The 71,807-nt window shown below is 46.4% G+C and overlaps 4 long non-coding RNA genes across 4 annotated transcripts; 2 read left to right on the top strand and 2 right to left on the bottom strand.

Moving 5' to 3' along the window:
- Positions 1–318: 318 nt before the first annotated feature.
- On the bottom strand, positions 319–13,180 carry LOC140693578 (uncharacterized). Its single transcript, XR_012069342.1, has 5 exons — positions 12,953–13,180; positions 3,546–3,693; positions 2,257–2,316; positions 1,341–1,535; positions 319–594 (listed from the first exon to the last, which is right to left on the bottom strand). It is a non-coding gene; the product is annotated as an uncharacterized lncRNA (long non-coding RNA).
- A 4,194-nt stretch (positions 13,181–17,374) lies between these two features.
- Positions 17,375–18,829, top strand: LOC140693586 (uncharacterized). Its single transcript, XR_012069350.1, has 3 exons — positions 17,375–17,540; positions 17,947–18,054; positions 18,567–18,829. It is a non-coding gene; the product is annotated as an uncharacterized lncRNA (long non-coding RNA).
- Positions 18,830–33,678: 14,849 nt separating this feature from the next.
- Positions 33,679–37,274, bottom strand: LOC140693596 (uncharacterized). The gene is made up of 3 exons (XR_012069360.1): positions 37,024–37,274; positions 36,669–36,876; positions 33,679–33,901 (listed from the first exon to the last, which is right to left on the bottom strand). It is a non-coding gene; the product is annotated as an uncharacterized lncRNA (long non-coding RNA).
- Positions 37,275–41,664: 4,390 nt separating this feature from the next.
- Positions 41,665–56,057, top strand: LOC140693574 (uncharacterized). Its single transcript, XR_012069338.1, has 14 exons — positions 41,665–41,777; positions 42,374–42,440; positions 43,353–43,469; positions 43,890–44,064; positions 44,183–44,264; positions 47,499–47,585; positions 47,920–48,079; positions 49,174–49,261; positions 50,992–51,120; positions 51,464–51,596; positions 51,984–52,037; positions 52,314–52,508; positions 54,278–54,387; positions 55,783–56,057. It is a non-coding gene; the product is annotated as an uncharacterized lncRNA (long non-coding RNA).
- Positions 56,058–71,807: the final 15,750 nt, after the last annotated feature.

Here is a 71,807-nt window from a genome sequence, read left to right as displayed (position 1 = left end):
GGAGCTCACAAACCTGTTAATCCTGAATTTTTTTTAACACTGTCCCTTACTTGATACTTGACCTGAGAAAGGATGAAGTAAACCTAAAAATGTTCTAAGAGAGCTTGTGGCTTATACAAGGTAACTAACCAGCCACTGTTTACTATCCTAACAGGAATCTGTAGGCATATTTCTTTTCTTTCTCTTTTTTCCTTTTTATGGGCAGCTTTTAAAAACCAAATCAAACCAACCAAACCAAATCACTGATAATTCAACAGCAGGTTCTAAATCACCCCCAAGACAGCAGCTAAACTCGGTTTAGACTTACAATGCGGTTTCTGGTGGTTGGATTGAAGAATGTATCTCTATCCTGAATATAAAAGTCTTTCATGGAGCTCTTCTCAAATAGGGCAATGAAAAACTCTTGTTCCGGTTGTTGATACTTTCATCCACTTGGAGGACTTTCATCAAACAGCGGAAGTTATCAAAGGCTGAGGACCGGGTTTTCAAATCATTGGGCTTCAGAGGCAATATTATGTGCAGTATCTCAGCGTATGTACAGAACACCTCCCACAGGGGGTGTACTTTTGCAAATACAAGCTTGTCATCCAAAACCTATATTGGGAGAATGAAAACACAAACCAGGAAAATATTTTCACATTTTTAGTATACAGATTTTTCCTACGTTGCTGGTAGTTAAAGCACTTGTGCAAACACACACATATGTCACAGTGGTAAAAGTGAAGATATAATAAAAATAGATTTGCAATACATCATACATTTTTGCCTTAAAGATAATTTCTTTGTTGAAATTACTGAAAAGTTTTTTAAATTCCTTACAGTTCCTTTATAAAATAACCAATGTTTTAGATAAAGAAAAGCAAACTTGTTAATTTTTAGTCCAAATTAGTAACTAAAAATAGAAACACCAAAATATTCTTTGCAGTGGTATTGTAATGACAATTTTTTAAATTTCTGAAACCTAGAACTATTTACATATCTGTTCAATATATTGTTAAACAGCCATTAAAAGGGATTTAAAAGATTTATATTTATTGATATGGAATATATAATAAAAGGAGAAAACAAAAAAAAGTGAAATAATAATTTTCCTTTTTGGAAGGGAAAAATATCTTCATTTGAACAAAAAAAAGTTTAGAAGGATTTTATGATCCTTTATATATAATTAAGGTACAGATGGTTTTTAATTCCACTGTTCTTTCACTTTCAATTTTGGGGGTAACTTTTTATAATAAAAAAATCTTTAAAAAGGTTCTTGCATAAATACATTAATAGATATATTTATGACTATATTCTCTGGCTATTAAAAAAGATCTCCTAGCTGTGGATCTGAAACTTACATTCCATAATGCAGATTCTGACTGACTCGCCTCCCAGCCCACAGCAAAGGCACGGCTAGTGTGACATGTTTCAAATACCATTCCAAGGAACATGCAGGCTCCCAGCCAATGGCTGCAAGGGGACTGACACTGATCTGGTTGCTCCCAGCTGCAGACCATCACAGATGAGGTTAGATCCACAGGCTCATATTTTCTCTGTCAAAAGAAATCAGAAAGTGTTAGGCTTTTACTTACACCAGGGAACAAGAATTTGTTTTTTTATGCAAAAAAATAACAACAAACCAATTTGAACCTGATGAAAAGACATTTACTCAAAACAGCACAGTAGCAATGAAGGTGCTCTGGCAGACAGGGACTTGTTGGATTCCTGTGAGTGCTGGACTCCTCACATGGAATTTCCTTGGCACTCCAGAAGGCCTGTGGTTGTCCTCATGGGTTTGTGGCCATAAGTGGCGCACAAAAGTCTCTGGCTTTGCCACAGTTTCAAAGCCTTTTTGGCTTATGAAAGGTTTTGCCCTCAAATGGAGTTTTCTTGAGTCCAGTCACTGATGTCATTTACCAGAGTTACAGTCCAGATCTGATATTCTAGACTCTTAATATCTTGCAGACATTCAAATGGTTCAGGTTTGGATGTGTATTCACCTCTGCAGGCCTGGACCAAATCCGATAAAGACACCCGGACAAGTTCAGCAAAATACAAAGAAATTTTTCTCTCTGCAAGACTGAAATGTCTGTGAAGCTATAAAAACATCTGCACCTACAAAAATAGGGAACCAACTCATCAATAACATATCTATCCATAATGCATGGACATTCAAAATAAATACTGTATTTACTCCTATTAAATTCTATCTTGCTTTTGCCAAACTGTGTCCTAAACTGAAAGGAAAGTAGGTAAATGTAGAGAATTTTTTACCTTTTAAGAGAAAAAGGAACCCTCCTACTCGGTTGGTGGGAATGTAAATTGGTGCAGCCTCTATGAAGGACAGAAAAGAGGTTCCATAAAAAAATGAAAATAGACTTCCGTGTGATCCAGCAATCCCATTCATGGATATATGTTTGGAGAAAAATTTAATTCAAAAAGACACATGCACCCCAATGTTCACAGCAGCACAATTTAAAATAGCCAAGACACTGAAACAACCCAAATGTTCACTGACAGATGACTGGATAAAGAAGTTGTGGTATATTATATATATATATATATAGTATATATACATGTATGCATATATATACACACGCATATATACACATGAACACACACACAAATGGAATACTGTTCAGCCACTAAAAAATAAAATAATGACATTTGCAATAACATGGATGGACCTACAGGGTATTATGCTAAGTGAAATAAGTCAGAGAAAGAAAAACAAATATTCTATGTATTAACTTATATGTATATCTAAAAAATAAAACAAATTAATGACTATAATAAAACAGAAATAGACTCACAGGTACACAGAACAGACTGGTGGTTACCAATGGGGAGAAGGAGAAGAGGGGAGGCAGGAAGGGGTTAGGGGATTGAGAGGTAAAAAGTACTAAGTATAAAATGGATAGGTTACAGGGCTGTATCATACAGCACAGGGAAATATAGCCATTATTTTATGGTGACTTTAAATGGAATATAATCTATAAAAATGTTGAGCCTCTGTTTTGTACACCTGAAACTAATATGATGCAAATCAACTACTCAATTACAAAATTTTTAATCAAAGTTTTCTTTTCATATTATTTGCAATAAGTTAGAAGCCAGCACTGTCAACAGAAACATAGTGCAAGTCACAATTTTCCAGTAATCCCATTTAGAAAATAAAAAGGAACAAGTGAAATTAATTCCAGTAATAATTACATTTATCCCAAAATATCCAATATACTATCATTTCAAAAGTGTGATTGACACTTTTAAAACTTATTAATAATATTTTACATTATTTTTGTTGTACAAAGTCTTGAAAATCTATTATGTATTTTCCACTTATAGAACATCTCAATTCACAATAGCCACATGTGGCTGGTGGCTACCATACTACACAGACCAGATTACACCATTCACACTTCTGATAAATTAACTGCTCTTACTTATTTAAAAAACTTGCAGAAAAGGGTTTAGATATTCCCTCTATCAAACAAAGCAACCTTGACAGGTGGGGATTATTTTCATTATAAAGTGAAAAATAAAGGTAAGAGAGCCATGCTTACATGTATGTTAAGGTAACAATACCTTCTTAATTCATTCAGGACTTTACAATCTTTCTTCATATGCCAAGGATTCACTGTCACTGCGCAATGTTTTTCACTACTATCATCTTTGTGATTGAGAGGCTTCTGATGACCCTGCTTTGTGCTTCTGTACATAAAGTAACAAAACAGAGAAAAAGACCTTATTAAAGATAATTTAGGGGGGAGGGTATAGCTCAAGTGAAAGATCATGTTCTTATCATGCACAAGGGCCTGGGTTCAATCTCCAGTAATTCTTCTAAAAATAAAATAAATAAATAAAAACCTAATTACCACCCCCAGCAAAAAATTAATTTATTACTTTAATTAAAAGTTTAAAAAAGATAATTTAGTGCAGGCTTATCAGGCTACAAGAGCTACAATGAATGCCCCCACCCATTAATTTAGAAGAAGTCTCACAGTATTTCTCAACATAAAGGCTAAAATATAATTGAGAACACTTCCTGATGGTCAGCATCATTTTAACAAAAATGTAGATAATTACGTCCCTGTTGTCAAATTTCTGTCAGAGTTGGGCATGGAACATTTAGTTAGTAAAAGTGATTTTGCAGCTCTCTTTGAAAGAAATGCTGAGAAATGATCTTTTCTGTTGGAAATTAGCCTGCTTTTAAATTCTTCAGTAGGCATAAGTGTTTACAAACCAGGCAGGAACTGGATTATATTTTACATATACTTTAGAAACTGATTTGAATTTTGCCCTCTACCTGCAAGGCTATTTCTTAGGTAATAACATAAGCAGGCCACTATACTAAATTTTGTTTCCCTGTTTGCTTAATCCTCACAACAACTCTGTAAGCTGCTATTATTACCCCCATATAACAGATAAAGAGCTTGAGGCAGAAAATAATTTGGGTAACTTGGTAAATGGTGGAGCTGGGTAAGACTGCAGCCAGTCTGACACTCAGGTCCATTCTTCTCACCAATGTCTGATACTGCTACCTACATTCAGCAATGACCGCTAATTTCATATTTAAGTGTGTCATTTCTAAAAGTGCAAAGCTATATTAGTACTGCTGTGTAAATTATCCGTTTGAGATGTGATTGCCAAAAAAAAAAAGAAATAAAATCAGGGTGCCACTGAGGGGGGGCAAACTGCATATGGACGGACACAAGGGGACTTTGTGAGGACAAAGTTGCACAAATCTAGAAATAGCTAAAATGGCTGACTTGTACAATTATAATGTGTGAATTTCATGGCCTGTAAATTACACCTTAATACAGATATTAAATTAAGAAACTGGGATACAAAATTAAGACTAAAACACATATATAAATCACACAAAGAACAACAGGCAAATATCATTATTTACTGCACCATTGTCCTTGATGCAGCTTCCTATCCTCACCCATTCCTGAAAGGATGATTCATTTTTAAAATAGTCTTTTAATTTATTCAGCAAATAATTTTTGATTGCCTACTATGTACCCAGGACTAGTCTAGGCAGTTGGAATAGATAAATAAACAATACAAAAGTCCTGTTCTCACGGAGCTTTGTTGGAGTCTAGCTGGGATGGGGGTGGAGATGACAATTCACACAACAGAGCAGCAGAGGAGGTGGCATGTTAGGAAAGAGGAACCATGGAAAAATCAAAAAAGGGCAAGGTAAAGAGAGTTTAGGGTATGGGATGAGGGTGATGTTGTATTAAATACCAGAGCAGGCCACACTGAGGACTGAGGTTAGAACTAAGACTTGGAGGTGAGAAGTCCCAGGTGGACGGAATAACCATCACCGAGCCCAGCGTGCACTTCGCATGTTCCAGAATGGGGGCACGGCTGGAGCTGCAGAGAAGGGTCAGTGCAGATCCTGTATGGCCTTGGAGGACGTTGTAAGGACTGTGGCTTTTACCCAGAGTGAAATGGGGAGGCACTGCAGAAGGACGACACAATCTAACTTAGGTTTTCGAGGCTCACTTGACTGCCAGGTGAGAATAGTCGAAACGGGTCAGAGATGAAAGGAGGGAAGCCTCTGAGAAGGGCTGTGCAGGAGGAGAGGACAGTGGCTCAGGGTAGGGAAGCAGCAGTGGAGGCAGGAACCATGGTGAGAAGTGGCTGGGTTCTGGATATGTTTTAAAGGCAGTGTTAAACCAGATCTATTGACAGAATTCATGTGGTATGTCAGTGAAAGTCAGAATAACTCCAAGTTTTTTGACCCAAGCAGCTGGATGGATTAAGTTTCCACTAACTGAATGGGGGAGGTTGCAGGAAGAACCAGTTTGGGGTGTAGGAGAACAAAGAGCTCAGTTTTTACACATGTTGCTTTTAAGATATCAGAGTTTCAAGTGAAGATGTCAAATCAGCAGAAGATTGTAAGAGTCCAGAGTTGGAGAGAAAAATTCTAGCAGGAGACAGAAATGTGGGAATCATGGGTCACACAGGTGGCACAGGAAGACATGAAACCCAGGTACTCAAACATTAAGATAACCTGGCATTAACCATAGAAGTTGTCCTTGAGGGCCTGCCTACTAGGTGTGGATATCAGTCCTATTTCCTGACCACTCGAGTTTTAAAAAGCAACTTACAAATTAATTCGTGCAAGACACTGCCTCCAGTGTGTGGGTCCAGAGCTGGAGTGGGAGAATTGGATGGTGCACACTACTCCCTACAGTAGAATGTGTGTGTGTGTGTGTGTGTGTACACATGTGTGTGTGCGCAGGGGGATGAGATACACCTGGCTTAAGAAAAAGAGCTAGTAAGTCTAGAAGCTGAAAGATGAAAGAACATCCAGATATGGTAGAGGGAACAGGGGAAACACTGTGTACTGTAAGACATATCCCCATAATGCCATTTCCCACCATCCTTTCATCAGGAACACAGTTGGAAAGGGGGGAATTATGTAGATACGTGTGATGTACACAAACTTTCTGAGTATGTAACACAGAATATCTACATATGTAGCAAGTTAGTGATATTTATATATGCTTCAAGTTTAAAAACAAGTTCACAACAGAGGGAAAATAAAATACTGAGGAGTGGTAGAAGTATCATAGAAGGCCTTTCAATGCTCAGAATGGAAGCAAAAGCAGCTTCACCCAACAAAGAACGTCAATAAGGGTCAAGAATGTTTATATTTGCTTAAGAAATTGAGAGTTACAACTTCCTGCTATAAAGAATTAACATAAGACAGATACCACACTATAAGCAACGTCTATACTGGAGCTTTCTTAAAGCTATTTTAGTTCCTGCTTGTTCTGATGTACTCCAGACACTCTGCAAAGAAAACCTTCTATTCAAAGGCTTAAAGGAATAAAATAAGAAATAACACTGCATTCTTTTCAGTGGTCTCTGTACTGAAAGTCACTTGCAAATGCAGCACCCTGCCACAGGTCCACATTTTTAACAATAAAGACCTTTGCGCAATTTTTCAATTGCTATGTGACTTTGGGTCAGTCTCTCACTAAGAAGCAGAATGGAGTACCAGAAAATGACACATCAGGTCTAAAACTACAGATGTGGGAGATGAACCTACACCAGGAAACAGCTAAGTGGGAGGGTAAGGTTTACCTTTTAAGTTACCGTAAGTGCAGCTACACCTGCTCCCTGCTTCCCCTGTGAAGTGAAGAGCTAGTCTTTTCCAGAAAAGCTCTCATTCTGAGAACTGTCTTCTTTAAAATATTCGGAGATTCTCTTTTAAGGTTCTTGCACTTTTAAGCCTTTCCCCAACTCTACATCCTATAACAAGTGTAAAAATTATCCTATAGCCTATTGTTACAGAACATACTCTACAAAAGCTGAGGTTTCCCAGGGTTTGGATCCCAGAACTCTGCTACCAGATAATCCTAAAGCTTTCCTTCCATAACAGACTCTTCCGCCAATTCCCAGCTGTGGGCAAATTCGGCTTCTCAGATCAGGTAACTTTCTAACTCTGCCTACGAACACTCTGCTGCCAGTAAAGGAACTCTCAGACAGAAAGCACACAATGCCCCTAGTGAGGGTTGCCTCCTTCAATCAATCAAGATGCCATCACCAAGCAAATATTTAAACCTACTGCAAAACCTCTAAAGACATCTTACAAACAATATAGTTTGTATAGATGCATACTATTTGCTCTGGAATAGTGATTTCCAATGGAAGGAACAAAGGACCACATGACCCAAGCAATTTTTTAAAACTGCACATAACCATCCCTCTTCACGTGAGGATTCAGGCAAGACGGTCTTACAGGCCTAGGTGTAACAGAATGACAGCACCTCTAGGAGTAGGTTGAAAAGCAGCGAGGTAGACTTCTAGTGAGAGGGGGTGATGTAATAGGCCCCATCGCCCACTTACCTACCAGCACAGGACAGTCATCTCAGATCGAGAACAAACACTTTGGGAAACAGAGGTTGTTTATATTTTTATGGTATTCTGGTGGAAATAATGCCCTGAGTCATGTGAAGTTGTGGCTGCAAAATTGAACAGGGGACTGGACACTTTCACATTCAGGACAAAAATAGCCCCTGGATAGCCACCATATCTGCTCTCCCCTTTGCCTGTTCACCCCAAAAGCTGCAGGACTCTCCTGCTTGCAATGACACCCACCACTTCTCACAAATTCTTGCCAAGTTCACATCAGCAGCTGGTGGTGTCAAAGTCACCATTTGTACTGCTATGAAGTCCCTCCATTTCTTTATATCCCTTCTATTTTCTCTGTTGTCTTCCTAGCTACACTTGCATTCACAAGATAGTTACCGCACTAACATTGCCTCTGTAATCAGTCCAGGATATAGGAAGTAGAGATTCAACTGTAACCAGTCCCAGAATACTTGTCATGCCACACTAGTGTCCCAAAAAATACTCTGGCATCCCTCATCTCACTCAAAGGACCACTGCATTACTTAGAGGTTGTAAAATTAGAGGGCTTTCTCTACTGGGAAACACTGTGGCTTGTGGTAGAGTTGTGATTTCAGTTTTTGCAACTACTTACAAGCAAAAAGACATGGCCCGCAAATTGTCTTCAAGCGTTTGGTATTTAAACTTTCATTAGATACAGAGCCGGTGGACTAACCGTAATCTATGAACATATGGTCATATTATCAAATAATGTTCATGTCTACCTTACAGACATGTAAGAACTTGGATTACACCTGCAAGCCTCTAGGACTTTAGAATTAGATGTGAAGCATCCTGTGAGATAAAAAACCTCCTATCCAGTCACAGAACACAATTATAGACAACATGACACTAATGTCACTGAATACATTAGTATAGTCCATGTATGGTTAAGTTACATCTCCAATTTCTCAGAGCTGGAAAGGAGATGTCTAGAAAAGCTGGAAAAGCCCAATTACCAAAACAGCTCAAAAGTTAATGCAGACTCCTGCACCTCCCAGAGCAGAGGGCGGAGGGGGCATTGCCCAACACTCTGTCCTCCCCCAGGATGTGGCATGTGGGGAAGCAGGCAGGAATGGGTGGCTGGGACTCGGAGGTGGAGAGGTGATGAAAGCAAGAGTGGAACTGCTCTGGTCCTAGAAAAACAGAGCTGTAAAAAGCTCGGCTTCAGTTCAACCAACTCCCTCTCCCACTTTCCCTCCCACCTACGTGACAAACAGAGCACAGCCAGGCACTTTCTGCCCATGACGGTGACTACTAGTAGGAAAGGGACCAGGATAAAAGCATGTCCTATAAAAGATCAGTCTGATTTTAAGGCTATGTTATAAACAATGAACAGCACTGTCAGAGTGGGACACTTGTGTGGCGCTCAAGTAGGGAGGAGGAGGTTGAGGATCCATTTCCAGCACTTCCATGTCTTTTATCACTCCTATTTCTGACCTTTCCTTTGCCACTTTTTGAAGCACTGCCATCACTGGCAGGTAAAGGGGCAGCAATGTGACTTGGCCGTTTGGCTGATGGGGCTACATTTCCCAGCAGTGGAATGAAAAGGCACTGGAAGAGGATCAGCTGGAAGATGTGAACTGCGGTCCTGGCCTGTGCCAAACACTAACCAGGTGACCCTGGGTTAGGCTCTTAGTCTCTCTGGGCTTCCGGCTGTTTACTTATAAAAGAAGGTTTTGTCATTGCACAAATATATCCAATATGAAATGTAACATGAAAGTCAAACATAATGACATCTCACCTGCTTGCCTCAGGGAACTGTACAAGCACTGAACACTATGTGAATGTAAACACAGTCTTAAGAAAACTATTGAGGTAAAGCACTAAACTGAACATGGAGATAAAGTTTTATGGATTTTCTTGGCTTTCTTTTTTAATTGCAACACTGAATTAATAGTTATTAGCTATAATCCACACCACCACCACTGCGAAAAAATAAAGAAGGTAAGCACTGCCTGGATGCCTGTTATTGCCCGATGCTAAGCAGGGTGAGGGGTATAAAGGAGGCTGAACAAGTGAGTCTTCTCCAGTTACCAGCTAAGTGAGGAGACACATTGGAAACCACCCAGGAATGGTACCAAGTCAGTACTCAAATCCAAGATTACAGGCTACTGATCATAAACAGTACAGGAATACAAAGAGGAGCTAGAAGTATTTGGAATAACTAGGGAAGACTCTATGAAGGGGATGGGGCTCCAACTAGTTCTCAGGGCAATTCTAAGCTGTTTTAACTGAGGACTGGATAGGAAAAGGCTGGTGACTCCTGGTTTTTAATAAGGCACAGGTTACCCTAGGAGGCTAAGTTACATAATGATTGGAACAAATAAGGTAAGTCCAAAATGATGAAGGGTCGAGACTCCCTGGCTGAGATCTGGTTGTGTTAAGTCTTTGACTTGACTGTAGATGTGGGAGCACCAAAACTGTAGGTTGACTGAAAGGGGGGGAGAGAATATCCAAGAATTCAGCAGAAGGAAAAATTCATGTATCAGGGATGAAAGCTCTTCATCAGAGTTTCAGCAATCAGAATAGACACTTGAAACCAAAAACATACAGTTCAAGAAGCTGACAAAATGTGGAGGGTGGTGAGAGAAAGATAAATCAAAGACCACTCCAAGCCTTTGTGTATTCAAGACCGAAAGAATGATTATCCCACTGAATAAGTGGAGACGCTGCAAGAAAAAAGATTATGAAATCAGCTTTAGACATGTTGAATCTGACGTATGAGCTAAGAGTAGGTTTTCTCTAAGAAGCTCAAAATTCAAAACTGAAGCACAGATGTTGAGTACAGGCTTAAGATGCAGATGGACAAGACATGATAAATCTCCTAAAAAAACATAGGCAAAACATTATCTGACATAAATCTTAGCAACATTCTCCTAGGGTAATCTACCCAGGCAATGGAAATAAGAGAAAAAATAAACAAAAGGTACATAATTAAACTCATAAATTTCTTCACAGCAAAGACAACCATAAGTAAAACAAAAGGAAACAACAACCTACGAATGGGAGAAAATATTTGCAAATGATACGACTAACAGAGGCTTAATTTTCAGAATATATATAACAGCTCATACAACTTAATAACAAAAAAACAAACAACTCAATCTTAAAATAGGCAGAAGACCTAAAAAAGCATTTCTCCAATGAAGACACAAATGGCCAATAGGCACATGAAAGAATGCTCGATATCACTAATAAACTGAGAAATTCAAATCAAAACTATAATTAAGTATCAGCTCCCATCATTCAGAATGGCCATCGCTCAAAAGTTCATGAATGATAAATGCTAGAGAGGCTGTAGAGTGAAGGGTACCCTCTTACACTGCTGGTGGGAATCTAGTTTGGTGTAGTCATTATGGAAAGCATGGAAATCCCTGAAAAAACTAAAAGTAGACTTACCCTATGACCCAGCAATCCCACATCTGGGTATATAACTGGAAAGAACTCCAATGTGAAAAGATACCTGCACACCAGTATTCACAGCACCACTGTATACAAGAGCCGAGACATGGAGGAAAGCTAAATGTAGCAACAGATGACTGGATAAAGAAGTTGTGGCATATTTATACACTGGAATACTACTCTACCATGAATAGGACAAAATAAAACCATTTGCAGCAACATGGATGGAGCTAGAGATCGTCATTCTAAGTGAAAGCAGCCAGAAACAGAAAAATACCAAATGATACCACTCATATGTGCAATGTAAAAAAAGAGAGAAAAAGACACTGTGAACTCATCTACAGAACAGAAACAGACTTGCAGACTTAGTAAACAATCAAGGTTACCAGGGAAAGGGGATAGGAAGGGATAAATTTGGGAGTTCGAGATTTACAAATGTCAGCCACTATATATAAAAAGAGATTTTAAATTAAGTTTCTTCTATATAGCACAGAAACCTATGTTCATTATCTAGCAATAACCTATAATGAAAAAGCTGATACAGCCACCAACTGAGGAAGCAGGAGAAGAAAGGAGAGTTAGTTATGCTGGGCTAGAGCCCACTTCTAAAATCCTTGTCAGCCACTGAGGCTGCCCCGAGTACACTGAGCTTTCCTCCCAGGGACAGGCTGACATGACATGCGTCCTGCAAACCTGGGGCAGCAGAGGCCGTCCCCAGGTCTGGCCCTAGGGGAGATGGGAGCAAGTCCACCTGCTCCCCTTGGGGCAGCACCCCTCCCTGCAGCCCCCGCCACCTGACTGCACCACGCCTGCATCTCAGGAAACCACTGACTTGAAAACAACTGATCCACGAACCTGGGGCAGTGGCAGGGAGATGGGCAGCGACCTGGCAAGCTGGTAGACTTGCCCCCATCTCCCCCATGGCCTGTCCAGGGCTCGGCCTCTGCTGCTCCAGGCACGGTCCGCAGGTCAGCCTGCTCTCGGGAGGAGGGCACGGTGTGGTTGAAGGCAGTGGCGGGTTATGGGGTCTGCCCATGGGAGCCCTTGGATTTGCTTCAAACTCCCCAGCGCATGGCCTGAGCTTGGCCTCTGCTGTCTCAGGTTCGTGGAACTCAGGTTACAGGTCAGCCTGCTCCTGGAAGGCGGGTGCTGTGCTGTCAGGGAAAGGCGGCAGCTGCGATGGCGGGATTGGGGCTGCCCTGTGAGAGCGCGGGGGTTGCAACAATTTCCCGCTGCTGCTGCAGCCATCCCAGCACACTCATCGCACCGAGCCCATCTCCCAGGAGCAGAATGACCTGTAACCTGAGTCCCACTAACCTGGGTCTTTAGAGGCCGCCCCCAAGGTCAGGCCGCAGGTAAGATGGGAGCAAATCCATGGGCTCTCATGGGGCAGTCCCCATTCCATCCGAGGCCCCGCGACCGCACCGCACCCACCTGCAAGGAGCAGGCCATCGTCTGAGGGCCAGTCGGAGATGCTCTGGAACCGTCCGGTGCCCTCCCAACTCCCGGGGCTGTACCTGCTCTCCTAAACCCGTGCATAAGCGGCGGCAAAAACACGGTGTTCAGGAACTACTAATACCGGGGTTACCACGAACCACAGCGGTGGCTGGGACCCGCCTCAGGGTCCTAACGGGACGCGCGGCCGGGACCTCACCTCCGCACCCCTCCCTGGGCGCCTCCTCAGCTGCACAGCCCAGGCGTCACCCGCCGGCTCCCCGAGCAGCGCGCCCCCACCAGCGCCCTCTTAACTGTCCGGCAGCGGCAGCCGAGCCGCGGGCAAGCGGCGGCCCAGGCCCCAGGCCGTGTTCCTCTTCCAGGAGCTGGTCCAGGAGCAACCGGCTGCCGCCAGCTTCCACGCGTTCTGGGTGGGTTCCGGCGTCCGCGCGTCTGTCCGTCTGCGCGTGTGCGCCCCTCCTCCTCCCGCCCGCAGCGCAAACTGCTCGGGTGGGTCTCCTGCTTTACCGGCCCTGGCCGCTGGGGCCGGGAGGAGCCAGGTGGGGCCCCTCCTGCTTGTCCCGCCGGGTCTCCATCCCCAGAGCCTTCACCCAGCCACCGACTGGGTCCTGGCATTGAACTAGAACCACGACTGCCCTAGGCCAGGCCTCACCCACCCAGCCCCACTTTCCCTGCTCAACTTCCCCTCCCTGTTACTACCCTCCCACCACTGGCCAGGCCCAGTCTCCCACCAGACCTTGAAGACAGGGCTCCTTCTCCTCACACCATGGTCCCTGCCCTGACACTCCATCCTGCTAGGTCCTAACCTATGGCCCCTACACCCACAAGCTTACCCCTCATGCCTCAGCACAGGACACCCAACATCCTGAAATTATCCCCCTCACCTCTCAGCCAGGTCATTTCCACTCTGATCGGGCCCCACACCTCTCAACCTGTACCCCCACACCATGGGATCCCCTTAAATCTGAGTGCACCCCTACCCTGAGCTCACTCACTCACCCTTCACCCTGTGGTTGGGGTGGGGAAATCCGTGCTCCAGTAATGATGACTACTGCCACCAGTGGGGGATCGAGCCTAGTGTGCAACTTCAGAGTTAATGTCTGAGGCTACAGGGTGAGGCAGGCTGGGATGAAGGTGGTTCCAATTCCTGCCTTGGCACCCTGATCCCCGCAGCCTGTGCCTGAACTGACCTGATGGGTCAGGTTGATCCCAGACTGCCAGCCACTGGCCTTGGGCTTTCGGTGGTTGATGGTCCTGATGGTGATCTGGACTCCTAGGGCGGAGGCACTGGGCACGCGGACCTTTGGGGTGGGGGAGTTCAGAGTATGCACTTAATCCCAGGGTTAGACATCAGATGGTGGGCTGTGTGCATGGGGCTTTGTGCATGGCATGGACTCAGCACAGGTGGGTGCAGGGAACTTGTTCATTCACACCAGGCCAGAGGGAAGAGGGAAGGGAGCTTTTAAAGTGTCAAAGTGAGGAAGCCAAAGCTTTAGAGCAAAGTAGGAAGGTGCACTGGCCAGGCCACCATGGATCTTGCCGCAACACTTGTCCCTTGCATCAGGGGAGACTGGCAGTTGACTGGCCAATGAGACATCCCCTGCTGTGGTATAGTTTACAGGCAATTGAAGGGATTTTGAAAGGTAATTTTAATCCAATAATTTTCAGTTTCTCTGTGGTAGATTAGGTCCAAAATCATGGTGAGTCTGGCAGGGATCCTGCCTGAAATCCAGCCTGGGACAGTGGAGGACCCACCCAGGAATCATCCACTTAGCTCTCACCAAAAGTCACTGTAATAGAGAAGAACAAATCTGACTCCATATTGGATCTGTTCCTTTTCCTTTAACCCTCTGCCGTGTTATCTAGGCTTAGACTTGCAAGCTCTGCACTTTTTGTAAAACAGTGTTGCCTTTAGCCTGAAATAAACAGGAGAGCCTATTCTCAAAAGTCTGAGCTTTAAGGATATTAACACTTTGCACTCCTATAAAGATAACAAGTTGCAGAATAGAAAAAGTTTGTTTTGTTGCATGTTTTGCAGGAACACCATGATCTGACCCACGTGGACAGCTGCAAAGGATTCCAAGAACAAAGAATTCCTACACCAACAAGTTTGAAACAACCAACCACAGCCCCTCCCCTTTTTAGTAGAAAAGGAGCCTGAAGTTGACATGGGGAAGATGGTTCTCCAAGATATTAGTCCGCCATTATCTTGGTTTACAGCTGTTTACGTAGACCAGGTCATAGTGTCTCTGTAAATCCCCTAACAAAACAAAAGTAGTTTTCTATTCTACAACCTGTTGTCTTTATATAAGTGCAAAAGTGTTAATATCCTTAAAAAATCAAAGCCTTGAAAGTAGGCTCTTCTGTATATTTAAGGCTAAAGGCAACATTGTTTTACAAAAGGTGCAGAGCTAGTAAAACTAAGCCTAGAAAAGAGGGCAAAGGGTTAAAGCCAAAAGGACAGATCTTCTATGGAGTCAGATTTTTTCTTTTCTATTATACTATATTCTATTTTTGTTTTAAGTATATAAGAATAAAGTTTAGCCTTTTCCCATTTTAAATTGTGCAATTTTAAGGAGCATTAATTGCATTCACAGTGCTGTGAGACCAGCACCACTTGTTTCAGACTATTTCCTTCCTCAAAGTAAAAGCTTGTATACAAAGAGCACCCCACGTCTTACCTCCCCCAGCCCATGACAAGCCCTAATCCCCTTTCTCTCTCTATGTCTTTACCTATCCTGGAGGTTCCCTATCAATGAAATCGTATAAAAGGTGGCTTTTTTTTGGTTTGTCTGCCCACATATCTTAAGTAGGGACGGGTGAATTATTTTTTTTTTGTTTTCACGTGAATTAGCATTTTTGTATTTTGAGAGGAAAGTCCAGATGGATTAAAGATGAGACGTACCAAATGAAGCCCTTTTAGTAACTCTGTGTATAATCTCGGGGTAGGCACTGCTGTTCTAACTGTGAAACCAGAGCCAGAAGGGAGATGCTTAGCTCTTCTTGTGGCAAAATAAATCCAAACAAAAGCAGAAAACAAAGGCCAAGAAAGACAGCTGGAAAGACAAACCACAGCCTGGAAAAACCTTTCCTCATGACCCAAGATCGGAAAAAAGCTTCACATCCCTGTGGTCCAAAAAGCTCTTGAAGCCCAGTGTTCTGAAAAGAAACAAAACACACAGAGTCAGTTCCAACGAGAGGCAGTGCAGGTGGCCGGTTTGTACTGGAGATGCTTGACCTCTCAGGTGAGGACACAGGCAGACAGACAGACTGCAGAGACAGCATTGGCCACCATCACCCTGGCAGGTCTTTAGCCCGGTGACAACCAGCCCTGGTGACAACGTGAGCAGGCAGAGGCCCCAGGAGGTACCCTGGAAGGAAGAGCAAATGGACGCTCCTCTCCGGCAGAACAAGGTGTAGGATGCATCAAAGTGCCACAGGTGCATCCCTTCCCTAGCAGTGCTGAGCCTTAGAGAAGATCCCACCAAAGTGCTTGCACAATTTTCAAAGATAATGTTTCTTCAGTAACATGAATTCAAAATAATCAATATGTCGTCAAGGGATTTTCAGAAGTGACCTGCCCTGGACCCGTACAATACACACACATAAATACACACATATACACATAAATATATACACACATACATACAGGAAAAGAGACAGACAGACTGAAACACAGAGAAGCAGGGGGAGACAGAGAAACAGAGAGAGAGACAACTCAGAGAGGCACTGAGAGACAGAGACAGAGAGAAGGAACACTGGAGCTGGTAATGAGTGGAACTCACATACATTTTCACAAGTCAGTCTATGTGTCAGAACCTGGTCCCAAAGTCGATCCACCCTCCAGGGGAGGGTGTGGGGATCCCACAAGGGTGTGGGAACAGAAGGCAAAAAATAGGAAGCCATTGTGGGGCAGCCCACCACAGAGGCCGAGATGGGACACTGGGCCTGTATGTCAACATGACAGAATGACCTAGGAGGTTGTATGCCAGAGCGGACGATGTCAGAGTTGTATTTAATTTCAGTCTCACGACTGTGAGCGGGGATGCAAGCAGCAAGGAAAGTGACTTTCTCCAGACCCCAGGGCAGACCCCGGCCTGTGTGGGGTGTGCTTTGCACTCCGCCAGCCCTCTGTGGGTTCCTTCCTTTGCTGAGTCTGTGCACGATCTCCCTGTGATGCCAGCCCGTGGGGGTGACAGATGCAATAGGTGTTTCTAGGTCTAGAGACAGGATGGCTTCTCTAGGAAGCAGGGGCCAGAATGATCCTCACTGTGCTGATGGGGGATTGGGGAGACCCTGAGAGGCACGTGGTTTGTCCAGGATGATAACACTGCTGAGTAGGGGGAGCCAGGTCTGAACCCAGCTGTGTCTTCAGAGCTGCAGCACTGGTTGCATCCAGGACTCCCCAGGGCTATGGGGGGGCTGAGTTGGTGTCACTGTGTGTGGACATGGCATGGAGTGAGAAATGAGAGATTGGAAGCCCAGAAAGGCCCTTGAGGAGCTTTGTGTCAGGAGGAAGCTTGGAGAAGTGGACCCCAGGAAGTGACCTCACTTCCCTGGCAATAGAGCACAACAGAATTTGGAACCGAAGTCACCAGGCACCCGCTCTGTAGAGAAGTCCCTACTCAGCTCACCTGGTTGGAGACAGAGGCATGTTCTGCTGCATCCCATTATCCTGAGGCCACAGGCCCCGGAAAGCCCTCAGCGAGGGTCTCTACCAACGCTGCCGGCACTGGGTCAGGTCTCACCCAAGGCGCCTCTGGCCTTTTGGCCAGAGAGACCCAAAGGTAACACAGGGAGGCCCAGGGCAGGCCCCCCCAGGCTGGGCCACCACTCAGATCCCATCCAGGTAGCCACACGGCCCCATCCTGCCTGGTGGAGGTGGAGCAGTCATGTTGGGGATGGGTATCTGCCTCAAGAAAGAGCAGGACAGAGGCCTGGGGGCCCGGTCACGTAGACAGCCCAGGACAAAGCTGGCTGGCTGGGATGTGGAGAGCCGGGGAAGGGTCCTGCCGCCCGAGGTGGAGCCCATGCTCTCTGGGTATGCATTTTCCCTCCCGGATGTCTGAGCTGAACAAGGTTCCGGTCTGATCTAGCAGCAGAGGGTAGAGTCTACAGAATCAGGAGTGTTCCTGGCCGGGAAGGACTCTGAGACTTCCATGCTGGGTCAGCTGCTGGTCACTATCATTGCAGAGCCAGATACCACATGTTGAAAAGAAGCTGATGAATAAGAACACCAACGCCCCCTCCCCAAGTGAAGGACTGGTGTGTCACTCTTCTGAGGGCCAGCGCAGACTCCTGGTGGGTCTGGATATGGAGGGGTCCCCACCACCATGGCCCACAAATCAGTGGGGCAGGCCTCTGACCCAGACATCACCCAGGGCTCTCCCAGGGACCTACCCGGGGCTGACGGGTAGCTCAGCACACCCTGGCCTGACCTGGAGCACCGTGCCCACCTCGCTGCAAGTCAGGTGGAGGACCAGGAGCCCCCGAAGCAGAGACCAAAGGTCAAAAAAGCAGGGCTGGTGTATGTGTGTAGGTGAGGGTGGGGCGAAGGCTGGGCCACACAGGGAGGTGTCCCTAGAGGCTACTGTTGGGACCAGAAAAGAGAATGGCCTCAGAACACCTGTCTGGAAAAATTCAGTCACAGAATACATCCTGTGGGCACTTTCTGGGTGGGAGCTGTCTGGAAAGCTCTGGGAAGATTTCTGTCCTTGTAGAGGCACATGGAAAGGGAGGCAGGTGCGTAGATTTTTCCTCTCTCACAGCATGAGATCTTCCACAAGACTTAAAACTCTCTCCACTTCCAATAGTTACAGAGGAGGCAGGGGCAGGGGAAGATGTCAGAGACCAAAAATGGGACGAACTGGATCCAGCAGGAGACCTCGAGCTCCCTCCTGCCGCTCCTGCAGCTCCTCCTGAACCTGCGTCTGCAGCTGGACTGCTGGGCAACGGAGAAACAGTTCAGGCATCACCACCACCTGGGGTAGAGCCCCCTCTGCACCCACCCACACCTTCTTCTCCAAAATGTTCTCCAAAATTCCACCGTCAGTCCCCCCACAAACTTGACGTCCCTTCCGCTGGAGATGTTTTTGTTTCATTTTCTTTAGTTTCCTTTGCTTGTTTCACATCATTTATGACATCATTTATTTTTCTTTTTAGAGTTTCATGTAATAAAATGTAGACTTTTCCCCTTTTAAATTGTGCAATTCAGGAGCATTAGGGGCATTCACAATGTTGTGCGACCATCACTACCATCTAGTTTCACACTATTTCTTTCCTCAAAGTGAAACCTTGGATCCAGAGCATGCACTCCCCTCCCTCCTCACCCAGCCCCTGACAACCCCAAGTCCTCTTTCTCTTTGCGTGTCTTTACCTCTACTGGTTGTTCCCTGCCAATGAAATTTTAAAAAAGTATTTTTTCCTTCCTGCCCACATGTTTTCACCTGGGGCTGAGGATTTTTGTTTGTTTTCACTTGAAGCAGCATTTTTATTATTTTCAGGGGATATGCAGGGGGATTAAAGATGTGATGCACAAAATGAAGCCCTTTTGGTAACTCTGTGCATAATCTCAGGGTAGACACTGCTGTTCCCCCTGTGACACCACAGCCAGAAGACACAAGGGAGATGCTTAGCTCTTCCTGTGGCAAAAACAAAACCAAACGAATCAAAAAAATTAGTAAAAGCCCAGAAAAATTGCTTGAAAGGCAAACCACAACCTGGAAAATGCATTCCTCATAACCCAAGGTTGGAGAAATTTTTCCCATTCCTGTAGTCCAAAATCCTTTTGAAACTCAGTGTTCTAAACAGAAACAGAACAGACATGGGCAGTTCCAATGAGAGGCAATGCAGGTGGCCAGTGTGTGTTAGAGATGCTTGACCTCTCAGGTGAGAACAGAGGCAGACGGAAACACTGCAGAGACAGCATTGGTCACCATCACACTGGCGGTTCTTTAGTCAGGTGACAACCAGCCCTGGTGACAATGTAAGCAGGCAGAGGCTCCAGCAGATCCCCTGGAGGGAAGAGTGAAGGGACGCTCCTCTTCAGGAGAACAGGGTGCAGGACGCATCAAAGGGCGACAGATGCATCTCTTCCTCAGAAGATCTGATACTTACAGTTCATCCTGCTAAAATCCTTACACACCTATTCAAAGATGCCTTTTCAAGGGTGTTCATCACAGCACTGGTTGAAACAGTCGGAATTAAAGCAACAATAATATTGATGGAGAGGGGATGGGGTCCATTCGTTCTGGTTCATGTGGATGAATGAATGCTGTTCAGTTGGAAAAGTGGGTGCCTGGTCTCAACCCAATGTCAAGGGAGGCCTCAGGGTGGAAGTATGCAGACCCACTCTCTGCATCCAGGGTCCCATCTGCACGACCACATGTGTGTGAAATCAATATAGATGGAAATTGATCTGATTGTGAGTGTGTGAGAGACAGAGATGGAGAGAGACATACTGAGAGACACAGAGACTGAGACATAAGCACCAAATCATTCATGACAGACACCGCTGTGGGTGGGAATTACAAATCACTTCTTTTTTAGGCAATATTTCAATTTTTTGTACTGTGTCTGTATTACTCTACTAATTCTAAAAGGATTAAAATCCTATGCTAATGTGACCCATTCATTACTCATCTATGGAGTAATTAAAGTACATTAATCCTATTTTTAAAAGAATTTAAAGCCTTCTCAGGACTCAGTTCCATTTCAGCTCAGTGGAAGCAGAGGTTCTCCAGGAGGTCGTGTCTCTTCTGAATCAGCATCCAATACAGGTGAGCAAGAAGTACCCGACTTGGACACTGAAGACTACAATAGATGAGAGAGTCTGTTGAGAGAAATTAAGACCTAAATTCAAAGAGAATAATCCCATATTCATGGAGCAGAAGGCTTCATTCTACTAAGATGACAAAGGTCCATGAATAGATCTAAGGATTCAAAGAATGCCTACCCAAATCCCAGGTGGTATTTTGCAGGAATTGACAATCAATCTAAAATTCACGTGGAAAATCCAGGGGGTCAGAATACATGAGTGAATCTTGAAAAAGAAGAACAAAGTTCGAGGAATGGAAAGTCAGATGGAACCCACGGTTAATACAAAACCTCTTTAAGCTGAAAATAACTGAGATTCAAAAGATGCAGAAGAAAACCTGTCATGGAAGCCAATTCTCTCCTTTCCCTTTTCCCTATTAAGTTAGGTTGATAAAAAAGCCTTTAACTTTCACCATTTAACATGGTAGGTACTTTTCTGGTTGGCTCCTGCGTGTGTATAAATAAAACGTTTCTCTCGTTCATCTCCTCTTTACTTCTGTGGGCTCTTTGGGAAGGACTCTGGATTATGGGGACCTGCTCTTTTCTCACCTTCTTTAGTGACATCTTTTGCCCATGGTGAAGTTCTTAAAAAAAAGAAAAGTCTCATTGGTTTTGGGTCAGATTTGGAAAATGTATACCTTTGGAGACCCCCTGGAGGAACAATGGGGTTCAATACTGCCTGGAGAATTCACTTGTCAAAATGCCTAACAAGACGCTATTTGCAAGGTTTTTTTTTTTTTTAAAGATTCTTACCCTAAAACAAATCCCCTATCTAAACCTCTTGGATGATCAAATATGAAGAAAAAAGGAGAATCATGTCTGGCCTAAGAACACTTGCTTAACAAAACAGAAGGACAGAATCAGTTTCAGAGCAAAAATTAAAATGCATTTATATCATCAACCCTCCCACCCTTTTGTACACTGTCCTCATGTAATCTGCCAGATGGCCCCCTGGAGAAGGCCCTTTGCCCGGAACTCGTGCTCATTTTCAGAGCTCAGCCAAGCGGGAGGTTGGTCCCCAGGGCCTGAGAGGGGCTATGTGTGAAATCTTCTCTGCTGAGACCCAGTGGGCTGAAGGGAACTGTGTTCTCTGAGGGAGAGAGAGCACACCGAGCCTCTGTGGAGGCATCTCTGAGATCCTCCCAAAGGCACACATCTCTAACTCTGGACACGGGAATTTTTGATTGGCATCTTAGTTGGAAATCTCCTCCTGGATAGAAAGAAGCAGATTCAAGATGTTGCAATTGGATGGGCAGGTCGGCCTCTCGAATTAGTCGATGAGGAGGACACGCAATTCTCTGCAGAAGTAGGAACACCCATCCCTGCTCGGCTGACGTCATGTACAGAGAAACAGACGCGACTCTAGGGGGAATTCAAAACCCACCAACCTTTCTTACCGACGTCAACATCCCCACTTTATTCTCCTGTCAGGTCTCTGCACAAAAACTGTGGCTCATCCCCAAATATCACATACCCATCACACTGTACCACTCTGTGTCTGTGTCCAACTCGAGCATTAAGGCCTGTGACCGTTACTGTTAATTCGTGTCTCCCTTTCTGCCCGTCTCCCGCCATCATCCCAGTCCAACCTCGGTGTCTCTCTCCAGGTCAGCAGTACTCTTCCCACTGGCTTCCCATCAGCTTACCTTGCCCTGCTTCCATTGCTTATTCCCCATACGTTACCCACAACGGTCTTATTAAAGTATGAATCAGATCAAGTTGTTCCGCATTGCAAAATACTTTTGTGATTTTCCATTGTATTCAGAAGGATATCCAGAGTCCCTACCAAGGCCCTATGTGATCTGGGCCCTCACCGATCTCTGCAGCCTCAGCTCTCACCGTTCTGCTCCAGCCCATCTTCACCGCCCCGATGGTCCCCACCAGGACAGCTGCGTTTCTAACTCCAAGTCTAGTACTTACACTTCTTCCGGCCTGGGAGGCTTTTCTTGTCTGTTACATACGTGGCTTATTCTTTTGCTTTATTCAGGACTTTGTTCAAATTATTTACCCTCAGAGAGGACTTATCTGACCAGATTATTTAGAATAGCATGCACATATTTCCTATTCAAACATTTTCCCTCCTAAAATGATTTATGTTTCTTTGTGGCAATTATTAGTACCTGGTAGTACATCATATATTTATTTGCTTACTGGTTTACTGTCTGTCTTTCTTACTAGACCTATATTCATGGAACCACAAATAACTGTTTTAACCAGTAACTTTCAAACCACCTTTAAATGAATTCTTTTATAAGATGAGAATTTCAGAGGCTTCCACAGGTTGCTTAGGGGAAAAAAGAAAAAGGATTCAGGTTGAAATAATTTATTAAGGACCTGAGAGTTGGTTATTTATTTTATACATAGTAGTGTGTACCTGTTAATCCCAAACTCCTAATCTAGCAAAAGACCTAGCTGACTACTATTTTTAAAGGAATTTTTTTTCTTTTTAAACTGGGGTTGTTTGAGATCTCTTTTCTTCTTCATTATTTTTCTTTTTTTAAAGATTTTTTCTTATTATTTTTTTACATTGAGGTTCCGCAAATTGAATCCAGCATGTACTCTACCCCTTGAACTATACCATCCCCTCCAAAGACAATTATGTTTATACTTTGACAATACCATATTGAATTAAGATTTTTGTTCCATTTTCCCTTCATAGAGTTTATAACTGAGGGAGAGAGTCAGAGGAAGCCCTGGGCCAACCCTTCCTTCTCAGCGGGTCACTACACAGCAGAGGAGCTTGGCTGTCTCCAGGCCCAGCTCACCTTTCTGCTCTGAGGGCCGACTCAGGCCACTTCTCTTAAAAGCGGCGTGTTAGAAGCAGCAGAAAGCCAACTAGCGAGCAACAATGACAAAACTGACCCACCTGCAGTTGGACATCATCTGCTCTGAAACGAACCTCTTAAATTTCTTCTTATTAGTGGATGGTTTTCAAAAATATTCCCAAGGAGATGAATCTCACTCCATTTTTCTGGATTTCTTAGGCCTTCTATGACTTTAACTGCAGGCTTCATTTTCTGCACAACATCTGCAGGGAAGCCAGGCAGAAAACGTGAACAGACCCTGCAGGCCGCGGCTGAGGCCTCCCGTCAAACATCCTTGTTGTGCAGAGCCTACGTTCATGGGACCAGTTTCATTACTGCTGTAATTAGTTCTTGTCCAAGTGTCCCACCGGAAATGTTTCTAGATAGAACGTGGCCTGACGCAGATGAGCAGTGGGGATGTGGGGTGCAGATGACACACAGACTGGAAGGAGAAAAGGGAAATGTTTCTTCAGGCTTCAGTTTGGAAGATTTCTGATTTTTGTATGGACATTAAACTTGGTCAGGCTGAAGCACCATTTGCTCTAAGACGGGGTGATGTACACGTATCCCTACAACTTCAAAAAATATGTTGAAGCTGGGCGTAACAGCCTAGGGGACAGACAGCTTTGAGTGACACCTCCGTTCCAGGATGCCTATGATCTCGGGCTCACAAAGAGGAAAAGAATACACATATTTTGCCTCTGTAGTTCTATGTGAAATTATTTTGACCCTTGCCGGATGGTGTAAGATCAGAGAGCATGTAGTCTTTCGTACATCGCAAAGACGACAAGTCTTCTTGATGAGTCAGCACACTGTTTCCGATGGCCCGGGGTCTATGCCAGACATTAGCTGTCTAGACAAATACCACACAGCCCCCCATCCCTCAAGGAGATCACAGTGTGTCGTGGAAGATACAAATTTAAATAGATTTTCAAAACAATGTGGTAAGAGTCACTTTGCATCATATATACTATATGTTCAGAGGGGCTCTTGCACTGCCTGGGGCTGTGTTCTAGAAGATAGGGAAGGTGTCAGAGAGGAAATGCTTTCTGCACTGACATCTGACGGATTCCAGCAAATCTGTAGACCAGGAGAGTGCATGGTGGGGACGGGATTCTCAGCAGCTTGCGTGTCTCGTGCAGACCCCTGGTCATGTCTAAGAGCACTTTGCACTTAGGGAAGGAACGTCAGTGAGTCTAGAGGCTGTGAGGAACTAACGGAAGCTGAGGCTGAAAAAAAGCAGCAATGAGGTGATGAGAAGGTGTGACGTTAAATCAGAGAGCGTGGACTTCCTCACACACGCAGCGTGGAATTCTTTGCGGTTTTAAGGAGGAGAGTGACACAGATTAGTCATTAAAAGTGAGCAAAGTGGATTGTTCACTCTAAAGTACAGCACTGGGGAGACTAGAAAGGGGTGGGAATTAATGCAGTGGGGAGCGAGGAGCAGGGACTTAGTTGGGGGACATTAAGGAATAGAATTGTAGTACTGATGGGGGTGAGGGAGTGGAAAAGTAAAGGAAAACTCCCAGATGTTTGGCACAGAAAAGAGATGGGACAGTGATGCCATTGTTTGAAAAAGTAAAACTAGTTCTGGGCGAGTGTAAATCCAGACAAACAGAGCTTGAGATTTTTATGTGCTAACCAAATGTGAATGTCTACTTGTCAATTAGAAATATATTTCTGGGACTGAACTGAGATGTCCATGCTGGAAAAGATTTGACAGTTAATCATTGGACAGAGGGCAGTTGAAGCCATGGGAATAAATGCCACCCACTGACAGTTTACCAAAGAAAAGGGAAGGAGGGCACTTCTGGTTCAGAAAATATGGCAGACCAGAATCTTGAAGACCCACTCACTTAAGACACATAAAAACGTAGGACAAAATGCTGCCAGTGTTTTCCTGTTTTTTTTTTAAGGGCACGTTTATTGTGGTATGATACCTGTACAATAAAATACACATATTTCACATGTACTACTTGGTGAATTTGATAAATGTCTACACCCAGAAAACCATAACCACGATCAAGATAGCTAACATTTCCATCACTCCCCAAGAGGGGCACTTTTCGAATCCCCATATTTATCCCTTCCCATCTCCTTCTCTCCCTGTGAACCGTAAGTTTGTTTCTCTATGTCTGTGGGTCTGTTTATCTTCTGTATTTAAGTTCATATGTTTCTTTTTTTGATTCCACATATAAGTGATATCATATGGCATTTTTCTCTTTTCCTGGTTTACTTCACTTAGAATGACTATCTCTACGTCCATCCATGTTGCTGCAAATGACATTATTTGTTTTTTCATGGCTGAGTAGTATTCCATTGTATAAATATACTACTACTTCTTTATCCAGTCACCTGTCAATGGACATTTGGGTTGTTGCCATGTCCTGGCTATTATAAATACTGCTGCTGTGAGCATTGAGGTGCATGTGACTTTTTGAATTAGAGTTTTCTTCTGACATATGCCCGGGAATGGGAAGGCTGGATCATGAGTTAAGCCCATTTTCAGTTTTTAAAGGAACCTCCACACTGACTTCTCTAGTGACAATGCAGCCCATCTTGTGAAAGCAGAGCCATGCTCAGAAAGTAATGGGTATTTCTAAGGGCCAGACATGAAGTGCAGTGAGTGTGGCCTGTTCAAGAATCAGAGGGCAGTCTGCCAGGGCTGGAGGAGAGTGACAAGGGAAGTGTGGTACAGGTAGGAGTCAGACCATGTGGGGACATGGCAGGCTGGGATAAGGAGCCTGGACTTCCAGTAATCCCTTGGTAACCATGGGGCACTGGTTCCAGGACTCACCCTGAAGTCAACATCCATGGATGCTGACGCCTCTTGTATAAAATGACATAGGACTTGCATGGGACTCATGTACATCCCCCCATCTACTTTTATATATATATACAAACTTTTTTTATTGAGTTATAGTCATTTTGCAAAGTTGTATCAAATTCCAGCATACAGCACAAGTTTTCAGTTATACATGAGTATACACATATATTTGTTGTCACTTTCTCTTTCACTGTGTCCTCCTGTGTACTTTAAGTTATCTCTAGATTACTCATGGTATCTAATACAACATGAATGTTATGTAAGTAGTTGCCAGTGTATGGCAAATTCAAGTGTTGCTTTTTGAAACTTTCTGTTTTTTCAACAATATTTTCAATCCACCGTTAGTTGAATCTGCTGGATAGGGAGGCCCTAGATATGGAGAATCCCCAAGCTCCTCCTTCCCACATTCTATATTTTCACTGCAAGCACTGAAGGGGTCCAAACATAGAAGAGACCCATCTACCTGCTGGAAACCCTGAGGAATTCCGTCAGCGTATGTAGAGCAGGAGAGAAGGTTTAGGGCCAACTAGTGGGAAAGGAGGGCCTGCCTGGAGAGGATGGAGGAAGGACAGTAGTGGAAGCCATCACGTACTCTTACTGGAACTAGCTGACAGCAGTGAGGGACGCCAAGGAACTGGGTACACGTCACGTGTGGGGCGATCCTGGCCACCAGGTGCAGGGTTCACATAACTGGGACCCAGTTTGCAAGATCAAAATAACAAGGAGGCAAAGGGGCTGCCTCAGTCCCAGGATCCTGACAACGGCCACAGCGACGTGACCCCAGCTAATGCGGTTCCCCTAGTAAGCCAGAAAAACGAAACTCTGAGCCAAGATATTGCAGATTCCACTGCAGCCACATGGATAACTAGATCTCTAACCTGACAAAATGTAACCACCAGAAACAGGAATCTTTCCTTTTCTCTTCCTTTGGAACTTTGGACAGGGAGTCACAAATCTTTGACGGGAACCACCTATAAACCAATAGAGAGCTCACTTTTTCAGGAATAAGCATGGAGAAAAAGAGTGGGGTGATGGTTTAAAGCAGAAGTCAAAGTTGAAGCCCATCTGAGAAATGGTAAAAACATGTTTCTCAATGAATTCGAGTTATGGCAAAAAGAAGGAGGAAGGTTAAGGAAATCTCTATTAATATCCATTCACCATAAAAGACTAGCCAGCCATAAAAAGACAACACCTTAAATTAATAATTTTTTTTTTTGGTGATGAAAAACAATGCCTTAATTTAAAACAAGGCTTGGGCCATCAACAACACTCTGAGAATTGTTGACCAGGAGAACATAAATCTGCATATAGATATGTAAGTGTTCCAAGTCCACCACTCAAAAACAATTAGTCAATCATGTGTCCAGTTGATTGGGAAATCCCAATAAGTAAATAACTCAAAAGTAGGAAAGACATGGGATTAAATAGTGGTAGTGAGCAATGAAATCCAAGATGTATATACCTATATTTTCTTTGTTAATGTAACAAACTTAAAGCAACTGTCTAAAAAGTAGTAACTGGAGCACACAAACACACACACACACAATTTAGAACAACAGAGAGGTAAAATATGCTAAATTTATCATTATTGAGGAACAGGATCTAATAGATTATTTCATTTTTGAGACTCTTATAGGAATACTGGTCCAATTGCATAAAAATTTATGAACTTAGAGATGATTTATAAAGATTTAGAGAGAATTTTCTTTAAGAGGCAATATAGCTTCCAAATCACTGAAGAGAAAATTAACAATAAAAAAATTAATTAATCTAGGTAATATGGAGTAACACTGACCATATTTACCACCCTAAAATAAACCACAAAATGGATAAAATATATGAAGCAATGATTTTTAAGACACGTGGAAACGATCATCCACTAGGACCTTGCCTTGCCACCTCGATACCAAGGCTCCTAGGCCTCCTACTGCCATCACAAAGGATGTCCACAAGGAGGCGACATTTCCTTCCTCTGCTCCTACTGCAGAGCCAGTCCTGAGCAGTCCTTTTCCAGGTGTTGGCAGGCAGCTCCCAGAAGTGCTCTCGTGGGCCTTGGTCCCTTTTGGCCACCAGCAAAGGGATCAAGGATGAGCAGTGAGCCTCCTTCCTCATCCAAGACCTAGGAAACTATCTGACTTCTGAGCAGCCCTTCACTCTTGTCTGCTGTCTGGTACTCTCCACCCGGCTTCCCGAGTCCCCGGCACGGGCAGCCTGCACTCTGGCCACAGCCCATCAGAATCTGTTCCCCCGCCAAGAGGCCACGCATGATCATGAGCAGGGCTCCAGGCCTCTGGAGCAGTGCGGCTTGGACTGGGTCCTGGCCCTGGGCGCACGAGCTCCATGCCCTTGGTTGAGTCAGTCAACATCTCTAAGCTACAGTTTCCTCATCAGTAAAATGAGGACATAATCAATATGGAAAAAAAATAGAATCTGAGGGGGACTAAATTTCTGGTGATTGAAGATAATTTTAATTTTGATTTATACAGCAAAGGACATCATACAATTTTTACTACATCGTATTTCTAAAGGACAGCTTCTACTATTAAAAGTAATGCATGCACGTACACACAAACACACGTGCAGACACACTGGCTCTAGTCCACATACATCCCCACGGGCACACACACATGGAGTCATGTACCACCCACACACCCATAACATACGCACAACCACACACATCCTCAGGCGCACACACACACATAACATACAGAACCACATACATCCCCAGGTGCACGTGAGCACACACAAACACACAGTCATGTACAACACACGTCCCCAGATGCGCGCGTGCACACACACACGTCTTACACACTTTGGCGTTATTCTAAATCAATTTACAATTGAGGGTCACAGTGTCCATTGTTTTATCCACTCAGAAGGTCCTGACTTTGGAGCTTGAAGCAGGAGCTCTCCTCTCTGGAGATGGTCTTTACCAATTACAGTCTCAGTAGAGCCAACATAACTGCTCTGGACCTTTGGAAGTGCAGGCCAGAGCATACCTGGGAGCTCACATCCTGTACATGTAAACATGTTAAGTGCAGTAGGTTCTAAAGTCCTGCCTTTACAAATATACGTTCATTATAAGGGGGAAGACCAGGTTCAAATTTAGAATTCCAAGACACAGGGGAGTCCGGCAAAGAAAGTGAGCGTGTGGGGAGAGCTGATTCCCAGTCTCTGACCACTAGCCTGATCCTTTTCTTCCCAATGCTGGGTCCATCCCTTGCCACAAGTGGCCTTGGATGTTCACAGGGGGACACTCAAAACTCACATTCGGGATCTGCTCATACCCTCCATACATACAGCTGCCCTTTGGCCTCTCTGTGAGTCCTGGGAATCTGAGCTTCCGGGAGAGCCGGTGCAGGCACTAGGAATGTGTCAGGGGCTGCTGAGACAGGGCATCTGGGGTCCTGGGCTTCTAGAGCATGGGATGGAGCCAATGACCCTGCCCCCTTGGCCCTGCTGATTCCACCCCATGGAGGGCGTGGCCAGAGGAAGTGTCAGGGCCAGAGGGACCCTCTGCAGTGCAGGACCCAGGGCAGCGGGCCCCCTTGCCGGGGTCTAAGAGCAGCAGGCCTAAGGAAAGGTCTGAAGAGGCTGTAAGGTATCTTCATTCCCATTAATTAAACAAAAATAAAAGCATACCACAGGCGTGAGTGGAAAGGGATTTGTTAGAACAAGGGAAGGCACTTGCCAAGGTCTGGCCATAGAGGGCTGGTGGGTTTGTCAGGTTGATGAGGAACCAAGAGGCTGTTAGTCCCTTCTGGGTCTAAACACCTCTTGAATTCCTCCGGGTGACACTGAAATGCAGTGAGACACGGAACTCTCTTAAGTTGTTAAAATCTTCATGGTGAACCATTCAACTCTCTCCTCATTCTTGGCTGCGAAAGCACGATAAACACAGGCCAGAAACTCATCAGCCTGTTGGTTGGTTCACTATCCGTCTGGCGCCTCCTCTTGTAGGAGCCTTTATCACATCACCCAGGGCTGACCCGGCTCAGGATTATAGCTGATTTTCCGCAGGTGGCATCACTTGCTAGTGACATGAAGCAGGCACATTAGCCACCTCCCAAACACTGAGGCTCCTCCTGGGAGGAGACTTCAGACCCCCAATCCAGCCTCTGCACCACGATGTTCCTTAGTGTCACTACCGGTTTGCTGCCTTGGCCTCTAGCTTTGACCAGATCCTCGCCAGATTGTCGATAAATATCACCCATATACCACATCTAAGCTTGTGGTCCAGATGTGACCATGGTTCTTATTTTCTTCCCATCGATGGATTGTTTGATCTTTGAGTAATCATGTCGACAGCAAGGCCAGTACAGCCCTCTTGAGGCCTCCCCGATCCGCCTCTGTGTATAACTGTCCTAGCACCCCAGGGGATCGGGTCTGAAGCCTGGCACTCAGACACGAGGATGTCAGCTGGAGAGACAGGAATTCACTCCTGCTGTGGCTTCTGCTGTGGCTCAATGTGGCCATAAAAACGGATCCCACAGGCCCTGACGTCACTTGACTCACTGCAGGGATGCTCCCACACTGCCGCGTTCCCCCAGAGACTGAGGGCTTTCTGCTTGTTCCGGAAGGCCCCACCCCCGAGGGGACACTGGGTCCAGTGGAGCGTCCAGCCTGCTTCCCCGCCAGCCCTTAGGGCCTTTGTGGGGCCTGGAACATCAACTAACCTCCCCTTAGGGACCCCTTTGTCCTTTGCAGCCAACAGACCTAGGTCATAAGCACTTTAACTCACCTGAGGGTGTTTTCCTCACTTCAGGGGCAGTGAGGACTGGGCTTCTTCACACTCCAAGTGCCCCCGGTCTGGATGCAGACAGTCTGGCTCTCCCCCCAGTCCTGCAGGTTCCGGCCACACCTCCTGCTGGTCACGGAGTCTGTGCTGTATTCTCTTCCAGGACAACAGGTGCACTCTGCCCCCCGCCCCGTCCCCACCAGCAGTGGCAGAGGTGGAGGACAGGCGGGTGAGCTTGGGCCTGAGACACTGCCCTGAAATCAGTGCCCCAGAGGCCGCTGGTGACTAGAGGGACCACGGGGAAGAAGGCAGCATGGGATGGGAGGGGGAGGAAGGTTCAGGATAACGAGATGAAAAGGGGAACAGATAGCACCGTGAGGACCTCGACCATGAAAGGGAAGAAGATAGACAGTGACAGCTGGAGCGGTGTTGGCGTTAAAAGCTGCGGGCATTTTCATTTAATTTTATTAATTACCATTACATATAGTGACATATTTTTATTTGATTAAAGATTAGGTGCCATGTCATATAACAGGATATAGTATATTATTTATTAAATAATACATAATAGTAGATATACTAGCATGTTATGTTCTGTTTATTTATTATCAGATAGTATATAATACATATGTAGTTATTTATATACATAATATATAATTCATGCATCTATATAATATATAACACATAACAATGTAGGATTATGAATATTATATTTTATAACAAGATTACATAACAATAATGATGTAATATTATCCATTGTATAACTTGGCTCATGACACATTCTCACCTTAGGTGCCTGTCAGAAGTATTTATGTATTAAAATTAATATTATAAGAAACAGTTGTGAACCTGTCACCCAGCACCAGAACAGGACTATTGACAGTGACATACTGTGTCCTATCCTGCCCTAGGCCTCTTCTCACAGGAAGCAACCAGCATCCTGAATCCTGGCTTACACTTGCCTTGTGTTACTTTCACACACACAACATTTAAGATCAGTTAAAACAAATGAACTGCAGGTACATGCAACGAAGTGGATGCATCATACACCCTATGTTAAATTGAAAAAGTAAGCCCAAGAAGGTATCCTATAGTGTGCTAAGCTTTTAACTGTGTATATATATGTCAACTAAACTCACTAAATTAAGAACAACTACAGCTAGAGTCCAGGTGGGAGAGGGACAGATAAAAGGTGAGGTGAGCAGATTTGCTGCAGGTGAGCGAGTTCCCTTCAAGTAACATGTCATTCTCTCTGAAGCAGGAGGCAAGGCCATCTGCTGGGAGTCAGGGAAGAGACAGAGGGAAGCTTAGAGGTGTGCAGAGAGCATAGAATGTTGACACCACTGTGTGGCAAGTGGGGAAATGTGCTCACTAGAGAAATCCTGGAGGATTGCCTGGCAGTGGCAACATGCTGGGCATTGATTTGTAGTCTTAGAAATCTGTGCTGGGAGAGCCTGCTGCCTGCAGGCTCAGAACAAATAGAGCTGGGTGAACCGAGATGGAAGTCATCCTGGTGAGGAAATGAAAAGATCAAGGGTCAAGGGGGTTTTGTTTGTCATAAAGAGAGTGCTGACTGTGGATGCAGAGCTGGAAGGTGGGGAAGTGGAAGTAAGAGGAACGTGGACAGGTAGGAAAGCAGAGGAGTCAGTGCATGATGCCCCAGTGAGGGTGAAGGAGGGCCAACGAGGCTGGTGGAGAAGCAGCTGGATGGCTAGAGTTGGGCACATAAAGGAGAGAGGCTGGACCTGGGGTGGAGACACGCCCGGGTATGAGCCCGGGGGTAGGGTGAATGGGAGGTGTCTGGCTCAGGCTGACGGAGAAGAAGACCCTACAATGACCATACTGGGTGGTGGAGGGAGAATCAACATTGACGTCTTGATGGTAGGCGGTGAGGCAATACAGAGTTGGTGGTCCAGCTGCTCCTGACTGAGGCAGATGAGCAGGGAGGCCAGGGTGGCAGGCACTGCTAGGAATGGACTGGGTTTTCCAGGTGTTCCCAAGAGAGGAGGAGAAATCACCTCATGGGGGAAAGTGAGCACAAGGAGGTCAACCCAGGCTCCTGATCAAACGGAGAGTGTGAGGGGGCAAATCGTCAACTCCAGAGATGGTGGCCTAGGAAGCAGGGACCATGGGTGAAGTGAGGGGACACTCAGAGAAGAGAGAGAGATGAGTCTTCTGGGTGTAGGGGGAAGAGAGGCCCCAGGACAAAGGAGCACAGGGGCACAGTGATGAGGATGGACTGGCTCTGTTGTGACACTGCAGGAATGGCTGGATCTTTGTCCTGAGGGCTTAGTTTGGGGGGGCTACTGGCCTCATGAGGGCCCCCCTCTCAGCAGCCTGGACAGATGCTCCCGCTCCTGATAGCTCTGTGGCCACCACTGTTCCCGGAAGGGCTCTGCCTCCATCTTCTATCAGACATTCCTGCCCAGTCCCCGACTGCCAGCGAGGGAGCCTGGGCCTCAAAGCCGTTTGCCGTGGAGGGACACAGGCTCCTTGGAGAAGCAGGCTGATCTTATTTTTCTCCGTAACCCACGGCCTAGCAAAGCGCCAGCCTATGGGTGGGCCATTCAGGGGCTCGGATACTTCTTAAATTAACTCAAAGCAGTAGAATAGCAGAGCTGGAGGAAGTGACCACTGAGCTCACAGAGTTCACTGCCCACACCCCCATTCTACAGATGAAGAAACAGAGGCCAAGCAGCCAAGGTCATGCTGCTCTTTAATGCTGGCCTCTGTTGGGCATACCAAGTGATGAGCTGCACTGAAGGGCCTGAGAGGGGGCTCTGGGGTCAGACAGCTTGGGTTCAAGTCCCACCCCTGCCATTTACTAGCTGTGTGATTAATGACTGTCCTTCCTGTAAAGTGCCACCTCATTTGTTTGTCATGAACACAGAGTTCCTTGAACAGCAGGACAGAATTCTTTAAAGGTTTGCTGTTGCTTTTGTTACTATTATCACCAAGTGAACCCTGAAATGAAGAACAAAGACAGCAAGATTTTTTATTTTAAAAGATTTTAAAATACGATAATGACTGTTTGACTTAATCTATTCAAGTTTGCATTTGACCCTTATTAACAACTGCACAATGGATGACTTTTGAGGAAATGTTACTTCATGTCTTTAATTCTCACTAACTACACAGGCTATTCAACAGGAAGCAATTTTTTTTCCAGGAAGAGGGACAAAAAGTTAACAATATCTCTGTACCTCTCGGTTCCCAGTGAGTTGGTTGTGATCTGTCAACCCAACTTTGGGGAAATGCCCTCTCCTCCTGGGCTCGCTGCACTGCCACGTGGCCTCCAGGGGGCGATTTACCCCCACACGAATCCAGTATCTTGGTTCATATCTTTGCTTCAGATCCCTCAAGGACTGCCCATGCACCAGGGCCCCATCTGCCCCGCCAGTCTCACCTGCTGGCCTCCAGGAAACTATCCTGGGTCTCAACCATCCTCTGTTCCTATGCCCGCCCCACTACTCTTCATTTTGTCCTTCAAGTGTGGGCTCCTGTGGCTTGCCACCAAGCAGGGGTCTCCCAGTCCTCCACCTTGGGGAACTGCATCGTCCTGCACAGTGCCTAGCGAAACTGTGTGGAGGCCGGAAGAATACAGAACAACAGGTGCTCAGAGGGGCTGCCTTTCCCACTGCAGGGGCCCTGGAGAGCTTTCTCCCAGCTGGTTATTCACAGGCGCTGAAGCTGTGGAATCTCGATCTTACCAATTTAAAGGGCATCATCACTAATTACAAAAGAAATCATTTTTTCAGTAGCAAAAGGAGAAAAGACTTTGTGCCCCATGCCCCCATCTTTCTTCCTCCGCCTTCAGAGGTGATTCTCACTCTCTGGGCAAGGGTAGAAAGCAACAAACAGAATATTATTTTTCAATGATTCTTCTTTCCCACTCTGAAGATTGCATCCCAAGACTGATGAAGGCTAGGATGGTTTGGCTTCCCTGTACTGAGTATTCAGAGGCTCAGGGTGGAGGGGGTTAGGGAGATAATTCAGCATTATGGAACCAAACAGAGACATTAAAAGGTTCTACTCTAAACAGAAAGGAAGCAGGATGCTATAGAAATGGGAAAACCATCATTGGAAATGAAATAACGAGTTACAAGACAATAAACATGAAGATGTAAAAAAGAAAAAGTATATCAAAATACAAAAAGGTGGGAAAGGGAGACGGGTAGCAAGAAAAGATAGATTTTTTCTCTTTCTTTTTCCTTTTTCTCATTATTCTTAGGATGTGTTGGAGCCTACGTGATTATCAGTCTAAAGGAAATAGATATGATAATGGGTTGATATACTTGAAAAATAGGGTAACCACAAATCGAAAGCATATAATAGAGTTGAAAAAAAAAACCAAAAAAGAAACAAACTCTAAATGGCTTAAAGACTTAAACATTAGACAAGACGCTAAAAAACTCTTAGAAGAAAACATAGGCAAAACATTATTTGACATCTATCTCAGCAGTGTTTTCCTAGGGCAATCCACCCAAGCAACAGAAAATAAAAGCCAAAATAAACAAATGGGACCTAGTTACACCTATCAGCTATTTCAAAGCAATAGAAACCATAAGCAAAATGAAAAGACAACCTATGGAATGTGAGAAAATATTTGCAAAAGATGAGACTGAACATGGCTTAACTTGTAGACTATAAAAATAGTTCATACAACTTAATAAGAAAAAAAAAATAAACAACCCAATCCAAAAATGGGCAGAACAACTAAACAAGCAATTCTCCAATGAAGATATACAAATGGCCAATAGGCATATGAAAAAAAGGCACAATATCGCTAATTATCTTAGAAATGCAAATCAAAACTACAATAAGTTATCATCTCACACTACTCAGAATGGCCACCATTCAAACATCCACTCACCATAGATGCTGGAGAGGCTTGGAGAAAAGGGAACCCTCCTACATTATTGCTGGGAATGTAGTTTGGTGAAGCCAATGTGGAAAACAATATGGAGATACCTCAAAAGACTAAAAAAAGACATCATTTGATCCAGCAATCCCACTCCTGGGCATATATCCAGAGGGAACCTTAATTTCATAATATACCTGCACCCCAATGTTCACAGCAGCATTGTTTTCAATGACCAAGACATAGAAGCAACCTAAACGCCCACTGACAAATGACTGGATAAAGATGTAGTATTTAGATATAAAAGAATATTACACAGTTGTAACAAAGAAGGAAATAATGCCATTTACAGCAACATGGATGGACTTGGAGATTATCACACTAAAGTGAAATAACTCAGACAGAGAAAGACAAGTAACATATGATACCACTTATATGTGGAATTTTTAAAAAAGATACAAATAAACTTATTTACAAAACAAAAACAGACTCACAGACTTAGGAAACAAACTTAGGAGTTTGGGATTAACAATTACAAACTACTATATGTAAAACAGACAAACAGCAAGGATTCACTGTAGAACACAGGGGAAAATGTTCAGTATCTTGCAACCTATAATGGAAAAGAACCTGAAAAAGAATAGACTATGTATATGTACAACTGAATCACTATGCTGTATACCTGAAACTAACAAAACAGCTGTATATCTGAAACTAACTAAACATTGTAAATCAACCACATTTCAATTAAAAAAAAAGATAAGCTCTAAATAGCTGTATTCAAAGAAAATCTTCAAATCTTACCTCCTACAAAAAGTAAAATGGGAAGCTTGAGCAGGACCAAATTATACTGAATGAGAGGTTACATACCTTCTCCAGCACGTGGCCCATGGTACACATACATCGTGTTTTCCTTCAGGTAAGAATGGCCCTTACTGCCCAGGGAGCGAGTCCTGCTGGGACAAGGCCTCTGTGGCAGTGGCCTCCTTGTCACCGCTCCATCTCACCAGAAGGCCAGGGTTTTCAGAGGGGAGGGAACACAGAGCTCATACACTTCAGATATATTTCCTGAGAAAAACTGTGGAAAGACCAAATTCACCTGCAGTGCAGGAAACATGAGCACGGCCCCTAAGCAGACTGACAAACCCGAAGCAAGACGGCCCGATGTTCACATCGGAACCAGAACAAAAACCGTCTGGCCCCAGTTAAACGATCACCATCTCACCTGCAATGAACTGTTCGTACTCATTGTCAGGGATGTTTCTGTTGAGACTTGAGAGATCAAAAAAGTCAGACCAGGGAATCCGGACCTGGTGGATGTCCAGGCTCTGCTAATGGTAGAGGCGGCCCCAAGGGGGTATCACCAGCACCGACTCTTCCATTTTCAGCAGGGTCTTCAGGAGGAAGGCGATGTGGATACAGACGCCCCTACGGAGGCTGAAGCCCTCCGGAGGGTTGACATAACACAGAAGGTACCTGGCAGGGAGCAAAGGAGAGCGGGTCTTCAGAGCCAGGTCTCTGCACAGGAATCCCGGCTTAGATAGAACAGATACAATGGGAATCTCTGCACAGCACATGGCCTAGACTCAAGACACGTTCAGCAGCTTCTGATTTGTATAGTGGAGGCACTGCCCACCGATCTCTGTGTGGCCAATTATTTCGAGTCCGGGAGCACATGCAGAAGACATCTTGGCATCTGTCTATCAACGCTAAGCACCTGACTAGTACCTGAGCACCCGTTCTCCAGGGAATCTCAAACTTCTTGGCCTAAAGACCCCTGTACACTCTTAAATACTGAGGACTTCAAAAGGCTGCTGTTTATGTGGGTTAAATCTATCAATAGTTCCTGTGTTAGAAGTTAAATAAGAACTTTAAAAAATGCTTATGAGTTCACTTAAAAATAATAACAACCTATTACATGATACCATTAATACTCTTAAGCAAAAAATAAGTATATTTTTCTAAACAAAAATCATTAATGAGAGGAATAGCAGTGATTTTAATTTCTGAGAATCTCTTTTGGACTGGTGAGAGCTTAATTCTATCTGCCTCTACATTACCTGTTTTGTGATATCACAGACTAGGTTTTCCCTGGAAAACCCCACAGGAAACTCGGGAGTTCAAGAGTGTGCAAAAGGCAGGTGACTTCCCGGCGTTCCTACGAAAATAGTCTTGCATCTCAGGGGCCTCGGACTCACTTTGATAACTGCTGCCCTACCCTAGGCGAGACTCTCCTACACAAGAGCCAGGCAAGTGTCCTGGCTTCTTTAATGAGTTACCGCAGCAACACCCCTCCCTTCTCTGTGTTAATGTTTCCCACAACCTCCATTACTGCAGATGAGGATGTAATCCTCAACTGAGGCCTCTAATCCCAGAAGACTACCAACCTTGAAAGGGAGGGCCCATCTACCATCTCTACACCCCGCACAGTCTATTTTGAGTCAAGCCCTAGATAACTGCTAATTGACACTGACCCTTGTCTTATTCCTGAGTTTTAGCGAAGGAGCCAACATCTGGATGGAACTGAAATTTCCCTGCTGATATACAAGGCTGATAAACCACCCTATTCCAACATCTGATTCTGGGGCTCTTCAAAACGCGGGTAAGGCCCCGCTTCATAAAAGACGGGTCCTCCACCTGCCCTTCCCAGGGGTTCTGGGAGGCCGCGGCCACGCAGGGCTACCTGGAGTCGCGGTCCAAGCCCCAGAGCCCGAGGGGGAGGAAAGCCGGAGGCTGTGCCCCAGCCCTGTCCCCCCCGCCCCAACCCGCTCCCCGGCACCACAGCCCTCCCCGGCCGCCACACCAACCCGGATCCCACCCCGGTCCATGTCCACTGGCCCCGCCAACGGCGCTGCCGTACGTTTACCGTCTGTGAGACGCCGCCCCAGAAAGGATGTCGGCCGCCGACTGACGCGGCCAGAACTAGTGGCCCGGCCAAGCAAGCCGCCATCCCCAGCAGCAAACACCGCCATGGCCCCGGGCAGCTGCACACTTCCGGAGCCCGCTGCCTGCCCCAGAAGCGCACGCCAGCCCGCGAGGAGCGCGGCGTCTTTATCCATGGCAACGCCGCGGGGCCCTCCCCTAGCGCTTGCGTCTGCGTCCTCCCGAGGCTAGACGTGCGAGAGCAGAACTTTCGGAGCCAATGGGAGCAAGGGCGCGGCCAGGACGGGGGTGGGGGGAGGCTTATGGGGCAGCTGGGTGGGGCCGGGGCGGGCGGGGCCGCGCGGAGGTCCTCAGCTGCAGGTGGCACCGGCCGGAGGCTGGGGCAATGCTGCCAACAGTGGGCGGGGCGGCGGGGCAGCGGGGCGGGGGCACCCTCACCTGTCTGTGTGCGGGGCTCAGCCTGGGCTCCGCGGCCTCCGCTTGCACCGGAAGTGGACCCAGGCTACCGGTGGGCAAGATAGAGGACTGAGCCCAGGCAGGCACGGCTGGCCAGGTAGGGCACCTGAAGTGCAGATCCGCCAGGCCGGCTGCCGGCCTTGAATACGCGCTGCTAGGCAGTTTCCAAGAAGACGGGATCTGTCCCAAGAGGGGAGGTAGGGCAGGGTGCCAGATGCCTGGTTGGGTGCGGTCTTACAGGAGAGCCACGTTGAGAGGGTGCAGAGCAGCCCCTGTGTTGGCGGGGCTAGGAATTTGGGGTATAGGGTGGGGATGATGTGTGCCATTCCCTGTGGTCTCCCAAAGAACTCGCACCCCCAAGCAAAGGACCCTGCTCCCTCCACCCTTCACTGCATCCCCTGCCTTCCCCAGCACCACCGCCCCTGCCCCCGGAGGGTCCCATGACCTCTCCCCACACCAGGCACCGTCCCTGTTACAGGTACTTATCTCCTGGTGGTTCCAGCCCAAGGGTGGGGGCTGTATCTGACCAGTTAGGATGCCTGGAGCCTTTGTATGAAACCTCAGACTATAATGCAGGCGTGCACAGAGGCCCCTCAAACAGGATTCCCTGCATTCCCTCCCCACCACGCACCCACAGCGCAGCTGCCACACCAGGCCAAGCCTGCTGGAGGACCGCTGTTCCCTCTCCACCTGTCCCTGATCAAGAGTGCACCGCCCACACTGCTGGGTATTTAGTGGGCCTTAGAAGAGCAGCTGGTATTTTCATGGACAAATATTTGCTCTTTTGGGAAGAGTTGAGTGCAAAGGGATGTAGGGTATGCCTTTTCTGTTGTCCTGGAACTGGTGACTAGGATGCAAACTTAAGTCAAAGCAGTTTTTAGAGAGAGCCGCAATATATCTTACCCAAAGATCACTGTTCCCCTACAAAGGCAACACCACCTGGCGGGTGGGGTCCTGGTCCCTCTTTCTGGAGGTTGGGCTTTGCACCCTCCAGCTGGGACAGAGCCCGAAACAGCTCTGAACACGCTCCAACAGGCTTTCCCAGCACAAACTGCCTTTATTTTGAATCTGGCTGAAGGAAGCAGCTGAGAAATCTGGGTAAATCTTCCTGGGTGTAACCATGCCTTTTGTGCTGAATGAAAGAGCGGCTCTCCACATGCTAACAGCTTAGAACTGAATGTGTGTCGAAGCCTTCATGCATGTAGCATGTTGGGAACAGCGTTTCATGGTGAGGGGAACTCTATAACTTACATGTGTATGGGGAAGCCCTCACTCCAACAGGGTTTTCCTGCACAAACTACCTTTATTTCGAAATTGGCTCTTGCTGAGAAATCTTGGTAAGTGTTCTTAAGTGTAGCCATGCCCATTATGCAGGATGAAAGAGCGGCTCTACACTTTTTCACATCTCAGAGATGAATGTGTGTTGAAGCCGTCATTCATGTAGCGTGTTGGGAACACAGAATTTAGTGGTGAGAACTATGTAAATTACATGTCTATGATGAAGCACTCTCTTGAGCCGGGTATTCCAGTGCATACTGCCTTTATTTCGAAACTGGCTTCTCAGAAGCCTGTGGTCTCCACTGCAGGTCTGTCTCCAAACCCAGGGCCAGCATGGTAACTCTGCTCCCCCTGTCTATTCTGGAAGTTCTAGGTGTCCTCCATGGCCCTTCCACCATTATGTTTTTGGAAAACCCCGCAGATGGAATGGGCCTGAGAACAGGAGAGCTGGATGCCAGAAGCCACTGCCCAGTGTGAGGCTCCTGGGAGGGGCATCTCCTCTCCGTGGGCTCTGATCTAACCTCCCCTCTTCCCCACACCCACCACTCTCCTCCTGCATTTCCTGATTGATCCCTGGATAATGGTCCATACCAGGAATGACCTGGGAGAGGTTTTATGAGTCTTTAAGTGGAAAAAAAAAAGAAATCTTTAGACAAGTTACTGAAAGTAACTTCCAGCTTTACCGGGACAGACCTCATTCCAATGTTTAAGGCTAGTTGACAGGGTGTCAAATTGCTTAACCACTCACATCTGAGCAAGTGCTACCTCTCTCTCCAGCTCCCCGCAGCATCCACCTGTGGCAACTTGGCCAAAAGAAGGCAAGAAAGCTCTTTCCCCTCGCCAGCACCAGCGTGGCTTTGGAGTCAGTGGAGGCTGAGAGAAAGAGCCCCGCCCTGAGGTTTGAGGGGCCTCCAGCCACAGCCAGAGGAGCGGGGGTTTTCAGAGTGGCCCAGCAGGGAAACCAGGCAAGGCCACCTGGCCCAAGTCTTCCCTGCCCAGAGAGCCCCATGAACTGCTTTGGGCCACACTCCCCGTTTGGGCCCCCTGCAAAAAGATACCACGGGAGCCACACCTGAGAAGGCAGAAGGACAGCCCTTTAGCCTGGGGTCCCAGCAGGTGTGTCCTGTGAGACCTGTGGCCACATAAGTTCCTTGTCTCTCCAGGTCACTGAAGGGACTGTGCTGGGCATCTTGGTGGTCAGGGACATGGGAACACCTCTAAACTCTGAAGAAGGACAGAGAGACTCTTCCTGGAAGCAAGGATTCCAGGGAGACCCCTTGCCCAGAACTGGGGGACTGTGTCCTGAGTAGACCCCTGGGAGGCAATGTGGGGCTGTGGGGTCCTCTTCTGAGAAGGGAGCAGGTGAGTTTTCCGGGGGTGGGGTCCTGCTTTGTCCAGATATGTCCTTGTGTAAGACTCATTTACAAACACCTCCAAGTCCACCTAGGGGTGGCCCCAGAGGTGGGGGTAGAGGAGGAGAGTGAAGGGTGCAGACTTAGGGCCCCCTGAGCCACCCAGGGAGCCAAGGGTCAGTGGGAACATCTTGGGAGTCTAGTGCAGGGGTGGAGGACGAGCACTAAGAACATGCCAAGTCATGCAATAAAGTGACCCGTGACCACGAGACACAGGTGGCCGTACACCAAAAGAGGCAGATAGAAATTTAGACCCAGGATCTGAGAACCTTGAGAGGGGCTGGAGGGTCCCAGGAACCCTCAGGAACAGCTCTTCTAGGGGCACAGACATCCCAATACACACATTTCTCATGGAAGCTTTTTGGGGTGCAGAGTGAGTTACCAGGATCCTGAACTTAGTATGGAATCACGGTTCCTGGCAATAAATTGCTGTCATTTGTCCCTGGACATGCACAGGGGAGCTGACTGCTGTGGGGGTCACTGCAGGACTAGAATCTTCTGGTGTCTGCTCTGTGACCACAGAAACCCAGGGGGATTTCTCAACAGGAGAACCTGGAGACCATGCCTGCAAGGACCACCCTCATGGGATGGCCAAGGAGCTCGTGGTACCCAGGTCACCAAGTGACGAAGTTGTGAGGTTGCCTGGGGAATCGTGGGGGCATGTAGATTTCTGAGGTCAGCACGTGGGCCCAGCACTGCTGGATGGTCTGCACAAAGAGGGGCCTGCCCTCCTGATGATGGCTCTTAACACCTGCAGGGAAACTGCTCCCAGGGCTCCTGGAGGTCCATATTGAGAGTGTCCTGCCAGCCTTGTGGGGTCACCTTCCCCTGATGCAGAAGCAGACCTCTCTCCCTTGAGGCCCAGGGGACACCTGGCTCAGGTGCCACCTGTGTGCCCTGGACACGCAGAGCCCCAGAGCTCTGGCACAGCCTGGGGTGTGGTGGTGTCCGGGCAAGAAAGGCCCTGGGAAGGGGGTCATTCAAGGGCAGAGGCCACTCTGCAGGGATGCTGGACCTGGCAGCAATGCACTGCTTCAGTACTCCCTTGGGTTGGGTCTCCAACCTGTGGGATGGAAGGGCCACTCCTTCCTGTGTTGCAGTCGGGGGAACTAGATCCATCGTCAAGGTCAGCCCTGAAAATGGAGGCTGCGCTACCTCCATTCCTGGAAAGAAAATCAGTCCCCTCCAGTCCAGGTGATTCAGAAAGTCATTCAGCAATGTTCGGGGCCCCCACTTTAGGCTTTGAATTAGAGCTGAGCGGCTTAGGAGGCCAGATCCCTGTCCGTGGCTCCAGGAGCAGGTTTTCTGCTGGGGGACAGGATCCTCACAAACACCTGTGTCTTTGTGGGACACTCCCCTCTGACAAGCTGGGAGGCAGGGTGCAGTTGTGGGAAATCGTGTTTACATGAGCAGAGGGCCACCATGTGGTGGGGGCACAGGAGACTGTGAGAATGAGTCCCACAGCCTTTCTGGAATCAAAAAACTGGCAAATGTGAAAAAGTGCATAATTTGTTTTATTGAACAGGCTGCTTATGTACGTTTGGAGGACCAGGTTCAATGACTCAGCATCCCTCCAGGACAATAGCCTCAAGAGAAGAACAGACAGAGCAGGAGGAGATCTGGGGTTTCTCCCAGGAATGAGGTGGAACAGGGATTTCTGCAGATTTGCAAGGAGTCCCCGACCACTGAGCATGGGGTTACAGCCCCACGAGACCCCTGTCATGTTTGGCTTGGGCTCTGGTTCTGGCCTGCTCATGTATTCTTCCAGCAGAGTTCCAGAAACTCAGAGGGTGGACTTAGAGGGGCTGCGTTTGGAACCTAGTGAGGAGTTGGAGGGTCCTTTATATTGAGTCCCTTCATCCTAATCACCGTAGCTGAAGCCCAACACCCCCCCAGGCCCCCATGGTTGCCGTGGAGGGAGAACAAGCCTGGCAGGCGACCTAGGGGTCCCACTACTGTGTCCTTCCCTTGTCTTCGTTCCCTTTCACCCCGGAAGGTGTGATTGTCTCGTGTCATGGTGGCCTCCAAAATGTCCCTCCCAGTAATCTCTCTTCTCCATCAGGTGGGGTTCCCAACCCCGCTCAGCCTTCTCTGCATGGATGCTGAAGGACCAGGCCCACCTGAAGTTCTGAGCTCGAGCAGTAAGGTGGAAACAAAGAAACCAATGGAAAAAAGAAGCAAGTGATTGTGGCAAAGCTCCCCACCACAGAGAAGCTGCCCTGAGTGGAAGGGAGAGTGTGGGCATGCCCGTTTGTTTCCTATCTCCCAGTGCTCTTAGCTTTCTTATTGCCTACCTGCATGGTTACAACAAAATGATCTGCAAAACTGAAAATATTTACTCTCTCGCTTTTACAGAAAAGGCTGGCCAGCCCCTGGTCCGGTACCAGGCAAGAGATTGGAGTTCCTTTCCAGTTTGGAAACATCTTGGCAGGCCCAGGTTTGCAAAGGTCTTTAAGAGTAGTTACGGAGTTTTGCTTTTAAACTTTTTTACGGCTGTATATACTTGTGAGATGTGGTTGTGATGTATAATTCTGAGCCGGGATTTTCTCAAACTGTTTCTCACTTCTTATACCAGACATTCCTAAATTCCAAGTGGAACTGCATATTAAGGAAGCCATGGAATTTAGCAAAAGGATACAGATCTCATTTCCTTTTAAGCATCGGTGTACCTCCATCATGGCAGTATTTGTTATGTGTTATTGATAGGGGAACTAAGTAGTAAACAGATTAATAGAAAATAGGGGATTTTAGGTACACAGGTTCATCTTTTCAACATTGTTTGTAATATTTGCAGTTTAAGATGACCATTCCTGAGAAACAGGCAGCCTCTTAGAATGAAATAGCATTTCCTCTGAACCATAATTAATTTTTATTTTGTAGACAGCAGGAAGGGTAATAACACGTCACACATTTGGGGACGTCAAAGAGAAAATGTAACTTTCTGGGAGCGCACTCCCCCGCCTCCCCCTGCCCTTTTTACTGTCCCATTCTCCCTGGAAGGCTCTTTCTTATCTTCTGCTCATGGCTCCAGTAACTCTTTCTTCCTCCTTGTTCCTCAGCTGGTAAGGTTAGTTTTCTACTTTGAACAAGCAAACAAGCCAACAGAAGAGAAATTTCACAAGCAACTCCCAGCACATCCGCTCGCCTTCTGATGTCTGTGACCTCACTCTCGGTGCCCCACCGCTTATTAAAAGTGGCATCGAAAGCCAGTTTCTCCAAAAGTCCCCGAGGCCCCATCCCTCCCATCTTCTCTGGGTTGTCACTCCCAAAACCATCCTCTCTTTCACTGCCTCATCTATTTTGTTCTCCTGCTAGTTGGCACCATCAGTATATAAACGTCCATCCTCTTAAACCAACAGCACTCCTTGACCCTAATTCACCCCCACCAATTGCCACCCTGTGTCTTTGCAGCAAATCTTTAAGGAGTTGTTTAAACTCACTGTCTGCATCTTCTCTTGAGCCATCCCCTTTTACACCCATTCTGGCTTTTCGCCTGATCCCTCGCTCTATGGAAACTGCCCTGTCAAGGCCATCAGTGACCCCATGTTGCTAAATATAGTGGTCAATTTTGACTCCTCATCATGCTTGGCCCCTCGGCAGCATTTGACCCAGCTCTTCCATCCCTCCTACCCCGTGTTCCTGCTTCACTCAACCCCCAGCCCATCTCTCTGTCTGTTTCTGCTTTTGGCCTGCTGGCTGGTCCTTTGCCAATGTCTCCTGTTTTTTCCAAACATATACTGTGGGTGTTCCCCAGGGTGGGTTCCTGGGCCTCTCCTCTCTCTCTCTGCTATTCCTTTGGTGGAAGCAACCCAGCCTTGGAAATTGGCATGCCATCAATTTCTCGATTTCTCCAAAATTCCCTGATTTCCCCTTTCCATCTGAGCCTTTATCCCTGAGACTCACATCACATTCTTTTCCTTTCATCCACCTTGCTTTCACATTCATACATATGTTCTACTATGAAATTACTTTTCCAAATTTTGAATCAGTACATATATATCATGTAAAATGCTCAAATATGTATTATTTCCACTAAGATGCTAATTCTACCTTAGAACATTTCTGCACTTCTGTATTTATGTGAATAAATCGAATAGTATTTCTACAAGCCTCATAGTTAAACACTGTTAGTTTGGGGCTATTATGTAACATGAAATAATGGTACATCAACATAGTCATTTTTCATTTATTTTTATGTAACACCGAGATGAGGTTTTTGCCCTGAAGACTGGTTTTATTGAAATTTTACCTACGTTACGGACAGTCAGTTTATGTGAAAGCCCTCATTTCTCCCCTTTTTGATATATGCTCCATTTGGCTATATATAACATATAACTTGGCATGAAACAAAATTCCCAAATCATTCACATAATACAATTAATATGTTTAATTATATTTTTTAAATGTTAAAAAGAAAAAGAAAACAGATTCCTCTACCTATTAGGCACTTCTGTGGCAATATGTAACACACCCCTTAACCATGACATTGAAGAACTGAGCTGATACCAGCCCCTTTCCACCTGCTCAGCCCCACCTTTTCCCATCCCCTTTCCCATCCGGAGAGGACATCCCTCCCATTGTCCAGGCCTAGATGTTGGAACCATGTCCTTTCTCTCTCTTTCTTTTACACTCACAGACAGCAAATCCAGCTTGTTAGAAAATTCTGGATATTCTGTCTTAATTAAATACCTGCTCTCTGCTCCCCGCCCTCCTAAGAGCCACCTTCAGCCTTTCCTGGATACCAATAGCCTTCTGTTTCCATCTTTGCTTTCCTACAATCTCTCATCCACACAGAGTCAGAGGGAGCCTGTAAAAACATACATTGGGGGTGGTGGGTGTTGCTCAGTGGTAGGGCGCATGCTTAGCATGCTTGAGATCCTGGGTTCAATCACCAGCACATTCATTAAAATAAATAAATTACTTCCCCCCAAAAAACACAAACACAAAAGCATAAGTTGGACTACATCACCCCTCCCCTCAAAACTCACTAAACGGGTCACCATGTCATTAGGAGCCAAAGTCGTCACAAAGGCCTCAGGACCCGGCGTGCTCTGCCTCTCTGCCCACACTCTCCCCCTCACTCTGGGGGCCTCTGGCTCCGGCTCTTCCTTCTTCCTCCGGATCTATTCTGCTTCAAGTTCATTACTCCGTGAGATCTGCCAGGATTGCCTTATTCTCTCCTGCCTGCCTCCCACCCCACCGCCATCACCCGAGTTTGCTCATATCACTCTTTTTTAAAAATTTATCCAAACTCTTGCTACCCCAACATGCTGCCTGTTTCCTCTGCTAAAATTCTGAGCCCCCAGTGATGGGGAGTCATGTCTATTTTGTTGACTGATAAAGCCCGAGAGCCTTGGGAACGGTCTAGTTAGGAGATTCCCGTATGTAGTAGGAGCTTATACACATTTGCTGAATGAATGTAGATGCCCTGGTCCAATCCGATGGAGCACTTCTGTGACGTGCTCAAAGAATAACTCTCCTTTCCACCTGAGAGGGGGTGACAACTTCCCTGGTGATTAAAGGCAAGAATTTTTTGCTTTATGCTGTTAACCTTAGGCGGGGAGACTGGGGGATCTTCATATATATTTTTAAATTTGGTTCACTCTGCAGTTGGTCTTTGGTCTCTGTATAATTTTGAGAAACTCTTTATGAGTGATCATTCTTTGATCAGATTGAACAGGTTCCAGGGGGAAGGACCAAGCCTGTCCCATCAGCCATTCTATGTGTCTTGTCCTGGGACCCAGTGGATGCTCAGCATGTAAGTGAACCGACAGGAGTGAGTGAAGAGATGGGAGCATCTCATTATTGTGGCGGATCTCTGTCCAATGCCTTGAGATTTGGGGAAGGGTTTACGAGTGCAGAAGGGAGAGGTCAGGTCCTCTGTGCTTTTCCTGAGTGCCCTGGCCTTACCCATTCCCCCAGCCCCCTCTGGGCAGCCAAGCCAAGGAGCTGGGCCACCAGGGGTTGTGCTGATCAATAATCCACCTTCACCCCAATTCCGGGGGTAGGTACACATGGTTGTAGACACTGGAGTCAGGTCCTTGGAGGAATTCCTCACCGAACTATGTTTTGGACCTTTTATTTTTCTCTAGAACCTCCAGCTGAAGAAGATTGTTTTAGACACATGAAAGTTGAGGACACCTTCTGTCCCCTCGCAACCCAGGTGGGGCTGGGAGTCTGCTGTTTCTATAGCCGGTGGGCTCGTGTTGATTTGGGCATCCCTGTGCCTGAATTCCTGCAGTACACTCGGTGGTAAGGTTGGGGGTGCCTGGCAGGGAGGGAAGCGGGTTGGGAGACTGTAGAGCTGGGCTGATGTTAACCTGGGGTGAGCGGGAGCTTGCTGATGCATGGCATCTCGGGGCAGGGAACTCTCCACACTCAAGAGGGGTTCCCACTCCCGCAGGGTCCCTTTGATCAGGGTGCTGGGCTGTCAGGGGACCACAGGGGTCCCAGTGAGGATTAGGGTGCCTTCAGGCAATGGGAAGTGTGGGGTCCAGTGGCAATTGAATTAACTGTGCACCCAAACCCAGCCCCCACCTCTTTCAGCCTGTTTCCTAATCTGCAAAACTGGAATGTTATTAAACATCTCACGGGGTCATTGATGGGCTGGGACAGACTAGACAGTCAGGAGCTGGAATTCCTCTGTCCCCTGATTGTTTGCCTTCTTTCTGACTATTTGCTCTCACAAGCTCAGTCTCTCTGTCTCTCGCTCTTTCACTTCTAAGTGTCTCTCATGCTCTGGTTTCATTTGATTTCCAACCACCGCCCCTCCCCTCCGCCAAACTCCAGATGAGTGAACTTGATTTCTATGTGTCAGTTCCAAATTCCCAGGAAAGATGCTCTGTCACCCTCTGGATCTGCTGTCCAACCCATGAGTTGTGGCCAGAGGAGCGAGTCCCTCTGGGACCAGCAGAGGGTCTCTGCCCAGCCCCCAGCCACCACTGTGGGAGCACATAGCTCTCCGTGGAGGAAGTACTGGCTGTGACCTTGTGTCACTAAGTGTGAATTTATGTCTTCTCTTGAACCACCTTCATCCTCCTAAACAAAGATGAAAATTAAACACTCCCGGGATTTGTGTCATGGAACACTCAGGGTGGGGGCTAATGGGGCTGGAATTTCTGCTGTATTTAAGGGGCTACAGTGAATCCCCAACGAGAGCCTGCAAAGGGAACAGCACCAGCCCCACCCGGCACTTAGGGCGCTGAGTCTGCGTGACGTTGAGCCAGGCTTCTGACCACAGCTCAGGGGTCTGGTCTGACCAGTTAGCCTTTGAAACCAACCAGCTTTGGATTCCTCAATCCCACCCTGAGGTTTTACCTGAACCATCAGCTTCTGTATCTCTGAAGACAGATGCTGAGGACCCTTCACGTAAGCCGTTCGCACAGCCCTGTTCAGGCCTTTGTGCTGCACGGTCTGCCCGGCGAGCTGACCGAGGTTGGTATTTTACTGATGTTAGAAGTAGTCTGGTTTCCCGATGTACTGTTTCACTGAACAAGCAACAGAAGCCACTTCTCGCTGATAAAAGCAGAAAAGGGACATAATGAAAAGATACTGGGAGGGTGTGTGGAGTGGCCAGGACCGGAGCCAACCCAGGAGCTGTAGGAGGTGTTAGGGAGCCCCAGGCACCAGGCTGGGAGGGGTGCTACCGGGCCCCCTGCCACCCCAGAAGGGACCCCCCTCTACCCGACCCTCCACCTCACTCACTGCAGGTTCATGTCCCGGCAGGGCCAGGTCACACTGAAGCCACCAGCACACACCTCAGTTGGGGAGCTGGCCCCGTCTGAGCTGCGGGCGTGCCTGGTGTGGGGAGAGGCCCAGTTAGAGGAAGGCAGTTCCCCTACTGTTCCGAGTTAAGGTGCAAGTCAGTGCCCATCACTCAGGAGAGCCGGGCTGGACGGACCTCATTGTGGTGACTAGGCTGTCTGAGTTCACTTATTACTTTCTACGTTTGAAGGCCCTGGAGGGAGAAAAAGTGAAGGTTCTAGTACTTATTTTGTGTTTCCCACGTACCAGGTGTGGTAAGCAAGCCACTTCAGACAAGGCCCGGAGCAACCACGTAAATAGGCCACGGAGCAAGTCGTGCAGTCAGGCCTCTGTGGTCCCGAAACCCGTGTCCCCATCGGCTCCATAGTTACCAGTGGAAACTAGGGGGATTTATGGGACTGTGTGCTCCTGTGAGGGCTGGGATATGTGTGTTTAAGTCCACATCTTCAGAAACTCGGCTAGAACCACAGCCACTGATTGCACGGTGGCAGAGGAAGGGAGGATTCCAGCCTCTGGTCCAGCTCGTGTGGAGCTCAGAAGTTCTTCCTCCTGTCCTGAAAATAACACCAAATCTGAGGGAGCTGCAAACCCACTGCTCTTCTTAGATCCCAGAAGACTGAGGGGGAAAGCTGCTTCCAACCCAGAGAGGTTGCAAAGGGAACAGCGGGCAGGCTTGGAGAGTCACAGCTCCCAAGGCAGAACCTGCTTTTGTAAGAACCCCGGGGGCAGGCAGATTTAACAGGTCCCTGAGGCCAGCAGGAGGCTCAGTGTGGGGAAATCAGAGTGTGACAACTCCAGGGGGCCAGTCAGAGGGGCCCCATGCTCTTTTTCATGTATTTTACATCCAGGACCGTGTCCTGTTTTCAGAATGAAGGCCAGAGGATAACTCCTCATGCTTCCTGCCTGGAGAGGAGAAAATAACTGTATTGAAATACACCCAGAACATTCTGTTTCATTGGGGGAAGTTGTTTTTTGTTTGTTTTTTTAATGAGAAATTATTTTACCAGAGCCTAACCAACCTGGGAGAAGGGAAATCCCTTCTGTGTCACCCAAATTGGGGTGGGGGGAAAGAGACACACTTGTGGAGGTCACAGCTCAGGGCACAGGCTCAATGAGAACTAATCACAGGACTGCAGATGCCCTGCTCTGTCCCGCTCCCCCAACACCTTACCTCCATGTCAGTAGGGCCCGTGTGTAATAACAGGAATAATACTAACAGAAGTAAATGTCTCAGGAGTGTCTAGGGAAAACCCAAAGACAGCGGGGAGATGAAAACAAGGACACACAGGCTGTTTTAGCCTCTCACACCAATAGCTGTAGCAAACTACACACAGCCCAGCCCCAGCAGATAAACAGACAACCTCACAGAAGAAATTATTTATTTTGGTTCTCTTACCCAGTGCATTCCATGGTGCATCCTCGCCTAGAATTGAGTGGAAGCAAGTCCATCTCAGAAGGGACATAACTGAAGAGGGATGGCTTCCCAGACTCTGAGGGGCAGAGAGAGCACCAGCCTGGGTTAGAGAAAGGTGAGGGGTGGGGTAGGGTGTGGGCTGCCTTCTTCCCCATATAAGGAACCTTCCTGAGGCCAGCACAGTAGGAGGGAGGGCCATGGGGTGGAAGCAGCCAGACTTCATCCTGAGAACTGTTGGGATGCCTCAAAGGGACCATTCAGGTGCCCAAACTGGGCCCTGATTGAGGGAGCCAGTCGGTCTGACTCAGAGCCCAGGACTGAGGTGGGCTCACAGCAGGCCGGTATTACTTGGCCGGATCCATTTCACTTCTCCGAAGCCCTGTGTAAAACATGAAGCGTGGACGGCCTGGTGAGCACAGCTCTGCCCTCAAGACCGGTTTCAACTCCTCTCTTCCCAGAGAACAGCATCTCTGAACCCGTCCTGGGTGACCTCACAGAGATCACCCTAGTGGCCCAGGCTAGTGACCGGGAACATGTACCTTCCTGCAGGCAACCCCTGACGTCCACTGATGCATCATATACTGGCAAAGAGTGAGTCACTGTGCATTGGTCTAACAGCAGAGGCTCTGCCAAAGGCCGAAGAGGTGGTGTGTGGGACATGCAGGGGTGCAGGAGTGTAAGCAGCGCAAAAGTGTAACTGGTGACAGGGGTGCAGGGGCTGTGGAGGGCGCAGGCATTTCAGGGGATGTGGGGGAGGAGGGATGCAGAATTGCAGAGAGTAGCAGGGGTGCAGAGGTGCAGGGAGTGTAGGGATGCAGGGAGGTGCTCAGGGACCTGGCCAGGATTAGAAGGCAAGTGCACATCCTTGCAGTCAGCCTGACCCCGGTAGGCTATTGCAATGCTTTTGGGCGGCGGCGGCGGCGGTGGCGGTTGGGAGGCTGCCCGGGCAAGCCGATCGATTTCTTCTCTTCCCTGCAGCCTGGCCTGGGGTGGGGCTTGGCCGCCGGAGATTCACCAAATGTTGCACTCCAGGTAAGCTTGCTCCTGGTAGGTGGGGCGGTTAGGTCAGAGGGCGGTGGCAGCGGCAGAGGGGCGGAGCGGGTCTACCCCTGGTGAACGGGTGGAATAGCTGCCTTGTCCCGGCTGCTGGGCCTGGGAGCGGCCTCTTCTTCCCCAGGTCGCCGGACACTCCTGTCCCACTCAGCTTGCTGAGTGCGGAGTGGGGGCGGGGCCGTTAAGGTGCGGGACCCACGGGGGGAGGGAGGCTGCCGCGGGGGAGCCGATCAATTCGCTCCGCTCTCCCCGGAGGCGGAGCCAGGGGCGGCTTCTGCTGCCCTAGAGGCGGGACGCGGGTCTCCAGATGAACTTGCTCCTGGGAGGCGGCGGCGGAGGCGGCAGGGGCAGGGGATGTGTTCCAGGGAGTTGCTCCATTTCTTCTCTCCCCCACGGCCTGGCTTGGGGGCGACGTCTGCCGCCGGAGATTTGCCTGAGGTCCGACTCCAGGTGAGCTTGCTCCTGGGAGATGGGTGCAGTGCGGTCAGGGGGCTGGTAAGGTGGTGGCTGCAGGCATAGGGAGGCTGCCCCGGAGGAGATTGTGGATTAGCTCCATGTCTGCACCGCGTGGCCTGAAGGCGGCCTCTGCTGCTCCAGGTCCCGGGACACCCCTGTCCCACTTTGCCTGCTGGGGGCGGGAGGCAGGGTAGTCAGGGTGCAGGGGTGGCGGTGGTCGGGGGCCTGCAGCGGGGGAGCGGACCATTTGCTCCCATCTTCCCCGCGTCTTGTCCTGGGGGCGGTCGCTGTTGCCCTGTGTTATGAGACGCGTGTGTCCTAGTCGGCCTGACCCCGGGAGTTGGACTTGGTACTTTGGGGGTGGTGGCAGCAGCGGCAGGTTTTCCCATGGAACTTGTCCATTTGCTCCCACTTCCCCCCATGGTTTGCCCTGGGGGCGGTCCCTGTTGTCCCAAGTTCGTCGGACGTCCATCTCCAGGTCAGCCTGCTCCCTAGAGAAGGCCACTGTGAGGTCATGGGCAAGAGTGGTGGCTGCTGCGGGGGTAGGGGCTGCCTTGGGGAGCTGGTGGATTGGCTCCCGTCTCCCCGATGGCCTGGTGTGGGAGTGGCCTCTCCTGCCCCAGGTCACCAGACGCACCTGTCCCACTCAGCCTGCTGGGGGAGGGGCGCCCTGGGCGGTGCCTTTAAGGTGCGGGGGGTGGCGATGGCGGGGGTAGAAGACCTGCAGCGCGGAGCCTGTCAATTTGCTCTCCTCTTCCCCGTGACCAATCCTGGGGGCGTCCTCTGCTGCCCAAGAAGCCGGATGCCCGTCTCCAGGTCAGCTTGCTCCTGGGAGACGGGCCCGATGTGGTCGAGGGGCAGAGGCAGTTGCGACGGCCGGCTGCCCTGCCTAATGGGGCCACTTCTTCTCCTCTCCCCTGACCTGGCCTGGGGACGTCCTCTCTGGCGCAAGATTCGCCTGACACCCCACACCTGGTCTGATTGCTCCTGGAAGGTGGGCGCGGTGAGATCAGGAGGTGGAGAGGACAGGGGCTGCCCCTGGAGAGCTGGAGGATAAGCTCCCATCTCTCTGCAGGCCTGACGTGGGGGCGGCCTCTGCTGCCCCTCGTTCCCAGGTCACACTTCTTCGGGTCATATTTCCCCGGGGTTGCGGTAGGGTGCGGGGGCGTCGGGGTGTTGGCGGGGGTATGGAGCCTGCCGCTCGGGAGCTGGGGGTTTAGCTCCCATCTTTTCCGCAGATTGGCCTGAGGGCAGCCTCTGTTGCTCCAGGTCGCAAAGCAATTTCTCTGACAGCTTAGCCACCGGAGGTGGGCAGGATGGGCTGAGAGGGCTGAGGCAGCCGCCAAGGTAGCGACGGAGGGGGCTGTCCCTGGCCAGCTGGTCAATTTGTTCCCATCTCAACCTTTGCTGCAGCAGTTTCGCAGAACGCCCTTCTCCAGTTTATTCTTCTCCAGGGAGGTGGGCGCAGTGCATGCAGCCCGAGTTCTGGGCTCTCCCTTGGGAGGGGCAGAACTCTCTTGTTCTCCTTTGTCTTTATTCTTCAGCGAAGTGGTTACTGGACGCAATTCTTAATTCTGAGAAAGTGTAGCCTGTGTTATGGAAGAGCTGCTGGACAGTGAGGTTTCTGGGTGGATTTTCACATCAGCTGATGCCCCAGGCAGGCAGGAAAGCTATTACTCAGAGCTTCTTAGTCTGGGGTTGGGGATGGCCCCGCCATCCTCACCATGCTTTTTAAAAATGTGTTACTCCCCTCTTTTTCCTAGGTGACATTTTAGGTTATTGGGTCTCAGATTGCTGACACACTCATCCCTGTTCTCAGACATCTTTTAAACTTGGGTGAAGTGATAAGTAGGGGAAGATGATTTACTGAAAGGTAAGAATACTTAAATTCGCATTAAAGCTACATTCTGTCAATCTTTCTAAAATGATTTTCCTCTGATTCTAAATCCACGACCTAGTGAATGTTGTACTCCTGTGTAAATTATTGATCTTCACATCACATTTGTTGAGTGGTCAACGAGATTTGTTAATTAGATTATTCCTGAAAGGAAAAGTTCAGGCTTTTCAGAGTTCCTTGTCTGATGTCACCCAGGCAGTCACAGTAGAAGACAGAGCTGATATAAAAATCCCTCAGCTGCCTGAACTGCAAAGCTTCTGGGATTACTGATCCCTGAAATGCAGGTGACTCTTGATGATAATCTGGGGGATGGTTTAAATGATCAGATTCTTCCAGTCCTATAAATGGGTTCCGTGGCCCCAGCCCCGGGAGAACTGGACATAAGGGCCATATCGTGTGTGGTGGGATGGGAAGGCAAGGTGTAAGAGCTGGAATCACTGAGATTCCACACTCGCTAAACACAGACTCCAGAGCCTAATTGTTGTCAGGTTCTGTTCTGGATTTGAGAGTGTGTTCATACATGATTCTTGCCCTTCTGGAGTCACTGCCTGGGTGGAAGTAACCTTTACATAGATCTGTGGAGGATGACATTTAAGTAGATGGGCTGTTATGGTTCTCAATGTGCACAGGCTTGCTCTTCCAGGCACTCGTGGGACTAACGCGAGTCATGTTATTCACTCATTCACTGGTTTATTACCCTTGAATTGATCACTCGTCCCACAGTAAGTGAAACAAGGTAACAGGAAGCTGAGTTTTGTCCCCTCTCCTATCACTGATTGTTTTTCAGTCGGGCGCCCTGCGTATGCATTGTGAAACGGTGGTATTTCGTGCCCAATGGGGCAGCACTGTCAGTTCTGAGAATCAGGGGAGACACATGGGTAGGACAGCACCCTGACACACATGGCACCCCCCATCCCGTGAGACAGAATTGTCGATGCTCAGGTGACCCGATGTAGACTGCGGTGCTAAACCTGAGCATGTTTAGTTATCCTGGTGGCTATGAAAATACAGACTACCAGTCGCTACCTCTGGAGACTCTGAGGGTGTGCACCCCAGAATTCTGCATTTTAAGAAGCACTTTAACGAATCCTGATGAAGAGATCTGAGTGTCCCACGGAGAAACACTGGTGTGCGAGGCACCAATATTGAGGATTCTCAGGGAACGATGTCTTTTTAGGATGGTCCATGGGCCCTCACTTTAGACTTTTGCCTTGGGTTTAATTGTATGTGTTCAGAAGTGATGTCTTTCAATTCCAGTGCATGTCAGCATGCTCTGTGCAGGGATTTACTCTCAGTAGATGGCAAAAACTATGATTCTTCAGGTCACCGAGCTACACTGTGAACGATATTTTATTTTGGTTTTCTTTGTAGCAATGCAGAGTCTCCCGAGAAGAGATTTAGACTCAACAGCTTTGTGTCAGACTTTGGAAGACCGCTGCTGCCCAAGGTGTTCTCTGGCAGTGCAATGACGAATCTAGGTCCCTCTTTCACTGCTACATCAATGAAGTGGACCACTTGGACAAGGCCAAAGCTGGTATCGCTACCATAGCCCTTTACAGTGTTATTCGGCTCCAGGAAGCCATCAGATGCAGCAGGTGGCCAGAGGAGGAGCCGAACAGACTCATGAAATGTGACATCCCCAACTTTATCAACACGGACCAGAACTCTGCCTTTGTGGAAGATGATTTCCTGATTTTGTAACTACCGATTGTTCTAGAAAATAAGCCAGTTGCCCAGAACTCACACAAAGACTTGAATTGAGAAACGTGCTTTCTCAGGTATCTTTCTGAAGATGTGAAGTCTGTCTTTGTATGGAAGGAAGTCCCCTTTCACAAAACTGAATGTGTTTGTGTCTGAGAGAGGGAAATGGAGACAGAAAGACGAAGAAGCAGAAGAGAGCCCCCTCAGAAGAGATCTAGTTAAGGTGAGTTTTTGTGCCTTTAAAAAACATTTGGGGTTTTAGGGGGAACAAAGTATTTACACTGTCTTATTCTCCTCATTGGAAACCTTGGCCCCGTCGTCAGAGTCAGCGGCCTTGAACGGGGGTTGCACGCTGCGTTTCATCTGGCACTGCCACTTCCACGCTCTGCCTTTAGCACGTTGCTTTGCCTGTCAGGGTTGCCACCCTTTTAACTGTAAGGTGAGGAGTCTGGAGTAGATGATCCACCCCAGCTCTGCTGTTTTGCAAATTTCTGATTTCGTATTCGGATGAGTCTGGGATACACCCAGAGCAGTATAAACCAGGCCCTACCTCCTGCCTATTGCTGGGGCATCCCTCAGGTCTGTGCCTTCTACTCAACCCTTTACTGAGCCCAGCTTTTGTCAGGAGCCCAAGTGCCTACCGGGATGGCAGGGGACTTGTCTTTCGTGGTCACGGTGGCCAAGAATTCTATTGGTGTGCTGAAACAACTCTTCTGAGATCCTCCACCCACCCCTGCTCAAACCTAATGACAGCACTACGGTTCCTTTCCTAGGAGGAGAATCAATCCATGGTGCATTTTATGACAATCCTGTCCCCAGGGATGCACGGAAGTTTATCAGCTGAGTGAGGGGAGGTGCCTCTGTGTCCCTGTATCTCTGTCTGCTGACAGTTCGCTGCCACCGGCTACTGAACAAGAAAAGTGCTATTCACCATGTTGTGTGTTTTCCAAATGTGTAGGTGATGGTCTTGTGGCTCGTGCGTGGGCTTTGATTTGGGATGGTGAAGGGCTTATAAATACCTCATCAACATGTATTCGAGGTGGCCTGGTGCCACACAGATTTGATTCATGAAGGCATCAAGCCTGCACACTGGTTTGGAAACAACTTGGTTTTGATCATTCACACTGCATGCATGACTCGCTGCTAATCTCTGGGTGGTTTTTCATTTCAGATTTATTCACCCCATGTCTTGCTTAAGCTGAAAAATACATTTATTTCACCAGAATATTCTCTGATTCTTTGTTTACACACATCCAGTTTTTTTAATTCCTTTAAAAATGATTCTGTGTTTATAATGCCTCCTAATTTCTATCATCTCTATGTTGCCAGTGGCCTGAGACATGCACCAGATTTGATGCCGGAACAGTTCCACCAAAAGAAATCCCTTTGCCGTAATATCTTTTGAGGAAAATATTATTCTTTAAGGCTCTAACAGTAAATCGTAGAAGAAAGCATGGAACATTTCTTGTAGTTAATACATGTTCATGCGAAAAGAAATGATATTTTCATTAAACAATGTTAATTTTAATAACTTTTACAAATGTGAACATTATTATTCATAATTTAAGTAACCAGATAAAACCACAGTTATTTATTATGAAGATTGAAAACTATTTACACGGTCTCTTAATTAGAAGTAGCTTTATTAGAAGACTGAAGGGTATTTAAAAGATGGAAAAATACCCATGATGACACCATCATTTTTATTAACTAAATATCAAGAACTGTGCAGGGATAAGATTTAACCCTCTGCAAACTGCCAAGTTAGCATGAGGTAGTTTGTGGATGCTGCCAGAGGACAGGACACTCCCCCAGGATCAGAGACAAAGGACTTCCTGCCAGCACAGCAGGCAGCCTGTGGTTCAAGTTCATATTGGTTCCTGAGTTCCTTTCCTATTGCTGTTGTAACAAAGGACCACAGACTCAGTGGCTTAAAGCAATACACATTCATCTTCTCACTGTTCTAGGGTGCAGTAGTGCAAAGTCAATGTCAGTGGGTAAAACCAACGAGTGGCCAAGGCTAAGTTCCACACCGAGGCTCTTGGGAGGGATTCGTCATCCTACCTTTCCCAGCTTGCAGAGGTGCTCACACTCCTTGGCCCAGGGCCCTGTGTCACTGTGACCTCTGCTGCCACTTTACATCTCTGTCTCTGACTATATAGATATAGAGGAAGAGTCTTCTACATCTGGTATGGACCCTTTTTCCTACATGGACATTGTATCCCTATTTATGTGCAGATGAAAACCCCTTCCCTCCAGGGTGCGGTGGCATCAGCTCACAAGATGACCACTCTGGGCTTTAAGTGTCCTCTTTGTATTGTCATCAGGGAACTTCTCTCTCCATAGTTAGCTCTGTGTTAATTTGTTGTTATATTTTACCCAGAATTACTGAAAGTTTTACTTAAAAGGGATCCTAATTAGCTCTGTTTACCTGTTTCCAGAGCTGAAAGCTTCAGTTCTAGAGTATCAGTTTGATTTTTCCTAAAAATACATTCCAGTATATTTCTCTGGTGAAAGTCTCTACCCTGTTATCTATTGTCCCATCATTTCCTTATTTTCTTGAATATATTAAAAGTATTTTATAGCCTTTATTGGTAACTCTGATGCCTACATCACATGGGGTTTGCATCCTTTGTCTAATGCTCCTTATTCTCATGTTATCTGTCATATAGTCTGGACATGTTGCATGTCTAGAAATTCTTTATTACATGGCAGACATTGCAAATGAAAAATCCATGTTATCTTCTGTGAGAGCTTTTCTACCTTCCCGTTAGGCAGACAGTGTGAGGGACTGATCATGTCACTCCAATCAGGCGCTGAGGTGGATCAGGACTAAAGTGCCTTTTTTCTTAAAACAGCTTTGAGGTATACTTGGCAAAATAATTTTCACACGTTTAAAGTGTACAGCTTAATACGTTTTGACGTAAGTATATCCCCAAGGAACCATGACCACACTCAAGACAGTGAACATACCCATCACCCACAAAGCTTCTCTCCTGACTTTTGTTGTCCCTCCCTCCCTCCCCGTCTCTTCTCCTGGGAACCATTGATCTGCTTTCTATCACAACATATTGGTTTGCATTTTCAAGATCCTTATATGAATGGATTCATGCAGTATCTACTCTATGTTGTCTGACTTCTTTCATTCAGTGTAATTATTTTGAGAATCATCTGTGTTGCTGTATTAATAGCTTGTTTGTCTTATAGTAGAGTATTGTTTAGTGCTGAGATTTTACTGAAGAGTTTATTGTGAGCAGTGTTTGTATAGACCATCATTTCTTTCTGCATTTACTTCTTGATGGATGCATGGGTTATTTACAACTTGTGCTATTATAAATAAAATAGCAGTGAATATTTGGTTACAAGTCTTTGTATGGACATATGCTTTTCCTTTCTAAAGCACCAGATGAGGAATGTCTGGATTATATGGTACACAGGTGTTTACCTTTTTAAAAGAATCTGTTAAAGACTTTTCCAAAATGGTTGTACTATTGTAAATTCCTCGTGGTGTGTATCAGTTCTGGTTGCTCTACTTCCTTGCCAGCACCTTGTAAGGTCAGTCTTTCTAACTGTATTCATTCTAGTATGTATGTGAACTAGTATCTCACTGTGGTTTTTAAAAGTATTTCTCTAATGACTAATGACACCTTTAATCAGCATCTTTTCATATGCTTATTATCCATCTGGATATCTTTACTGAAGTGTGTTTTCTGGCCTCATTCATTCAGGTGTTTGAATTATTATTGAATTTTGAGACCTCTTTATTCTGGATCAGATACAATGAGAGAACTTTATCAGATATATGATCTGCAAATAGCTTCTGTCTATGGCTTGTCTTTTCATTTGCTTAGCAGTGTTTAGAAGAGCATTGAAGAGTCTTCATGTTCATAAAGTTCACTCTATCAGTTTCTTTTTAAAATAGATGATACTTTTGGTGTCATAGCAAAGAAAAATTTGCCAAACCCAAGGCCATAAAGCTTAAGCCTATGCTTGTTCTCCTAGCTCTTTTATAGTTTTAGATTTCCTATTAAGATCTATGATCCATTTTGAGGTAAATTTGGTATATTTTGTGAGGTGTGGATCAAAGTTCATTTTTTTTTTTTTTGCGTATCACGATCTAATTGTTCCAGCACTACATGCTGAAAAGATCCTTTCTCCACAGCATCCTTTTTGAGAATCAATTGTCTGTATAAGTCTTGGTTTAGTTCTGAACATTCTATTGTGTTCCATTATTCTATTTTTCTGTTTTACACCAACACCATAATTTCTGATTACTGTAGCTTTATAAAAAAAGTTTGAAAATCAGATAGTGCAAGTCTTCCAACTTTGTTTTTCTTGTTCAAAGTTGTTTTGGATTTTTGGGATCCTTTGAATTTTTATATGAATTATAGAATAAGTTTTTAAATTCCTTACATCCTGTTCTGCCAAAATTCCACCCATGTCTTTGGCCGTCTCCAAAGCCACATTTTCTGAAGAAGTCTCTCTAGATCCCAGGTGAAAGGAATTTCTCTTTCGTCTGTGCTCAAATCACATTTGATATTATTTGATTACATTTAATCATATTTGCCTGTATGTACTTGTCTGACCTTTCCAGCCATTTAGTAAATCTCAAAAGATTAGGAATCTTGACTTGGTTCCCTCTGTGTGCTGAGAAACTAGTTCTATGCTTTGCAGGAGTGAGCCCTGCAGTAAGAGGTATCTGCAGCACACATCTAGCTCATTGCTTGAATATTGTCAAGGAATTCTGCAGATTTAGAATTGTTTATTGATTGTTGTCTCCAAGACGGCTCAGTCTTTTTTATTTCTATTGCTACTGCTGCAGTTTCAAAGAACAATGGGCTAGTTATTTTCCAAATATCAAATCATACTCTAATTGTGTTGTCACGCAAATTATGTGCTGCTGTGTCTTAACAACCTGCTTAGTGTTCACAGGCTCCTTCACTCATGGAAAATTTGGGAGAATGTCATATCCTTAGAGATAGCAATGCTGTCTTTGGCGACCTGAGCAGCAGTATCTGAATTCACACCTGCTGTTTTTCCAGTGTCCCCTCTAGACCTCCTCCAGCCCTCCATGGGGGGCCCTGCAGTTCTGCCCTAGAAAAGCCTGTTGCTTCTCAGGAAGACTTCCCTATGAAACATAACCATGTCCTTCTTGTGGGGACATTCAGTCCAGAGACCTGAAAGCAGGGGAAAATATTTAGCCTGCTTTTGGTAGAACCTAAATTCTTCCATACTTGTTAGAAGCAATTTCAATGAGGAAACTGTTTTGGCATCTAACAAATCAGCATAAATGACTGATGAGGAAGATCAGCTTCCCCATCCCACTCAGTCGTCATGTTGATGTGACACACACATTGGCAAACATTTTCCCCTGTGAGCAACGTAAAGTTCAAGACGTTATGAATGGCTTTTTGTTTTTATTTCTTAGTCTTTCCACATTCACTGTGTCTCGTGAGATTATATGAATCCTGCTTATTTTCAGCCCAGCACTAAACTTTTTAAAAGGATCACGTGTTTAAAAGGCTAGTGGACAATTTTTTAGAAGACAGAAATCCTTAGATTTTGGTCCCAGAGTTGAATCTTGGTTAGTGGTGAATGAAAATTCCCGTTAAAATTTTAAATTCAGTGATATAAAGTCTTAAAAATAGTTAAATATTAGTCAATTTCATTAAACACTATAAGAGTTATTTACTTTTAAGCCTGTTTCTGGGGCAATTTTGCAATGATTCCCTCCCTTTATCGATTCCCTCTTTATCAGAATCCTTGAGAGGCCCCTGTCATCATTGTCAGTATCATCATCATCATCATGGAACTGATTCTTCTGGAAGATTCTAGGAAAATAAAGAGATGGACGGGATTATGTGTAGGTCAGTGTGTGCATATACAATAAGAACAGCTGTCAGACATTAGATGCAAGATACCCATTTCATTTAGGGGAGAATGTGGTCATGAAATCCTGATGTGGTGAATGAAGGAAGCGGTGGGAACAGGATAGTCAATGGAAAGGAGGAGGAAGTGAGTGAATTGGAGAGCATAGATCCTTGGTTAGTTGATCAGCACATTGGTGAGAATGAGGGGAGTGTGATGGCAGAATCATGTCCCTCCCCGGCCACAGGGTAGCCACCTGTGACATGTTACTGTACATGGCAAAAGGGATGACAGATATTTTAGGATTAAAAATCTTAGAGGATTTCTGTCTCCTAAATTGTCTATTAGTTAGCCTTTAAACCCATGATACATTATTATAGATTAGTGCAGGGGCACAAATAAAAAGGATTCATATAATCTCACCAGACAAACTGAATGTAGAAAGGATAAGGAAGAAAAACAAAAAGTCACTTATAAGTGCCTTGAACCATAAATTGCTCATGAGGAAATGTTACACAAGGTGAATGTCACAGCCACATACATACTGCCTGAGTGGGATGGGACAAGGGGATCCTGAGATGAGACAATAGGGTGAGTAGTCTGGATTGTCCAGGTGGGCTGAATGTAATCACAGGGGTCCTTAAAATGGAGGATATTTCCCAGCTGAGTTTAAAATCAGAGGGAGGTGTAGCGATGGAGCAATGTTCAGAAAGGCTGCTGACCATGAAAATGGAGGAAGTTGAGGGGCACAAGCTAAGGAAGGTGGGTGACCTCTGTAAACTGGAAAAAAAAAAGGAAACATTCTCTTCTAGACCCTCTAGAAGGAAGGAACCCTGCTGGTATCTTGAATTTATCCCAATGAGAACTGTGTTGGATCTCTGACATCCACAGCCATAAGCTGATAAGTCTGTGCTGGTTTAAGCTATTAAGCTTATGGGAATTTGTTACAGTGGTAATAGGAAAATAACATAGTGAGCGGTAGTGTAAGGGATTAAAGGTCTAGGATGGGGTGTGGAGAGAATTCTGACATTTACACCTAAAAAACAACCAGGTGAAGTGGGAAGGTGTTTTAAGGAAGACCTACCTGGCAGGGCTGTCAAGCAGACTGGAGTGAGCGAATCCTTGGAGTTAGAGGAATCAATTAAACCTCACAAGGAAAATAAGAAATAAAATGTAGCAGGGCTTCAGTGTTAGTAGATGTAGGAATGGAAATGGGCAGAGAGATATAAACATTATTTTGAAATTAGCTACAGGTTTGATGACTGCATGTTTGGGAGAGTTAGCCGATGTGTGGACTGAATGCATCCCCTCAAAATCCATATGTCGAAACCTCATCTCCCAGGGTGATGATATAGGGATGCGGGGCCTTTGGGAGGTGATTAGTAGGATAAAATGAGGTCATGAGAGTAGAGCCCTCATGAATGGTATTAGTGTTCTTATACAGGGCCCCAAAGTGCTTGCTTCTCTCTCCTCTCTGGGCCATGAAGATAGTGGGAAGACAGCCATCTTCGAGCTGGCAATCCTCTCCCAGATACATTGACCTTGAAAGCCTCAGCCTCCAAACCATAAGGAATATGCTGGTTGTTTAAGCCACCCGACACACGGTAATTTGTTACAGAATCCCAGACTGACGAAGACAGTGGAGAATGCCACTGTGTTTTGCACTGATTGCCTGGAGAATGCTGAAACCCAGGGAAGTGGGCAGCACAGACGTTTACTCATTTAATCCTGCCAACACTGTAGGGGATAGAGTCTACATTTTCCTCGCTATTTAAAAGGTAAGGAAAAAGAGGCACAAATAATAACAATGACAACGACAACAACAACAACAACAGCAACAATAATTTGTCCAAGATTCACACAGAACTCCCTGGAGGGAGAGTGAGAATTAATACTTATGCAGGCTGGCCCCAGAGCCCCTGCTCATAACTACTAAGTCAGATCACCTTGCTTATTTAATCAGTTTTTTTCAACTGTGATATGAGTGTACTGTGTCCAGTAACTTATAATTTCAAAATACCTCACTGTAAGGGAAACATTAGTCGCAGGCATTACAACCCACAGAAAGCTAGACATACAAAAATAACTTGTTAAGGCAAGATAACCAATAATGTTTTTAAATATTATACCTGCTGACCCTTTGCAATAAAGTGTTTATTTATAATTCTGTCTGGCTACAGAATAACATCATAATCCTGCATGTGGCTGGTGGCTCCCGTGTTGGACAGCACGGGTCTAGAGAATTTAAATGACTTGCCCAGCCTTGCCCAGGAAGCTCGTGGTGGGATCAGAGCTATAGTCTGGGACTGTTCCTTCCTATCCAAGTCCCTCATGGAAGTTTAGAAGCTTCTCCTTTGGTGCCCAGCTGTCTATCCGTACTTATGACATCTTGTCAGGTGCCCCGGCCTGCTCCTGAACATCAGCCAGAACCCACTTCTGCTCTTTTTTGGCCAGGTAATACCTTCTAGCAACTTCCATTGCCTTCTTGGCATCAGTTTTTACATGGAAGGGTAGTGGCTAGAGAAGGAAATGTGTCCACATGACAGGTTTTTCATAAATAAAGTAGGAGTGGTCAAGAGAAGAAAACCTCAGGAATACGAGTGGAAGCAGGTCATTTAATATACCAAATGCGTACTTTCAATGTATGTTTGTGTTTCCGAGTCCACGCTTGTTCTACTCGTGCATTATAGGCCAACACATCAGGAGACAAGGATTTGGGGCAAGAAATAGCGGCTTTAATTTGTAAAGCCAGTGGAGAAGATGGTAGACCAATGTCCTGGAGAACCATCATCCCAAGTCAGAATTCAGGCTCTTCTTATATTAAAAAGGGGAAGCGGGAATGCTTGGTTGATGCAAACTTGGTGTATGAATTCTTTGTTTTTAGAATCCTTTGTTCTTGCAGCTCTTCACCTGGGTCAGATCCGTGTAAACCTCCAACAAGCAAATGTTATTTTCTATTCTGTATCTTGTTATCTTTATACGAATGGAAAAGTGATAATATCCTTCAAAGTCAGAGCCTTGAGATTAGGGTCTCCTGTATATTTCAGGATCTAGGCAACATTGTTTCACAAAAGGTGCAGAAACAGCAAGACTAAGCCTAGGAAACAGGGCACAGGTTTAAAGTCAAAGGAACAGATCTAATATGGAGTCAGATTTGTTCTTTCCTATTTCAGTAGTGCCATGGAGAAGGCACTGTGGGCAGCTTTCTGTAGGGTCCTGGAGGCTTTCTCTCTCAGCCTCTGTGCGCCTCTATTGAAAACCCGTCATCGCTATCTGGCCTGCTGGAAAACCAGTCCGCCTGTTTTGCCCTGAAGTTGTGTTCTGTTTATAACTCATCTCTACTCCTTGGAAAACAACTCAATAAAAACTCAGTTGGTTTCCCACCAGCCCTGAGCAGGGGTGAGGGATAGCATGTTATTATTTTATAAAAAAAAATATAAAAAAGTTTTAAAACAGCACTGGGCACATAGGAGAGAGACAATCAATGCTTCCTGGCTTAAATCGAAAATGATGACTCAGTGAGTCTATGGCTGCTGTATTTGCTGAGCTAGTTACTCCTTTGCTCCATTACACATTTATTTTAACTGAAAAAGAAATATATGCATATGGTTAAAAAAATTCAAACAGAGCAAAAAATACTCAAGTGAAAGAAGTTTTCCCTCATCCTCTGTTCTTACACGCCTCCCTGGAGATGCCAATGTTTACAATCCTTTGTGTGCTTTTCCAGATATGCTATGCAAGTTCCCACCAATGTATGTAAATTCCTTTAAAGTTTTACTTATTTTTAACTTTAAGGGATTTAAATCCTCAAGTGGCTTCTGCCACAGTAATAGAAAAGAAGAAATCTGACTCCATATTAGATCTGTTCCTTTGACTTTAACCCTGTGCTCTGTCTCCTAGGCTTCTTCTTGCTTGTAAAACAATGTTGCCTAGAGCCCAAAATATACAGGAGAGCCTATTCTGAAGGCTCTGACCTTTAAGGGTATTTAACACTTTTCCAATCATATAAAGATAACACGTTGCAGAATAGAAAATAACGTTTGTTTTGTTGGAGGTTTACAGGGATCTGACCCAGGGAGATAGCTGCAAGAACAAAGGATTCTAACAAGAAGGAATTCCTACACCAAGAAGTTTGCAAAAACCAAGCACATAGGAAAGCAGCCTGAATTGTGACTTGGGGAGATGGTTTTCCAGGACATTAGTTTGCCATCTAGGTCTACAGAAACTTGCTATTCCATGCCCCAACACTTGGTCTCCCAACTTACTGGCCTGTCCTGCACTGAGGAGAATGAATTTGGACTCAATAACACTTCTACCTACCTAGCAAGTTGGACACTGGGACTGAGGGCAGCTCTCCCACACACAGGGGCCTACGGTGAGCCCTTGATTATTCCCCGAGGTTGGGGTGTGGTTTACCCAGGAGGGATGGGGACTCTACACCAACACTCAGGCAGTCTGCTCCTTCTGGGGCTCTGACATTTTACCTCCCGCTCCCTGCCAGCCCAACATTTGGGACAGTGGAGCTAAGGCAGAGATCGTGCCTGCCTGTTTCCCAGCGTGTAAGAGGGGAATATGTACTCTTCCCAAGGTAGTTCTGAGAAACAACACCTGCGGGTGCTTGGTTCCCTGAGCAACAGTAAACCTAGCTCCTTGTGGGGGCAACGGGTATGATACCCGTAGGGTTTCTGCAGAGACCTTAGCTGGAGGGCTGGGCCAGGGACGTAAAATATGAGCTGTGGGCAATGACGGGTAAGAGAAGGGTGTATAGGCAGGACTGCTGCCTCCTTCGGGGTGCCACAAGAGGTAAAACGCTTTCTCCCCATCTCTGTTACTCCCCTCCCAATTCCAGATAACTGCCTTCCCTCTGCTCCTCCTGTCCATGTGTCTCCCTCCACTTTTCCCCGCCTCCCCTCCTCCTCCCCTATTCTCCCTCCCTCGGTTCCCCTTCTCTCTCAGGACCCAGAGCGGATCGCTGGCCCTCCTGCGCATGCGCAGTTGCTGCCAGCTGGACCGCGTGTTGGAAGCTCCAGCTCCGAGCCGGGGATCGGCCCCAATGGCTTCTCAGCTCTGTCGCCCTGTAGGCCTTTGGCTACTGCCTGGGGCCGGGGCCTCTGGCTGTGGAAGTGCAAGGTGAGGGGATATCGGGAAAGGGGTGAGGCGGCTGCGGGAGGGCGGTCGGCGTGTCACAGCCCCCAGGGCGCCAGTCAGCGTGTGTTCAGCTGGATTGCTCGGGCCAGACCCCTCTGCCCGCGCCACCTGCCCCGGCGCCCCGGCCACAGCTGTCCAGGGCCAGGTGTGCCCCTGCCGCCTCTTGGCCCAGCCGGGCTCCCCTCAGTCCGCGGCTGGCGTCCGCTTCCCCTCTCCCGCCCGCGAGTCCTCCCCTCCCGGTCTTCCTCTCCTTGGCCGCCGACCCGTCCCCACCACTGGGCGGGCTGTGTCCCGGGCGGGCGGGGTCTGCACACCCGGACGGGGCTGGCGGCTTGGGCTGGGGCTGGGGCTGGCCTCCGAGCGGGGCTGCAGCCCGCGTCCCCCACCCCGCTCTCCCTGCCCCGCGACCCCGGGGCTGCCTTCCTCTCCCTTTCCCGATCCCTGAGGTCCAGATTAGCGGCGTGGGCGCTGCTCCCCAGGCTGAGAGCCCGCGGCTGTAACTCCCAGCTTCTCCTGGTGGAGTCGGGAAAAGGGAGCGGCAGTGCTGAGGGAGCTTCTGTCTCCTTGATCAGGATTTCTGCCCCAGGTAAGTACCTTGAACACTTTCAGGTGTTATGATGGCGGTGCTTGTTGATGTCACATGTTTTTATACTGAGAGGGATTACAGTGGTGAAAGCAGGGCTTGGTTCAGTTAAAAATGAGCTGAAGGCATGAGGCTGTCTCATCCTCCATCATTCACTCTCCCAGGGTGAAACGTGAGACCGTCGATCTTAAAAAGATACTTATAGTCCCTAACTAGTCCAGCCCAGCTATTGTGTGTTAACAGGAACAGCACAACCCGAGGCGTTGGAGACCCAGGGACATTGCACTCCTAAAGAGCTCCTGGCAAAATCTGGTTTGTTTTGTTTTTTTTGTTTGTTTGTTTTACTTAAATTGTGGGACAGACTAGTAGTATAGAGGGAAAAATAATTGGCAAGAAGGATTTTTTCATTTAACAGCTTTATTGTGATATTGTTCACACACCATGAAGTCCACCCACTTGAATGTTACAATTCAGCAGCTTTTAGCATATTCACATTTGTGCAACCATTATTATTCCAGAACGTTTTCATCACATCAGAAAGACCAGTTGAAATGCATGACCTATCCACCCCTTCCCAGTGGTGGTTCTAAAGAAGTTTCTTGGCTGTTCCTGACCATAAATTAACTTGTTACATTCCATGAAATATCTGGGAGGAATTCTAATCAGAATTGCAATGAATCTGTCTATCAAAGCAGGAAGAATTAATGTCTTTATGGCATAAACTTCTTCTACACATGAATATATTTGGGACCCTATCTTTTCATCTGTCCAGAGCCAGGCCTATGGGAAATCCTCATTAATTCTTGGGTTTGTGAATGATGAGATTCAATACATCATTAGATGCAACTGTAGCCTTTCACTGAAGAGAAAAGTAACCTCGTAGAAGCCAAGTGATTCTCTGATGGTTAGAATGAGTGACCGCCAGTGCTGGAGTATTCGAGTGGACTTGGTGCTTGCAGAGTTCTCCACCACCTACAGCTAAGGGGATTACCGTGTTCTTTTACTTTTTTTTTTTATGGCGTTGCTTTTATTTTTACTTATTATATAAAATTATTTTTTATTGAAGTGTTGTAAATTTACCATGTTAGCTTCAGATGTACAGCAGAGATTCAGTTATAAGCTTATGCATATGTATATAAATGTTTTTCAGATTGTTTTTAGTACAACTCATTACAAGAAATTGAAAATAGTACCCTGTGCTATATAGTAGGTCCTTGTCATTTATTTTATATTTATTAATGTGTATCTGTTAATCCTCCCTTTCCTGCCTGCTAACAACAGTTGGCTTTCTATGTCCATGAGTCTATTTCTAGCAGCACCATTTTTGCTAGCAATATATGCTGGTTGGCTCTTTTCTGTTTCAGTAGTTCCATCTTATGTGTGGGCGTTTTTCTTCTGGTGGGCCTGTGTGTTTTGCACACGTGATAATAGAGATCTGTATTTGGGAGAACTCCAGGCCTCGTGTAGTCCCTTGTATGGAGCGCCCACTGAACTGATGCTTGAACTTGGAAAAAAACAGTAAATGTTGGAATTTCCACTATGGTTGAGACTTCCAGGTTTCTATAACCTCTTTAGCCCACCTAAATTTTGGCTTCACCCAATACTGGATAATTTCGTGGAACTTCATGGTATGGTGGTGTAGAGACAGGGCCTTGTATGCTTCTTCTCTTTCCTTTTTCTAACAATCATTTTCCTGGGCCTTCCAGGTACTCCCCCAGAAGGGCCCAGGGCTGGCTTGGTGTTGCACTGAGGCAATATTTGTTAATAAGTCCCTTTCCTCATCTCTTCTGAGCCTCCATTTCCTTCTCTGCACAATGAGGGCTTAGACTAGATAAGTGCTTTTCAGTTTCTTTTAAAGCCATGTTTCCTTTGAGAAACAGAAAATTCAAATCTCTCCTCCCATCACAACCCTTTAGATTTTGACACGTCCTCCAAGGAGTCACATAGCTCTTTGTGGTAAATTGATGTGATTGTGATTCCACGTGGCACAGAAAAGACTCTTCAGAGATTTATTGCAGGGAGAGGGCAGGAAAGGGGCAGTATGTCACACTTTCTTGTGTGAGCACTGGAGCAAAGGCTTGGGTTTAAATACAGTGTCTGATGTGGCATCTCTCTAATCTTGCACAATGTGATAAACCTCTATCCCTAGTTTCTTAATGTGTCAAGTTGGGGTGGTAATGTTTTAAGGCTTTTGTGAAACATTATACACATAAGCCATTTGTGTCTCGGTAGATACAAGACCTGCTAGAGAGTCGGAATTTCTTTAAAAATACATATATATTGTCCACATCACTCTGTCTGTGTGTATTTTGAAGTTCCTGGAGGGTGAGGGTTGAGTGTAATGTCCATCGTGGGACAGGTGGCCCATGGGTCTGTGTGCCTCAGATTGCCCCCTCCACCCCAGTCCTCTTCCTCTCAGTCCAGGATGAAGTTCCCTAGTAGATTTACACACAGGTCTTGTGGAAATGGCTTTTCATTTTATTGTTTCACCAAGGAGGGTTGCCATCATGATCTCTGTGGTCAGGTTTTGGTGACCTGAAGGCTATGCAATTGGGGATTTCTATTTTATAAAAAGAAAAAAAATTACAAATACAAAATTAGACCTAGGTTGGTGGCAGGGGCTTTTGAAAGTGGGGACCATTAGCTTTTTTAGCTTCAGGTGCAGTGGCCTCTGGCCACGAGGACACATCCTCATGCTCTGAATTTGGAGGGACCAGTGGGTTCAGTGGGAATATTTACTGAGTGCATCTCATGGGCTGCGCATTCTCTTATTTGTACTGTGTGTTCCTTATTTGAGACGGTGAGCTGATTTAAACTCAATAGCCTCTTTAAAATAATAGACTTTTTATTTTTAGATGTAATGTAGATTCCCATGTAGTTGTAAGAGATAATATGGAGAGGGCCTATGGACTCTTTGCCCAATTTTCTTTAATAGTTCCATCTTGCAAATTTGGGGTACTATTCATTCGTGACTCACTAACCCTTTTAGGTTTGTGTTATTGCCCTCATTTCTATTTATGAATAAACTGGTGTTGAGAGAAGCACACAGGTCTGCCCAGGTCACCCACGTGGTTAGTGAAGATTTGGGTGGAAAGTGGGCTTGGCATTTCCAAGCAGTACCATTATGATGGTCTGTGGCAGGGAGCAGCATTCACTTTGCTTGTTTATTCATTCATTCAACAAACATTTATTGAATAAACTCTGTGGGTCAGATGCTTTCATAGGGTTATCTGATTCTTCAGCAGTATGGAGAATCAGGTAATGTTTTCTTTTTCTTTTTTTTTTTAATATGAGAAAAATATCTCTGAGAGGTTATAATCTCCCCAAAGGAAAAATAGCTCATAAATGAGGGATAGTACATTTGTACAGTTCCTTCTTCTTATGCAGGTGGTATCCTAGGCATTATACATTTGCAAACTTCCATAATCCAGATATATTCTTGTAAGGCAAGAAGTTTTTTTTTAATTGAAGTATAGTCAAGTTTACAATGTTGTGTCAATTGCAAGGTGGTTTTTTTTGAATTTTGAATGGAGAAAATATTTTTTGAGGGGGTTAATTAAGTTTATTTATTTGTTTCATTTTTCTAAAATGAGGTACTGAGGATTGAGCCTAGGTCCTTGAACATGCTAAGCACGTGCTCTACCACTGAACTGTACCCTCCTCCCCAAAGCAAGTTTTCTTACCCATTATTCTGCACCTTAGGAGTTCAAATAAATTGGCGTTGAAATCCAGATATTTTGATCCTACTATGGTTCTTTGCATTATATCCTGCTGAGCGGTGGGGAAGCAGTTCCTTTATTCATTCATTTATTCAGCAGTTTTGAGCACCGACTTTGCATCAGGGCCTGCCTAGGTGCTTGGAAACAGAAAACAAGAAATGATCCTTTTCTGCAGGGGATGGAAGCCTAGACCAAAAGCTGGGTAATGTGATCTGAGCTTCAGTAGCCATGTGCAGATGCTGAGGACAAAATTATCCCCGATTTGCTTGGACTTCCCTTGCCTTCTGGCTGGTGCACACCAGGTCGCCGCATCCCAGTGAGGCCCGCAGCCCACAGCACAGTATGTACATCGATTTACCCTCCCTTCTCGGCAGGGC

The sequence above is a fragment of the Vicugna pacos genome, unplaced genomic scaffold (assembly GCF_048564905.1).
Source record: "Vicugna pacos unplaced genomic scaffold, VicPac4 scaffold_19, whole genome shotgun sequence".
Lineage (NCBI taxonomy): Eukaryota > Metazoa > Chordata > Mammalia > Artiodactyla > Camelidae > Vicugna > Vicugna pacos.
This window is presented reverse-complemented; position numbering and strand designations above follow the sequence as displayed.